The 69,174-nt window shown below is 38.4% G+C and overlaps 9 protein-coding genes across 12 annotated transcripts in view; 5 read left to right on the top strand and 4 right to left on the bottom strand.

Annotated features, from left to right (window-relative positions):
- Positions 1–4,454, bottom strand: part of LOC145496153 (uncharacterized) — a 28,196-nt gene extending 23,742 nt beyond the window's left edge. Inside the window, exon 1 of the mRNA XM_081475798.1 lies at positions 4,245–4,454. Within this exon, the coding sequence (XP_081331924.1) occupies positions 4,245–4,376 (132 nt within the window). The 5' untranslated portion in view covers positions 4,377–4,454. The remainder of the gene's footprint in view (positions 1–4,244) is intronic.
- Positions 4,455–8,601: 4,147 nt separating this feature from the next.
- LOC145485761 (ankyrin repeat domain-containing protein 55-like) lies at positions 8,602–9,320 on the bottom strand. The gene is made up of 2 exons (XM_081464420.1): positions 9,212–9,320; positions 8,602–9,032 (listed from the first exon to the last, which is right to left on the bottom strand). Exons 1-2 carry the CDS (start codon positions 9,318–9,320, stop codon positions 8,602–8,604), a joined length of 540 nt encoding a protein of 179 aa, XP_081320546.1.
- Positions 9,321–11,350: 2,030 nt separating this feature from the next.
- On the top strand, positions 11,351–28,743 carry LOC145496278 (rab-like protein 6). Of its 3 annotated transcripts, none has more exons than XM_081475990.1 (20): positions 11,351–11,612; positions 13,512–13,618; positions 15,288–15,315; positions 16,124–16,171; positions 16,647–16,702; positions 18,715–18,809; positions 19,230–19,293; positions 19,667–19,743; positions 20,161–20,266; positions 20,801–20,848; positions 21,338–21,393; positions 22,209–22,294; positions 22,807–22,908; positions 23,928–24,117; positions 24,499–24,913; positions 25,573–25,616; positions 25,733–25,833; positions 26,430–26,483; positions 26,810–26,847; positions 27,067–28,743. In XM_081475990.1, exons 1-20 carry the CDS (start codon positions 11,486–11,488, stop codon positions 27,310–27,312), a joined length of 2,088 nt encoding a protein of 695 aa, XP_081332116.1. In that variant the 5' UTR covers positions 11,351–11,485; the 3' UTR covers positions 27,313–28,743. The 3 variants fall into 3 exon arrangements, with proteins under 3 accessions (XP_081332116.1, XP_081332109.1, XP_081332101.1); XM_081475983.1 differs by having other exon boundaries at positions 22,209–22,339; XM_081475975.1 differs by having other exon boundaries at positions 22,209–22,342.
- A 507-nt stretch (positions 28,744–29,250) lies between these two features.
- Positions 29,251–33,539, top strand: LOC145496658 (uncharacterized). Its single transcript, XM_081476386.1, has 3 exons — positions 29,251–29,898; positions 31,897–32,280; positions 33,225–33,539. Exons 1-3 carry the CDS (start codon positions 29,823–29,825, stop codon positions 33,530–33,532), a joined length of 768 nt encoding a protein of 255 aa, XP_081332512.1. The 5' UTR covers positions 29,251–29,822; the 3' UTR covers positions 33,533–33,539.
- Positions 33,540–35,068: 1,529 nt separating this feature from the next.
- On the bottom strand, positions 35,069–37,771 carry LOC145496736 (uncharacterized). Of its 2 annotated transcripts, none has more exons than XM_081476481.1 (3): positions 37,662–37,771; positions 36,117–36,288; positions 35,069–35,374 (listed from the first exon to the last, which is right to left on the bottom strand). In XM_081476481.1, exons 2-3 carry the CDS (start codon positions 36,172–36,174, stop codon positions 35,085–35,087), a joined length of 348 nt encoding a protein of 115 aa, XP_081332607.1. In that variant the 5' UTR covers positions 36,175–36,288; positions 37,662–37,771; the 3' UTR covers positions 35,069–35,084. The 2 variants fall into 2 exon arrangements, with proteins under 2 accessions (XP_081332607.1, XP_081332600.1); XM_081476474.1 differs by having other exon boundaries at positions 36,117–36,175.
- A 4,218-nt stretch (positions 37,772–41,989) lies between these two features.
- On the top strand, positions 41,990–46,549 carry LOC145496523 (von Willebrand factor D and EGF domain-containing protein-like). The gene is made up of 4 exons (XM_081476220.1): positions 41,990–42,083; positions 43,376–43,783; positions 44,265–44,393; positions 45,334–46,549. Exons 1-4 carry the CDS (start codon positions 41,993–41,995, stop codon positions 45,603–45,605), a joined length of 900 nt encoding a protein of 299 aa, XP_081332346.1. The 5' UTR covers positions 41,990–41,992; the 3' UTR covers positions 45,606–46,549.
- A 120-nt stretch (positions 46,550–46,669) lies between these two features.
- On the bottom strand, positions 46,670–52,514 carry LOC145496574 (glutamate--cysteine ligase regulatory subunit-like). Its single transcript, XM_081476281.1, has 10 exons — positions 52,281–52,514; positions 51,139–51,213; positions 50,416–50,494; positions 50,092–50,148; positions 49,674–49,777; positions 49,324–49,419; positions 48,907–48,960; positions 48,545–48,605; positions 47,438–47,573; positions 46,670–47,341 (listed from the first exon to the last, which is right to left on the bottom strand). Exons 1-10 carry the CDS (start codon positions 52,446–52,448, stop codon positions 47,314–47,316), a joined length of 858 nt encoding a protein of 285 aa, XP_081332407.1. The 5' UTR covers positions 52,449–52,514; the 3' UTR covers positions 46,670–47,313.
- Positions 52,515–52,537: 23 nt separating this feature from the next.
- Positions 52,538–67,301, top strand: LOC145496396 (uncharacterized). The gene is made up of 19 exons (XM_081476033.1): positions 52,538–52,789; positions 56,549–56,608; positions 57,184–57,254; positions 58,409–58,538; positions 58,694–58,762; positions 59,019–59,128; positions 59,592–59,676; positions 59,911–59,982; positions 60,477–60,572; positions 62,010–62,096; positions 62,660–62,754; positions 63,245–63,364; positions 63,799–63,859; positions 64,067–64,177; positions 64,649–64,713; positions 65,108–65,179; positions 65,448–65,550; positions 65,868–65,934; positions 66,016–67,301. Exons 1-19 carry the CDS (start codon positions 52,646–52,648, stop codon positions 66,129–66,131), a joined length of 1,734 nt encoding a protein of 577 aa, XP_081332159.1. The 5' UTR covers positions 52,538–52,645; the 3' UTR covers positions 66,132–67,301.
- A 119-nt stretch (positions 67,302–67,420) lies between these two features.
- The window catches only part of LOC145496404 (uncharacterized), a 16,942-nt gene continuing 15,188 nt past the window's right edge, over positions 67,421–69,174 (top strand). The window contains exon 1 of the mRNA XM_081476045.1: positions 67,421–68,180. Within this exon, the coding sequence (XP_081332171.1) occupies positions 68,037–68,180 (144 nt within the window). The 5' untranslated portion in view covers positions 67,421–68,036. The remainder of the gene's footprint in view (positions 68,181–69,174) is intronic.

The raw sequence follows: 69,174 nt of genomic DNA, 5'->3' as shown, positions 1-69,174 counted from the left end.
ATTAAGACTGAAAATAAATAAAGTTGTCATTCATTATATTCATTCATTCATTCATTCATTCATTCATTCATTCATTCATTCATTCATTCATTCATAGACAGTTAGATTATGAGCTAGAGATTCTATTTAACAACAGTTTCTGTCGAGGAACTAACGGCTGATATTTGCCCGTTGGAAATTTGATGTTCTCATTAAAACTAGCGTATTTGTTTTAAAAACATCAAATTTCCAAGGAGCAACTATCAGCCGATAGTTCCTCGACAGAAACACTCTATTGCCTGATTGCTCACCACCAAATTTTCTTTCGCGCGCCAGTTCAAAAATCATATTGAATTATTTTCAAAATGTAAAATTCGAAAAAGAAAACAAACAAATACCCACTTAATACAATTTCAGATATTTATTTTTAATAAGCCCGCTGGTTTACAGAAAATTTTTCACGAACGGGCACTATGGGCTGATAGTGTCTCTCCGCCGACAAACACTATCGCGTCACGTGATCACTTTAAACCAATAAGAATCGGAGAAACTTTAGTGATGAACTATCTCGCATGGAAATCGAGAGCGAATAATTTAATTGTTTTAGGATATCTACTTTATCTAAATCCTCTTGACACACTTCGATTTATGGTTCAGTTTTAAAATGTTAAGCCAAGCCATGACTTACTGGAGTACTTGATTGCACGCGTGCAATCCATATATAGTGATTCAATACAGTCAATTACTCGTGTGTTATAAAATAAGTACTCTACAGGGGAGTAAATGGGGGTAGGCAAAACCGCCCATCCGTGCTAGTGTCAAAGCAATCAGTCGATCCGACGCTATTTTTTTTTTTTTTTTTTTTTTTTTTCTACATTTGAATCCACGTTACTTTGTGTTGCAGCGAAATGCCAACGTTTTGGTGTTGATTTTACCATGAATGCTGCAATGCATAAATGGTAAATGTAATTTATAATTTGCTGAATTTTTCGTGAAGAAAAATGATATTTAAACCAATTTTAATAAAAAAGACCGAAAAATAGAGGACACCAACATGTCCGGCGGCTTCGGCTGTGTGATGGATCAGCGCGAACTGGTAGGCAGGGCCAAAATTCGAAACTGATCCGCAAATCCTTTAAATTTATCACAAAATTTTGCAATCCTTTGGCTTTTCAAGGTCAAATCCGTCGGTCCGTGAATCTATTCACTCCCCCACCACTTTCCTTTAGGCTAACTTTAGTGCAAAGCCAGAGTCAAGTATTCAAACGTGATAGGAAACACGTATGTTTCCGCATCGCCCCTAAAGTTGGCTTATTAACTTGCATAAATTATCAGAAGGGCGGACGAACGCGCTCAGTTTCCAAGAAATGGCCACAGTCGGCTGCGTGTGAAGAGGAAAATATTTGAAATAATTGCTATATACAATTGTGCAGTTGCAATGGCACCAAAACTTAAAATTAAGCAGCTGGGCAAAGTAAAAAGAGCTCCTTGTTCAATTCAACCTTGTTTAAATAGCTAAGGCATGAGTTGCAACAGTGCTTGGTAGCGCGTGCAATTCGCGCAATCCTTCAATACAATACTCGTGTCATTTCAGACAACGTAAATTATGCAGTCTACTTTACAGCCAAGTTCACAGTATTGATATTAAACCATGACATGAGGCAAGCAAAAAGGGACTAACTTATGTTAGATTAAGTCGCGTCTACAAATAACTCGTTAATATGGATGATTATCAGGAATGCGAACAATCTTTCCAAGAAATGGACACAGTTGGCTAAGTATAATAACGAAAATATCTGCAATGCTAATAGATAACATTTCGCGGTTGCAAAGGCATTGAAAATGCAAATTAAACGGGTGAGCAAAGCGGCATTTTTCGTTGGAATTTGGTGGCATGCACAGTCTGAAGAAAATATCTAGGGTTCTATCAGTGATCTTATCAGCTGGTATTAATCTTATTCGTAAAAAAAATGACTAACATTAGGTGATATTAGGACTACTATAAAGAAATCGCAAAGATCTTTCCAGAGCGCATCATAAACAAAGTTCTTTCTCCTAATAGCGGGATGCATTTTACTGGCTGATTGCAGTTAATTGAGTGATCTTTAGTGACGTTGATTTATGTATAGCTAAGTGGAATATTTGGAGGCAACACGCCCTTTGCAAAGGCTGGCCGCATAAAGACACTTATCTCTGAAAAGCTTTAAATTGATTTTGTGACAGATATATTTAAAGCATACATGGGAAAAAAGTTCACCTGCGAAAGTAAATCGTAGTTTTTACAAAGTTTCGACTAATTTTTACTCTCGTTAATTGTGCGTTCGGGAAAGACTTGTGGGCGTGTTTATATGCTAAGTGTCGAGAATTGGTATCGTACAAACTTCGGAATGATGCTTTGGAAACATTTGCTTCTCACAAAGCGCTAATTTATGGCTATTTCAGGGAAACAATGTATTATCGCAAGCACTGTTAACTTTATTGCCAATTTTTACTCGTGGATCTGTGCGGTCGGGAATCCTTATGCGATATAAGGTGAGATTGCCGTCATCATTTTGTTAGCGAACGGGACTTTGAGCGCGATGCCCAACGAGTTTGCCAAGCAGAAAGGTCTCTGATGAGTCCCTTGGCCGGGACGAAACGAGCTGCGTAAGACTAGCCACGAACAATATATTATCACTAAATTTTTCAAGATGAAAATAGTAAAGCACTCGTTCAATTACAATCGCTACCAAAATCTCTCCTGGCAATTAAAAGTACAGCAGTTCCATAAGTTCAAGACCTTCGAACTAGTATCGCGAATGTTGAAATTCCACTGTCACGAGTAGTGAGTACCCTGCAGCCGCGACGGCCATCTCACGAAACTCGGGTCTTATGCATGTAGATACGGCCTTCCGCTTTCTTTCATTTAAAACTGAAAAAATGGTCAAAGCAATGAAGGATGTGACTCTACGTCGGCGACGATTATACTTGAGAAGAGGAAAACGAGCTTATCTTCAGAAAATGCGTTGCTAGGATGCTTCGGGAGCGCCATGGGCAGAGGGAAAAAAATCTTAGACTCAAAAAAATACCAGTCCAGCGACAGAGTAAGAACAAACCAGAAAAAATGTATAACGTAGGTGAGCAACTTTTAACATACTGAACACATTGAAAAGGGGTTAGCCTGTACTGGTACGTAAGGAAATATGAAACAATGAATGTACTTGTCTTTAAGAGGCGAGCAGAGAAAGGCGCAATAGCGTACGAGACTTAGCGGCTGCTTAATATAGGTAGTGAGATTTTGTTTTGAGTGGCCTCCAGCCACTCTGTTGAACCTACACCCTGGCTAAGGGAGTAGTCTGAAAAATACCCTGCCACATGTACTGAGGACGGCTACAGACGCCAGTAAAAAAGGATGCGAGAGAGCTTATTAAAAAAGGCATGCTAAACCTTGAATTAGATCAGACTCCATGATGGAAAATTAAATATGTCAGCTATTGAAGAAACTCATAAGCATTCGGGATCAAAGGAAGCCTCAGCAGTTTAAATCAAAGAGAACTCTGTCGATCACAGTTCAAGACTTGTTTCCGGCAAAGTAACACTGATTTTTGGCGCATACAAACTTCACATTTTGTTGAAAGAAAGATGTGTGGCACAAAGCAGACATCGATCACAAAATTCTCTCAAATTAGCGCAGCAAAAATCATGATTCAGCCCATCGTAGTTTCACCTGCCTAGTTATCGGCCCAAAACTTGCTAAAAGCTCATACTTTATATCAATGCCTCTGCCAAAAGGATTTGCACAGGCAGCTTCTAAAGTGTTTTTGAAACAAACTGCGTCCGACCAATAATCAATTTAATATAACAGTATTCCGCCGTACATGTGAATCGCTCATTAAACAAGCCGCAAACTGCTGAAAATAGTCAGCTTCAAACTTCCACACCCATCTGCTATCGCAGTATTTAGGTAGTTTAACAAGGAAGCGACTATAAAGAGTAATTCATTGCGAGTACAAAAAGACGCGCAGTTACAGTGATTATAAAAGTACCTCGAGTGACATTTGCACAAGGGTCGTAGAAAATGCTTATTTGCTTCTCTAGTATCCAAGAGCATTCACGAGTAGCGAACTAGTAAGTTGCTGCTAGAAACGTTTCGACAAATGAGCAGCAATCGTTCAAAGTATCTCCATGAAGTGATCCCATTATAACTATATTCTAAATGATCATTACGGGCTTTGCCCATCTACTTATAATTAGTGGCTGGTGTAAAGTTGGGTATAGTACTCTACCGTGTTGCTGCTGGAGCCCGGAGTCGGAGCCCATGCTATATTGGCAAAACGAAAATGCGATGCTTCCGCCGACGACAGCCATAGCAGGAGAGTCAGGAGAGAAAGGAAGCTCGCTGACTTGTAGCGCGTCATCTTGTTATCGAAGAACCTGCTTCGCGTTCGTTTTGCCTGACTTCGAATTCTTAGTGAATAAAAATCAAGGTCACTGTAACAAGCACGGCAAGCTAACTGTGAAGCTGCCAATCAAAATCAATGAGACGTATACCCCGTCTGCTAACAAATTATTCACAGCCTGAAGGTGTTTTTGAAAACCGCATTTTTTGAAGTTCATTTCTGTTTAAAGTAACCATGAATTGAGATATACGGATCGATTCAACACTATACTGATATGCCAGATATATGGCAGACTACTTTTGATAAGTAATTATATTCAACTGAAAGTCTCCAGGCCGGCGTCCAGAAAGAACGTGGTTTTGAACAACTTAAGCTGTAAAGTTAGCTCTTCTACCTTCTCTCCCACTCCTTTATTATTACACGCGGCTTTTGGCTAAACGAAGGTTTACTCAATTTTCCGACAACATGACATCCGCTAGCAGGACTCGAATAAGAATCTGCTGTGTAAACAAGACGCTATTGTCGCCCAGAAAAGAAACTCATACACACTAACTCATTGTAATTAACAGACAGTTCTCTCACTGATTAGTTTTGTTTTTGTCAGGGTTGGTTTAAGGGATGAACCCCCGCTGGCGGAGAGGTAAAAATAAGTTCAGTATTCAGTTAATCTATGCTGTGCCAGCGTTTTAACTGAAGCAGCAGTGATAAGAATTAAAAGTGTTCTCTTTCATCACGAATTTGAGTTACCGCAAAATATTTCAATAGTAGAATTGATGCGATTCTTGTGTTAAGAAAGTATTGAGAAATTATTGAGAAATCAGCTGTGGTAATTTCGTTAACCGGAAGTGTTGACGTCACGCTGATTGAATGTAGGGCAGTAAGGGCGCTGGGCAGCTGTTCATAGAAAGGTGGCTATGGAGAAATAAACTACGTCTTGTTTACAAATTTGATCTTTGGGTTTCAGTTTTTTTGAATTCTTGTTTTAATTTACGACCCATACGCAGGGATAGGTGTGTAGCTCGAACTAATTTTCAAAATTGTCTGTGGTTAGCTACCGTCGCACCTTTGAGAAAGCGGCTTTTATAGAATACCGAGTCCTCGGTCAATTCAAATCAATCATTATTGTGAAGCTACTTTAACGCAGCCACTAAAAGCCATTCAAGAATTATCGCGGGCTGTATAAGAGTGCGTGTGTGCACATACTAATTGGATGTAACATGTACTACTAACGGCCTTGATTCAATTGAAGACTTTTATCTTAAGATTGCTTTGTGAATGTAATGTGTGGAGCTATAAAGCTGACTGGCAGACAAAGAAGCATCGTCATTGTCATGAATAAAAATTTTTGTACCTGTTGTTAAGAGCGTGTCCGTGTTAGAACCGACCACTCACATTTTCGTGGAAAATGGATTGCCTTCATTTTCTCTACACAAGTCAAGCGACATATGCAATGAACGAGAATGACCTTTATTTTGACAGATTCGCTTTTTACCTCATGGTATGACATAAGTCATGCTATGAGGTTTAGGGTTTGGGGGTGAAATTCAATTAAAAATCACTCACTCGCTTTGTTAGACAATTAATTTATGCATTTAACCTGGATTAAACACGTTCGCCCGTATCTCCCCCTCCCCTTCCCCGACAAGTTTGTTACGTTGTTCAAAGTCACGCCATTGTCTCAGTGTACGTATTTTTTTTTGGGGGGGGGGGGGAGGGGGGTAGTACAAAGGCGAGAATATGTCCAACTATTTGGACAGATTCAAAATGGCGTCCTGTCCCTTTGAAGCGTAATGGGTTTTTAATTCCAAACCTGATCGGAACATACCTTTGTGGAGCCAAAAATGGAAATGAAATATGCTACAGAATACTCGACTGCAGAGAAATGGGCCTCAAAGTCCTAAAAGGAACGATAACATGAACGATTCGTGCGTGAAGACCAACCCGTTAAGACCGTGAACATGAAGTACTGCAAATTGTTGACTTTTTCTAAGAATAAGCATTTCAGTTATTGGCACTTTTACATATCGTGTTTTTTAGTCAAGTTGTTGTTTTTTTTTACAATAAAAGTACTCTTTAGAAAGGAATTTATGTGTCCGTTGTCGTAAAGTGGTCAAAGCCATCGATGTTATGGTGAATAAAATACCCCCGGGGGTGGGGTTTTCCCTATAATGGTCTACACAGGGAAGGGTACCGAAAGGGGTACCTTTTTCAGGCTTCAGGTATGTAAACGGGTAGGGATTTCATAAGTTGAGGTATATGAAAGGGTAGGGGAATCTGTCATTAGAGTCCAACGTAAATATGAACTAAATATAAATTACTTGTTAGTGCAGATAGAGTGCACTATCGGGATGGTTTTAGGGTCAGCCTGCCGTTGAGGCAATAAAGCTATATTGCCGTAAGCGCTAAGCTGTAAACTTTAATGTTTGTTTAATTAACGGTGGGATAGATTGCTGGCAGTCTGTTTTCCTCTCTAAATTCAGCAGGGGTTATGAGGAATGACGCTTTAGCGTAAAGGGGAATGGGACGAGACATGGGCGCGGCACGCCTTCTTCCCCACTCGGCCACCGCCATACTGCCCTTTTGCGTTCGCGATGACTAACTGAACACTATCTAAGTGACCCTAAGAGAAAAAACCGGCTTCCAGTAGACTAATGGTGGGGGTGAGGTGGGAAAGGTACACGTGTACCCTGCGTAAAAGATGTTACATCTACGTCGGTTGGGAGTAAACATCGCAAAGCTATATATTTGTTTCAAGTAACCTCGTGCTCTCCTTGTGGTACTATTCTCTTTAGAACAAACCCAATTTGCTCTAAACGCAGGCGCAGATTAGTTAGCGTTCGTGTCTTCTATATATTAGGCGGAGGATACATTACATACGGGATAACACACAAATGTTGAGTGGTTTTCCTCATGGTAGAACCCAACATGTAAGGGGCATGCGTTCTAGCATCGTAAGTGTTATATTCTATGCTTCCACGCGGTTTTTCTATATGTCATGGAATGTCAGGTAGTGCCACTTGTCCCTCTGTAGCGCAAAAGTGAAACGTATCTTTTAGAATTACCCACAGTTCGGTTCAACAAATATCATCTGCTTTTTTCAGTATGTTTGTCAGGGTTTAAATAAAGAAGGGAAATGTGTAGCCTCTCATTAACGGCTTATTTATTTCTAGCCTTAATTGCGTCTGTAAGAGAGACCAAAACGTTTCCGAGTTAGTGGCTTTAATATTCTGCAAATTGTTAATTTGTGACAAAAGAAACCAGGAAAGTGCTCAAATATTGCTGCAGACTCCGTGGCACTTCCTGAGTGCCACAGGTTTTTCTTGCGTGGTTTCCGGTGCCGGTCATGTCTCTCGATATCAGTTTCGCTTTTCAACATTTGTGTGTGTCAGACGAGAAGCTAGGTACATTACGTCGAAAAGACAAGTAAATCCAGGCGAGAGCGCCTTTAAGACAAAATCAAATCTAAACCGTACCTTCTGTGATCAATCAAATGCGACGCCGCTGCTTTGCTCCGCTGAACAGCAAGCTACATGTAAAGGAGCACTTCCTTTGTAATCTGTAGCGTTCGGATCACTGCTACGCTTCAAAAGAACCTTTACCACCCGCCAAGCTCTCTTCCGCAAACTGGCAAGATGAAGTGGAGTACTACCCAGTTCATCAACAGCATTAACTTCTCCCCCATGCAAAATGACTTTTTGCAACATTTCTTCAGATCCCAAATAGCTCGCCATGTGCAGGCACGTTCTTCCTTTTATATCAGTAGTGTCGACATCGCTTCCGTTCTCGATTAGTTGTAACTTGGCAGTGTCATAGCTGCCACGTGCGCGTGTAATGCTACTGAAGGGGTGTATTCCCCAGCTGATCTTTGCAATGAACACTGGCCCCTGCTCTTAAAAGAATGCTTGCTTCTTTGGTATAGCGTACAGGTAGTTAAGCTTGTGTAAGCAGCCCGAAGTGGTGTACAACCGTGCCCATCAACTGCATTGACATTTCCACCATTTTCAATAATTAGTTGAGGAAGGCTGCGACCTTGTGAAATGGCCAAATGCAAGGCTGTGTTATCTTCTTTATCTGAAAGTCGCATTTCGCTTTCACACCTTAATAGCACTTTAATCGCTCTTCTTACGTCAGTGATATTGTGCATGCCATAACAGTCAGTTAAGATGACAAGCAGTGGTGTCTGACCTCTGTTGTTAACAGCAGATACTTCCGCCCCTCTTGCTATTAGCTGTTCGATCATCCCCTAATTTGCCTTTGCTGCTGCACTGTGCAGAGGTATTTCTCCATTCTTGTCTCCTGCCTCGATCTCTAATCCTTGTTTTAAGCGATAGCCCAGCAGTGCTGGATCACATCCATTTGCTGCAGCAAAATGAAGGACGGTGCTACCATGTACATCGACAGCGTGCTTGTCACCTCCATTATCAAGATAAAACTGAAGAATGTTCCCAGAAGCACAGCCACGCGCTCTGCGCAATTCTCCAATCATTGTTTCTCCGTCAGGATCTCTTCCGTTAACGTTGCACCCTCGATGAATCAGAGATTCACCCAACTGTATCCTTCTGTTTTTCAATACCAGATGAAGGACACTTCTTCCATCGTTGTCAGGTGCCGTAATATCACTCCCATTTTCAATCAAAATCTCGGCAGCACGGACGTCGAATAGTGGTGGTATTGCTGCTAAGTGCAAAGGTAACCAGCCCCTGCTGTCAACTAAATGGACGTCAGCGCCATTTTGTATCAACAATTGAGCGTTGCTGCTGTGCGCTCCCTAGGCAGCTACGAGGAGTGACGTGCGATCATTCGCGTCTAGGGCTTCCATCAGTCTGCATCATGCTGAAGGAGCCACACTGTACCGATAATGGTATAAAACGATGCCGCAAAATGCAGTGGCATCTCTCCGTTTTGGTCCTGAAGAGTAACAAATGCTCCAAACTCAAAAAGGACGTCACAGAGTTCCCTCATGCCATGAGGTGGAATTTGGAATTTGTTTTACATTAATTGTTCAGCTCTTGCAGCGTCAATCAAGGCTGTTTCGCCATCTTCATTTATTACATCCACAGGTATACCTCTGTCGAGGAGAAATTGTAGTATATCTGTAAAGCCATGTTCGGAAGCTAAACTCATTTAATGGTCATCGAGAGACTAGGAAACATTTTCCCCCGGGGTGTACTGAAAATTGGTTCCTCTTTCGATCAATAGCTTGACAGCAGCAGCCCAGTAACCTTGATTGTAATCGGAATAGGCACCTGCGTTTGCGCTAGCATCCTGGTCTAATAAATAATTGATCGTCGAGTCAGTCTGACCATTCTTAGCGGCAGAATGTAACGGTGTCTGATTCCAATAGTCTCTTGCGTGGATGCCAGCACCATGCTCAATAAGAAAACTGACCAAATCCAGGCTAGAAGCCAAATGGAGAACTGTTTGATCCTCGTAATTAGATGTTCTCCGAAATAGATTGCTACCTTTTTCAAGAAGAAATTTCACTGCATTTGTGTGGTTTCCTTAGGCAGCATAATGTAGAGGCGACAATAACAATTGAATCAAATTTTTATTGTCATTCTTATTTGTAAACTTATTTAAATATCAATAAAATACAAAAAAAAAAAAAAAAAAAAAAAAAATGTAGAGGCGACCCAATTGCAGCCACTTTCTTTACATCAGGACTGAGCTCTAGTGGAAGGCTGATGACATCTACGTGACCATTTTCTGCAGCCATATGTATAGCTGATACTTCGTTGTAACTGATGTTCAGTACATTAGCTTCAAGCTCTATATTATACTAAGCGAAGTACATTTCTTACCTTTCCAGCCCTTACAGCAAGGTGAAATGGAGTGAAACCGTTCTCATCTCGACTCTCAGGAGATGCACCACTTTCAACTAGAAATTCTACTACACTATTCTTCATTAAACCTCGTCGCCAACATCAGCGGAGTTTCTACTATCTTCTGAGTCTGGTGACGCAGAATTAGCGCACTCACCAGTGGTAGATCCAGACCTTGAGCTAAGGGAGGTGGGGGTTGGTCTGCCGGCTTTTCTTCCTTCTGCTATTTTTTTAACCCAAAATAAAGGGGGGGACGGCCCCCCCCCCGAGCCCCTTCTCTAGATCCGCCACTGCTCACCACAATCAAGTAACCTGTGAAGATGCTCTAGGGGGTCCTTTTTTCGCGGCTAGGTGCAGAAGAGACTGAGACTTAGAATAGCTCAGAATAGTCTCAACTATTCCTCGTATCTGACCACACTTTGCAGAATCTTGCTGCCTCAAGGCAGTCAAAATAGATTTGTTTCCGAAATGAGATGCTTTGGGAGCAATCTTCACACTCAAAGCTATAGCACTGTCAAGTCTGTCCGGGCTGCAGTTGACTTGACCGTCTTGATGTCTCCTTTAATGCAGGCTCATTGTAGACAACTCAGACCGTTTGTTTTGTCAGGTGTGGTCAATGCAGTAAAGGCCAAACCGGCTTCATGGACAACTAATAGACAGTAAACATAAGATTTCACGTTTCACAACACACGAATTTTACGATAACTGCAGAAATTCTCGCGCGCTCATTGGCTAATTTTCGTTGTCAATATGCGGACAGACACATGAATTTTTAATTTATGCGATGCGTCAACGAGTGAGGGCAGACAATTTGACAATTTGTTATCGTAAAAAAACAAATTGACGTCACTTTTCCATGCGTCCGTCCTGTTATTCGTCATAACATTGTCAAAGTGGTCTGCGGATTTTCTCTAAAAAGCCACGAACAAAATTTGACACAATTTGCGACTCGCATCATATCACAACAAAACGTAACAGCAATGAATCATTGACGTCTTCGGAGATGCAAAGCACTTTAAATAGTGTTCGAAGTATCAGGATCTATCAGGGCAGTCCATTTGTTATCATGCCACTGAAGTGTTGTGTGACAGCAATGTCCCATGATCCTCAGTAAACGTTCATTGATGTTTTGGCTGGGTAACCGAGCCTCCCGCCATCTTTACCACGAAATTGACGGCGATGCCATTTTTGAGCATCTTCTAGGTTCTCTTCTAGAAATGTTTTACCTTCATCACAAAGCGTGGATTGCTGTTTTTAGTGGATTCTAATTTGTATAACAAGCTTTTCCTAGCGCACTGGTTGGAAATGTTGTCCGCGATTAAAAAGTGGGCTAAGGGAGGAAATGAAGATTCGAAGCTCAGTACTCCCATGGGAGTACGGGCGATGGGCCAGGCGTTACAAAGAAAGTTTGCTCGAGGCATTCAGTATAATAGTAAGTTATTTTTAATTTATAGTAATTGGAATACCCCATGATGTGTATGTTGTTAGTTAATTAGATCAAATCGTACAGTGAGCTTCAAGTATAAAAGTTTCTGCTGACTTTTATAGAAGTTGATCTCTCGGGCACGCGCAAGTTACAAGTGATTGAAATTTTAATTGAGCTCAATCCTTGGCCAAGACAGCCACATATAACAGATTCAACTTGTGCTTGTTCAAGAAGATTTTAAATTCATCATATTTTTCTGGCATCTTTATTAATTTACTATTGCTAAATATGCCTCCCATACAAAATGGTTAATATTATAAACAACTTTCTCTTTATGTTTAAATATAAGTTTATAGATATGTTTTCACTCTTGGTGCTACATAAAGCTTTTTTGCTGGGTTGATCACCTAGATGTCATCTCTAAAATCATCATAAATCTGGATAGTGCTTGTGGGACAGTCCAACCCTTACACCCTTCATTGTACATCTCAAAACCGGGTGAAGTTCATTGACATGCTTGCTTTTGCCTAGCAATACATGCATCTTGATGATCACACTTTTGAAGCCCATCTGGTACAACTTCAACAAAATGTACCTTGGACACTCCTTGGGGAAGGGTATAAGCTAGTTTACAGGTGTGATTTGTTGGCATGAGTAGGTGTCATTTTCCAGCAAACCAATTTACAGGCTGCAATATGTCAATTTTGAGTAATGTGCATGCAGTGCAACATTTTTTTAAAGAATCTGCTGGCCCAATTGTTCCAATTCTTTTGTGTGGGTTATTTGAAACATGTGCATAAAAATCAGTCTGATTTGTCAAGTTTGTCGGAATGCAATAGCGTTTTCAAGAGTCATGGTTGATTTTTTTCTGCCCAAACATCTTAGCAAATGTGAGTCAAATCAGGCTGATACACCATGTAGCATGTACTGCAGATTAACCTGGACGTAGAATACACATGTGCATCTCTACCTGTATATTTCATGTCACGGGAATGACTAAGGGACTGGTTCACAGCCATAACATATTATGACATGTAAAGTCCAACCAGGGCTTGGGGGGGGAAAAAACCTTGAATTCCAGCTTGCTCTTCAGACAAGCAGCTCTCAACTTTTACTTGCCCCATGCAACTCTGTAGTTTACTTTTTTTTATTTAGCTGGTAGATAACTTGCTTGGGTCTGCACTCATCAGGCAAGTGACAATGAAAGTTACCTACCTGGCAGGAAAATCTGCTTGTCCTAGATGACAAAACCTTTCTTTTCTTTATTTTAAACTTGTGTTCCTAAATTTACATTGTAAATGTTCTGAACTCATCTTGCACATACAATTACAAGGGTGGCATCATGTGACAGGCAGATTTGGCAGGACTTCTCCAATATTGTTATACAGCTGTAGTTAATGGTTGTGAATATGAAGAACCACTTGCATGTATAGCGTGCTCTTCATATTTTTATGCTCTTAAATTTCTCAATCCCCTCATATTTAGAGGCCAGGCAGTTCGGAGGGTGTTAACAAAGCTTGTTGTGAGGGAAAATGTTGTGTTGTTGATGGTCATTAACTGATACCTTTGTATGCAAATTCATAGGCAAGCCTTTCATGTTGTCACTTGCCTGATGAGACAAACAGGGCATCGCTAATTCAAATAAAAAAATTATTAGTGCTGGATTAGATCTTTTCATATTTTGATAAGGGAGGAAGTTTAAAATAATTTATAAACGAAATCAGTTTCCATAAATTGGTGAATTCATTAAAGACTGAATCAAGTGAAACAACAAAATATATTTTGGCTCAATTTGCATTTGCTTAATAAATGGCAGAACTTACAACTGCGATGGTCACATCTTCATTTTGCGTCTAAGTATTTGACTGTAATAATGAAGACTTCTGTTTTTATTTTATTTTTTAGTGAAAATAGTGATCAAAGGAGATAGAAATACTGGAAAAACCTGCCTGTTTCAAAGATTGCAAGGAAAATCATTCAATGAACAATATATTCCAACAAATGAAATTCAGGTATTATGTGTTGAATTAATTTCTGTCAGTATACTCACAAGAGGAAACTAATTATTATTAGTATAAATCTACTAGCATTCTATCACGAATGGTGTTCTCTGATTGGCTACACTGCTCACTATCTATTCTGTTGTAGATAGTGAGTACAGTTCTGTAGCATAGCAGTGAGCGCTAGTCAACAAACTGGTGGCTGCTTCTTTGCATTTTCGAAGTGTCTGTGTAGAGGATTTAGATAAAGTTTTAAATGACTAGTAGATTTATACTAAAGCAATTAGATTAATTGCTCTCGATTTCTATGCGTGATAGTTGACTCAGGCTGCGTCCTCGTTGACCAACTATCATGCGATAGAAATCTTGGCTTATAATCTAATTGTTTCTATTTTTTGGTGCTTTTTTGCTACTACATGTACATCTACAGTATACCCACAATAGAGTGACTTATGAATTCTATTACAACCACTCCTATTGTACAAGTCATGTACTAGTAAGTGCAGTAGTGACAGAGAACAATTTACATGTACATGAACAGGGTTCATACTCTTTTGAGCTTTCAAATTTCCATGTCTTTCCAAGACCTTTCTGAGTTTTCCATGACCAAAGTTAAGTAGCTATTCTCACAGTAGTATCAAAACAATCATTTATGTAACATATTTTCCAGCATTATAATGGATAAAATGTGTCCTTGTGACTATTTGTACTGAAATTAAAGCCTGTTTCAGACTCATCTGTTGATTTTTTCAATCTTCTGTCTTTTTGCCTTTTTATTTTCAGAAAGCATATTGCTTTTCCATGTCTTTCCATGACGTACACTTAAATTCTAAGACTTTCCTGGCCTGGAAATTTATAGTAAATTCTATGAATTTCCAGGTTTTCTGTGACCCATATGAACCCTGATGTAGTTTCTACCTGAGTTTGAAATATTTTCATAATTTTTGAGTGATATGTGAGAGTGAGACCTCTTTTTTATTTTACAAAATGTTTCTAACTAAGAGGGTGAAGGAGATAAATGGGTTTATGAAGGGTACATAATTATACATGTACATGTATGTAGTGTGGGAAACCAGGCAGAAAGTGGATCAAAATATGAGATGTTGATTGCTAACAGGAAATGAAGAGTTTTGGAAAAGCATGTTAGCTTAGAGTTTACAAGTGTAATTTTTACATTTATTGTGTTAAATATACACTGTACATGTGCACTGAACTTTTCAGGTGTATGCACTGTGCATCAACACACAGCAAACAAGTCAGTATTTGAGACAAGGGCCTATCATGCCTGTACCTGAGCGGTACTGTAGTTGTGGTCTCCTTTTAAAGAATGAAACAACCAGACATATTTGTACTCTCCCTTGGATGGGATACTAGTCCATAGCAGGGTTATCCTCAGTATTTGATTTGCCAGGACCCATTTGCCAGGACCCATTTACAGTTGTGTACATTTACACTGTGAGAGTATAACGTCTTACCCAGTCATGGCTCAATCTCAGACCAGTCAATCAGTAGACTGTAGTCCAGCACGCTTAGCTGCACAATGGTGCCTCCACCACATTACCGATTGAAAACCTTCTTGAATCAAGTAGAATTTAAGCCACATGCACAGTCATGCGTCTCTAGTGATGCAATTTACAATGTAATTCTTTAGTGAAAGAACTGCCTGTTTTCCGTTCCCTAGGTTGCAAGTATACACTGGAATTATAGAAGTGAGTAACTGACAGTGCTTTGTATAATTTTGTAAGTACATGTAGCTATTAAGTTGTATTTGAACATTTGAGCTGGATTTTATAATTTTGATAAAATAAAATTTAAACCTTCATTAGTGCTCAAACCTGTGGTCATCAGCTGAGAGGTTCTCTGTTTATTAGATCCATATCTAATGCCAAACATTACTTGCTTTGTTTTGAGTTTTGTTAGTTGCTTTGTGCATTTGTTTAGTTGCGTAGCTGCTAGTTATAATGTATACACCTATGTACTAAATTTCAACACAGCTATAATTATTAACTACAGGACAGTTAGAAATAGATGTTACAGTACATAGGGACATGGTTATCTATCTGATAACATGTTTTGTGCATATATGTACACTACAGAAAGTACAGTGCATATGAAGCCTTTTGCAACTAAGCTATTGGGCCAGTACATGTAGCATCAGACAACCTCACACTCTGCCTCGGCCTTACCTTGTGAAACAACAAAAATACCCGACTTTCTGCAGCAAGTTGTAGCAAGTCCAAAGGCTCTCAGTCTATACATGCACTAGGAGATAGTTTGCCTTTAATTAACCCAAAGGTTTTGTACAAAACTGATCAACCTTGTGATCAATTCATACAACTTTTCCTCTTCTACCATGGCCATCAAATTATCCAGGGTCGTAATTTATTGATCTTTCTCACTGTCCGTGTTTGTAGTAGATATATGTAACTAGTGCTAATAATTGATTGATTGATCTTGATCAATCAATTACTGGCAAGATGTGTATTTTGGTATTTTCTCTAATGAATTTTTTACTAGCCACTGATGATGTTGTGAAAGTAGAAGTCTGGGATGTGGTAGACAAGGGTAAGAGCATACTGTATAGTTACATGTAGTATACCGGTAGTCAGTACCACAGACTGTTTTATAAATTAATCTTAAGCAAAATACTGACTTTTATGTCAGGTAAAATTTGGAACTCTGACTGGTACATGTACCTGCATGTAAATATATCACTGGTTCAACAAGCTGTTGCAAAGCTTTATGAAAAAGATGATTTTTAATGACCCAGAAGTAATTACTGAATTGGCCTAGCCACACATACATAGCTTACATGTATAATTAAAAAGATGTAATTGACAAACGAGGTGGCATCATGACTTTCTGGATGTCTCCTGAACTTGTTTAAATCGATGATACTTTCCAATAATTTAATAATACTTTTGTCAGGTAAATAAACAATCTATGATGATTATGGTGATGATGATGATGATGACGGTGATGATAATGTCTAATTTTACATGTAATACTGCCTTTTTAACCTCTGACTTTTTCTATACAGGGAGGAGTAAAAAGTCCCAGAATAGTCTCAAATTAGAGAATGATACTAAAGCTGAGGTACAGTAAATACTCGCACATGGTTCAGTTGATTGTTTTGAAAATCCTCCCAGTAACAGGCTACAGCTGTAATTTTTGCTTTTTCATTCTTGTAGACCATTGATGTTTGAAGAGTCACTTATGATTAGTGTGTTTAAGGGTATTAAGTAGGAAACAATATTGCAAATTATGACTGTACGTACATGTACAGTTTGTACATCTTGTTACATTTACCACGTGATATACAGAATAATCTTGAAACTTCTCAGTAAATGTTATCAAACACAGTCTTAAGCTATTAATGAGAGAAGTTTGAGCTCTCATTCATGTATGAATAATAATTATTGTATGTTGGATGTTATCACGAGGTCTCGTCTTGTCCAAGTGTCTTGTTGCTTGATACTAGAATCATGTTTCTTGATAATTTAGAATATTATTGTTTTGTGAGATATGGCTCTTGTCTTGCAAGGTGGTAACTTTTATTTTAACGCAGTTCTGTACTTTAATACTAGTAAAATTGTAAATGGCTTGCATTTAGTGTCCCTCACCCTTGATTGTTCTGGACTGATAAAAAAAAAAGTGTGCATTGTGCTAAATGGTACATGTACATACAGCAGAAGCTTTTTTCCAGACCTACATGTACATGTATGAGTCCTGATAGGTTTGTGTGAAGATTTGCTCTCTTTCTTTTGCACGAGAGTACATGTACCACTCAAAAGTGCATGTAAGCTACCACCTCTCATCTCATTTGTTGCAAGACATCATTGCCTCGGCTCTCTTGATATGCATCTTGTTAGCATGGTACTGTACACTGAATGGTTAAGCATACAGCCCTTTAACGGCTCAAGATGACTCGCATTCTTTCTAACTCTCTGACTTTCATCTTCTTTTACTCTCTTGCTTTTAGCACTCCATTGATGGTGGTTTTCTATTGACAATTGATGATGAATTCTTAGAGGTCTAACTTTGAATGTGACTTAACCATTAATCAATTGTCTGCCATTCTATAACTTTTGTACTACATTGTTGTTGTATTTTAGCCTGTGATTCTTATTAATTTTTAATATCAATGTTGTTTAAACAAACTGAGTCAAACAAACATGAATCAATCAATCAATCTTGAAATCAATCAATCGATGAATCATTTAGTATGCAAACAGGCTTTTCGCATTGAATCACTACCTAAATTAACCAATCAGTCAATAAATCAATAACTATCATATTAATAAATTTCTGGATGCATCTAGCTAGCCATAAGAAGCCATCTAATTGAAGATGCTTAATTATATTGATTGGTTCATACAATTTAAAAACTCTTCAATGTACACCACATAATTATTAAAACTTTCTTTATGATTAAAGTATACTAGCCTGGTATCTTGGCAGGACATTTACTGGGGGTCGGAAACCTCTGTCTTAAGTGGCATTGAAAAGATGATTTTTAGCATGATGTGTTTGATGTGTTTTCTTTTTCTTTTTCTTCTTTTTTTTGTGTGTGTATCCCTTTTTAATGTAAAATTGTAAAACTAGCATTATAATATCTCTTTGCTTGTCCATTGCACAACTTACAAATAAAAACAATAAAATACAAAAAAAAATGACGTGTTTAACATTATTTTTACAATGTAAAGTGAGTTGACTTGCAATGTCTCTGAACTATGTTTTTGTTTACAGAGTTACTGCATGCTACACTGTTTTTTAACAATGACAGGCCTTTTTGCTGGGTGAACATCTTTTTCAGCTCATCCTTTTACTTGTACATGTACCTGCGACTGTGTCATATTTTCTTTTCTTTATCATTATTTGTGCCCTAACTTTCTGTGAGCTGGGCTCACTCACTGTAGTAGAAGATAGGATTTCAGCTGCAAGTGTGTGGCAGTGAGCACTGATGTTGACATTGCATTTATGTACATGTACAGAATGTATACACTATGAATTTCAATGATATGTAATATCTGTACCATATGTCTGCGAGTCCAAACAAATTTAGCAGTACCTTACACTTCAGTAACAAGCCATGTTTAACATTTCAGGGTGAAAAAGCTGCTACAGTTTTAGATGCAGAGTTTGTAGATGTGTATAAAGGAGCTCATGGTGTGTTGATGACTATGGATATCACGAAACCATGGTTAGTGATGTTGGAATAAAAATTATCAAACAATAGCTAAAATCCAAGTCTTAAAGAACCACCGAGGACTCAGAGCTAGTTCCATGCTTGTACACTGTCATTATTCAGGACCTTGTTTTAAAATCAGGATTAAAATTTAAGCTAAACCCATTTTAGATCAAGATACTGTACATGTACAAATGTATGCAATTGTTTAGTACAATAGTTGTGATAGGTGGTAACTTTAAGATTATACATATCTATAGATTAGAAGCAAAGAGCAAAACAATGACAAATTTTAAAATGTAATATCTTATGTTGATAATTGAGTGATTATTTTGTCAATAACTGCAAAGTGATAGCCTTTAATAAGGCTACCAAATTTGAATTTAATATCCCAGGCCATGGTTAAGCAAATAAAGTTTTTGAATTTGTTGGTAGGACATTTAAATACATTGAAAGAGAGTTGCCAAAAGTACCACCTCATATACCTGTCCTCGTCCTGGTAAGTGTATGGAAATTTTAAAAATTGAATTTTTTTAAAAACACTTTTTCAGCTGGAAAAAGTGTCAAAGATTTTTGCTTCATTGTCTATATAGATGTTGTAGTTTAAAATGAATTTCCGGTCAAAATGACTTTAAACTAGTAAATGATTTGTATGTTCCTTTGTTCCAGATTTAATACAAATCAAACTAGTTTGACATCATTTTGACCTGAGATCCAGTTTAATCTACAACATAGGCACGTACTGTTATTATCAGAAAAAATACCTTTCTTGGTACGAAAATTTAATAAATAGTGATTCAGTGCTTATTATTGTGTCAATGTAGTGTACATGACATTGATTATATGTTATATTCATCCCTTGTTTCTCTCAGGCAAACCATCGTGACATGGGAGAACATCGGTTAGTCCCAAAAGATGAAGTTGTTGCATTCATTCAACATCTGGAGAGGCAAGTCAGTCTTACACACTCTATCATACAGAGATTAATGACGTTACTTGTGCACTTATGTACTGCTTGAAGAAAAATGCTGAACTAGATACCTTTAAAGAAGATTAATTCAAATTTTGGTTTATATCAGCTTGATTGAACTTGATGTATGAAATAAGTTGCCCGTAAATATATTCAACATAGCTTCTACAATGCCATGTTACTCCCCACCTTTGTGTTCGTAAAATGTAATAATCAGACATACAGCTGTAGACATTTTGGTCACATTGTGTGATATTGTACTTTGTTGTTCTTGTGATGTACATGTAAGTTGGCTTTTACATCAGACCTACAGGCATACAGCTGTAGACATTTTGGCCAGATTGTTCGATATTATACTGTTGTTCTTCTTGTGATGTAAGTTGGCTTTTGTATCAGACCTGATAGATCTCCACCTGTACACTATGCTGAGACATCCATGAAAAATGGCTTTGGACTCAAGTACATTCACAAGTTTCTTAATTTGCCCTTTTTATTATTACAGGTTAGTTTCTAGCACATGCAGTAATTTTAGAAAGTAGCTCACTATCTATCACAGAATAGATAGTGAGTAGTGAGTAGCGGCGGATTTATACTAAAACTCGGTAGAAACACAGTACTAGTACAAGCTCTTGATGAAATGATGGCGTGAGCAAAGAGTATTTAGTACATTATGATTTCAAATTAAACAGTTAAGGTTTTTTTTTTCTTTTTTTTTTCCATTGCAGTATTTTCCAAAAGAAATTTAAAACATGTTCTCTGTGTTTGTGTCGATAGAAACACGGTACATGTTTTCTACATTAATTAGAAACACGGTACATGTTTTCTACATGTATTTCTTAAATACAATGCATGTATAAAAGTAACCTTATATTATTGCTTGATAACTTTACACTTTTTAATGGATAGTCAGTTATATGTAGGAGCAAGCACAAACAAACGTGTGCAGAAGTTTGTAATAAGATACCAAAGCTGTTTTCCAGTTTTCTTTGTCAATGCCACCTTGTTTAATGCTTTGATGATTTCTTCGCCTGAACAGAGAGAAACTCTTCTAAAGCAGTTGCAAGTCAATGCAGAAGACATGGAGGTACAATTTATATGTGAATTAGTTTATTTTTTCTTTATTAAAATCAGCTACGGTGTTATCCAGCTACATGAAAAAAGTATTTTAAGTTGTAAATTTACATGACACACTAATCTATAGTACATGTAATAGATAATTTTCCTACAGGACCCTAATCAGCCTCAGCCATTTTCGGTGCCATCGAAATTATTGATAGTATGCGGTTCAGAAGCGAAATCTTATCGCTTTACTCTAAGTTGCGTTCCTGAGAGTATGTTTAAATTATCATGAGTAGTTTCACAATGATATGCTTCGTTTCGACATGCTCCGAATAAAATACTATCGCCAAAATTCTACCTAAAATTTCCAGCTGTTCACTGTACTCCGCCGTGGTACAAAAGACCTTAGCAAATTCAAGGCTAGTTAAAAGCACACATTTATCTAACATGATAATCAATCATTTACCTCTACTTGGTAACCAGTGTGACGTCAACCGTGTTACTGTTGTTGTAGTCAACCCTTGAAGAGCTTCAGATTCACAAGGAAACAGAAGAACAAGACTATGAGAAGTGAGTTGTGTCACTGATTGATTTAAAAGCCTTCCAAGGACTTGGTTAGGTTTTGAACGAAAATGCCTAGTTAAGACTAGCGTAAGTTCTTATATCCCAAAAAGGTTTCTCTCTTTGAGCCACATAATGTAGAGTTTACTAGGGATCAGTGATTATGCACCTTTTTGTTATTGTAAAAGCACAAACTTACAGTTGTACCTACTTTTTAAGAGCTTTAAAATCAGTCCTTGTTTTGTCACTAACGGCATTTAAACTTGTAATTACAAATAATGACGAAGGCGGCTGCCACGTTGTTTTCCCGCCAAAATGGCACCGGCTGTCCGACTCACTAGCGTGCACCCGTGGACTACCGGGAAACCTGAAAGGTCTCCCCTCTACTGTCCATCTACAGACTTGGAGGTTTTCACCTTCCCCTAGCCTGCGAACGCAGACGTATTTCCGGCTGTCGCTTGTCTCCGCCGAAAATAACGTCTGCAAACCCGAGCAAGGAAACGATTTCTGTGACGTAGGAATTTTAAGCCAATCACAGTTTAGCTCAAGTAACCCCAGAACTACTGCGCGAGGTATTCGCTGCGAGGAGCACTCGAGTTTCATTCTATCATAGAATCTGATTGGCCAAGGAGAAACAGAAGTCATTACGTCACAGAGATCGTTTCCTGGCTCGGGTTCGCAGACGCTATTTTCGGCGGAGACAAGCGACAACCGGAAATACGTCTGCGTTCGCAGGCTAACCTTCCCCCTCCTCCGGGCCCAAAACTTGAAATTTCTCTTTGCCGTCCCTGCCTGGTTTGTAAGGTTAGTGTTTTCACCCATAGATTTGTAAATTTGCTGGACAAAAGGAGAAGGGATCACGAAGCCAAGAAAGCTGCTGCTTCCGCGGCCACCGTCGCAGAAGGGGAAGGTCAGCAAAATACTTCATCTACCACCCCCTCAGATGTTGACACAGAAGGTGCATACGTTAAAACATTATCATACAGCTGTAATGTTATGGGTGATGGCCTTTCTATAAATACACGAAGCCGGTAGAAATTTAAGAAGTGGCCCCTTTATATTTACGGTAAAGAGCGTCTAAGATAAGATGGGAAGACAACAGTGTACATAAATGGGCTTTTGTCGGGCTGAGCTTAGAGTAGTACTAGCAACTTATAGAGGTCAAAATGCTGGGTGATTACAGTAACCGCATCACTAAAATTTCCCCTGATTTTACAAACTTCTCAGCAAGTGAAACGGCCAATGTGTACCATTACTTTCCAATACATCTGAAAAAATGTTCGCAATTATGATCGAGTTTTGAGGTTATCCCGCAGAGCCGAAACTCGGGGGGAACTGAAATTTCCAAAATGCGTTTGTCAGAGTATTTGATACTACTCTTCTCACCATTCATCGCTTCTTTTTGTCTTTTGATTTTGGTAGCTAAATCTCGTAATGGCAGTTCCGCGAACGATGGAAGATCACGTAAAGAGAGACCATTACGGAGAACGCCCTCAGCAACAGGCCAAGACGCCAATCAAGAAGGTACAGTTTTACGAACATACATATCACTCTCCCATGTCTTTCTTGTTTTGTTTTGTTTTGTTTTTTTAATTGATTTCTTCTTTGATGGAGACAGTGGTAATGCTTAGCATGCGTTCGTCACTGGAGATGTGGCTTTTCGGTCTAACGAACATTGTCCTAGACTACCAAACGGTTTACGTACTGTAGATACTCATCTACGATAGAATTAACACCAGACGTCCATTTGATCGTTTTATCGTTTAGCAGGTCATATTTCCTTCACTGTCTGCACTCTTCCACTCCCCCCCACCCCCACCCCCACCAGCTGAGATTCTGATAATTATGTTGTAACCAAGTTTTCATATTATAGGAGAATCTTTGTTTACAATATTTGCCTCATTACCATAAGCGATACAGTTTCTGATGGAGCTACAAAGAGATTAATACTGAATATTGAAAGAGCACAGCACGATTAACTTTCCCAAGGAATTTGAGCGCGGTGTATTGAATACTTTTTGTGCGACGAGGGTTTGAAGGCTCAAAATGTTACAAAGAATGTATGAGCTCATTAGCTTTTGCTACACAGAAATTTTGATGTTTTTGAAAGCCAATTTCTCCTCGAATATTACACCCAAAGAGCCAAACATTTCACCACTTACTAATTTTCACAAGCTCTGTAAGTTTTTCTAGTAAAATCGTGTCTAGCTTGATGCCTTCTATGCGCAAAGTCGTATGTTAATATGGAAAAATGTAAACAATGACGTCAGCAAAGTTTCGCCTATAGAGCGGTTTTTAATTGAGTGTCGAAAGTGATCAGGCAATTACTTTGGTTTCGATTTTGGTTTTACTACGGTTTGAGATTGGCTGAGTAGTCTGACGTAATTGGTAAGTTATTGGTTTGGTTTTGGTTTTACGACACTCAATTGAAAGCCACTCTATTTTACTGTGTCCGCTCACTTAGCGCATGTATTCCTTATTTAAACAAACAAACAAACAAACAATCAGACATTAACTTTATTTATTTTTGATAATTTATACAGTTCTACCTCAAAATGGTTTGTCGCATTCTACCACTAACATTGACGAGTTTGTGCCAGAGGACGAACTGGACGCGGGGTTTTTAGACGAGGAAGCAAGCTCACGCGGCAAAAAACGAGCGAATAAACCTGCAGATAAGAAGCAAACAGCTCCAGTTGAAGTGGAACTAAGCGTCAGCGAAGATAGTGATAGGTAAGGCAGGATGACATTTCCAAAATCTGGATTTCTAGAAAAATTAAGACATAAAGATGGAATTCAATGCATGATGTACAGTTACTTCCTTTGTTTTTGCTCGTAACGGTTTCTGTCAGTAGTCAAAAATACTCGAGTAGCTTGTCGTAACCAATCAGATTGAACACATCGTTGTTTTCGGTCAGTCAGATCTTTACCCAAGACGGCAAGTGATTTTTCTCGCGCTTCTCATCGTTTACAAGTTTGCGCTTTGCATTTTAACCGTGGGATTGGCATGATGAAGAAAAGCGCATGACTGACACTAGTAGCACCAAATTTGGTACATGTAATCACGATAGCGCGGGCTCACTTTTTCAAACATTTCTTTGTGTGTTGCTGTAGTGACAGTGATGGAAGAAACCCAATGGTGGCAGGATTCGCCGAGGATATAGACTCCGAGGACGAACCCACTACTCCTGTAATCGCAAACCACGTAAATGAAGAATCAAACAGCAAAGAACAGTTAAGAACACCAAAGAAACCATCTGCAGCTCTGAATGTTGAGTTAACTTCAAGTGAAGAAGAGGAGGACGAGGAATACAAACGGAACCAAGAGGAAGAGAGAAAAGAAAGAGAGAAGAGAAGAAAGGAGGAAGACAGAGGTAAAGAAAAACATAACGAGGGAAGTGAAACTGTGGAATTGAAACTTGAAATGCCAGTGAAGTCGTTAATGACGGAAGAACCAGCTGTTGATGGTCTTGGTCTCGGAACTGAAGATGTGGATGATTGGTTAAACTCGCCTGATTCAGATCCTAAGGTACGGTTTAGTGTGATTTGGTTTAAATTTCTGTAGTCAATTGTAACCCGATACTTCTTTATAGTAACAAAAGAATGTTATTCATATAATTATGCGTTTTGGTATTCGTTCGCGGTCTATTAGTTCCATTGCCTGAATCAGGTTGGCTTCTTTCTGCGTGAACGTTAGTTTTATTGAAAAGTACGCAAAATCAGGATGTACATTACATATAACAGTAAAAATAATGTTCGTCCGAGAAGTTCACTAGCGTATAAGCCTTATGTGGTATAAGCATAAGCACCATATGCAGACCCATTAGAGTGCTGCCAAGTAGCGCCTTTTGTTAAGAAATGTTCCTGACAAAAGGCGCTAATTATCAACGTTCTACTTGCGTCTGCGCATGTCGGCGCACGTGACGTCGACAGTGAGTCCGTTCAACATTAATACATTGTCAAGCAAACTTGTGATGAGAGTAGAGTACGTCATCAACTAAGGGATGTTGTGTTATGTGCGGCTCAACTTGAATAATAATCGTAGCCGTAAGCAGAATGCATAAGAGGACTTAATATTCCAATCTTTGATTTCCATGTAAGTAACCCGTTCCTTTTAAGTTAACAACTGAGCTGCAGTGTTGTGTGCGACATCATCTAACACAACTGTGTTTGTTATTCACTCTACAGATTCCATTTCGCACATCAGCCGCTCATAAAGAACATAAGGCAAGGTCGGTAAACCAAGTAGGACGTTCATCATTTAATACTCCCTCAGCAATCTAATGACTTTGTAATTTTGTTTATCTGGGTTTGACCTGCATTTTTTTTGCGTCTATTTCTTCAACAGGAAAAGTGACACTCAATCATCTGCACCTGCTATCCCTGTAGATGAGTGGGAAAAGTTCATGGCTTCGCAAATGCAACCGCAAAGAAAAGGAACCCAAACTTGTAAGTCTTCTGGTCTCCCTAGGAATTGATGATCTGCTATTCATTCCGTCGTACTTTCTAAATCCCTCGGTTATTTTCCTCCTTATCAACCTTTAAAGGGAACCCCAACTTGTAAGTCTTCTGTTCCCTAGCCTAAATCTTCATCGCTTGCGACTCCCTTTCACGCTCACTTCTTCCATTTTGAAGGCCGCGTCTTTGGATTTTATTTTTCCTCCCTCACCCAACTCCCCATTTTTTTTTTTTTTTACTCAAATTTACGCCTCTTTGAAGGCAGTCGCCATTTTTCTCCAAATGTTATACGAGCCTGAAAGGGACGGCTTTGAATAGTTAACTATGTATAGTTTTTCTTAGATCTTTTTCAAGATCTTGAAAAGTGTTCCTAGATACCTAAAGCAAAATCTAGTAATTGTGGTTTGAATTTTTTGGAACTCCGCGTAAACTAGGGCGCGGATGATGAAAATCGGACGAAAAGTCGGTCAAACGACTATAATCAACCAATCAGCGAGTTCGTTAATGATCTTAATTTGCTATCGCATTAGTACCTGCGTAGAATCATCTCTCCCAAATAACATTGCTCTGAATCTGTTCTTTTTCAGCGTCTAGTTCTTTAATAGACATGAGTTTGGATGGAGACGACAAAGGTGATACAAGTAAGTGAAAAGAAATACTAATGGTGTAACCGTTACAACGATCACTGTTGATTTTCTCATCAAATATTTTGTGTGGCGTTAGACCATGGTAACAACGAGGCTGACAGCCAAAGGAGTTTGTGTTTTCTCAATAAGTGCTTAATTATATAAGAAATGTGTGGAAAACTTAAATGTTGACGGACTCGGAAATACCTTAGAATTAGTGTGTTCTCCAGTTTCTTGGGATCTTCTGGAGAGACTGAATTGTCTTTGGAAAAATAAGGTATTTAGGTTTTATCTGATATTTAAATTTTAAGAGATTTAATGGTCTCTCCATTTTTGTGCAGATGAAGAAAGCAAAAGCCGTAAGAAGAAAGAGCACAAGGTATAAATTTACGTTTTGATATATTAAGCCACTTCAGTTATGCCTCTCCACATAAGGTTTTGAGGCAATGTTCTTACAGTCTTTGTTTCTTAACCTCCCTTTTCCTGTATTGAGCGTCTCGTGAGAAGCGAATAGGGAACGCTTGTAGTTTTAAATTTTCACCAAAATTTCCACCATGTTGGAAAGTCTCTCTAAATAGGGTTTTTGCTGTGTTTACAGAGTGGCGAGAAATCAAAAAGTAAACAAAAGCAACAAAAGCACAGGGATAAAGGTGAAAAAGGGGAAGATAGCGAAAGAAAGGACAAAGAGAGGCGAAAATCACGACATAGAGAAGGCGAGGAAGGAAAGGACGGGAGAAGAAGTCGGGACGAAGAAGGCGAAAAAAAAAAGAAGCACCGTAGCAAACACAGTAGAGCGAAAAGCGAAGAGGGTGTCCAAGATGGCGTGACATATGAAAAGCTTTGACAGAAGGCCTTGCGTGACATCTAAATTTCATAATTCTCACGTGACAGCCGTCCTGTCAGTGTTTCTAAGGATGTGAAAGTTTCTACAAGCCAAGGTAGAACGTTTTGGACATGGGCAGAGAAAGGCGTCCGGGTTTTTGTTGTGCACGTCAGTTGGAAGGAGGGTCTTTATCAAGCGGATGATAAAACTTCATTGACAGACTGAATCTTAATCAATATGCTTAAATATGCGATGGAAATCATGGGATTCTATTATTGGTACTATTATAAATTGGGAAAACAAGATTACTTCCGGCGGAAGTCATATAAAGACTGCAAGCGTCTGAAGCTTTCGAAATATTACTAGAGTGTAGTATCCGTTTACATTTTTTGATGCAAGTGACATTTTATAAGTTTGTCGTCCAAACAGTTATTTTAGGTTTTCTGTATCTAACTCCCCAGTTTTCATAAGCTATTTGTTTCTCTCCTCGATTTAGTTTTGGGCCCAAGCTATCCGTCTTTGTTTTGGTGAGCCTTTCATATGTAGTATCTTAAATGAATCTGTTGCGTTAACAATTCATTTACACTCGTCTGATGCTCTTCCTCGTAGCTACATGTAACTGGTATCCAAATCGCCTCACAACGCCTCTCCTTACCGAAGTTTAAATGTAGTCGTGTTTACAAGCTATTAAGTGATGCGTAGTTGAAAACACTTTCCTATTGAACTGTTGGTTAGTAGAAGCTAACTGCAGAAAATACGTTTAACCCTTCTACAGCGGCCATTCTAAAGACAGATTAAAGGAGCTACGTCACGATTTGTGCCTCTCAGTTGAAAAGAAATAATTTAAGTTGGTCATTTGTAATCCCCGTTAATCTTCTCCGTCTTTAACCATCCTTGGAGTTTAATGGTTTATTATTATCTCTTTGGTGCTTTTCTATCTTAGTAAACTATTATTTTAGGTTTCCCTTCAATTTAAAGGTAATTTTGTACGTGGCCAACACAGCTAAAAATATCGCAACTGAGCTCCGTTGAATATAAATGGCTGCTTTAAGGTTTTGAGAAAAGAAAGTGTGTAAATTGGTAGACGGTTGGGACGAAAAACCCCTGGCCTGTTGTAGAGAGGTACCATTAAAGGAAGGTGGAGGTTCAACTGTTAACAAATGTTTCATGTAACTCATGGAAGAGATGGAGATGAGAAATTCTCATGGTCAGGTTGCCTGAATTCTGGTGATATTTTGAGGGGAAATTTAATGCTGATCATGCAAGGCTGAAGGGGTTGTGGGTTGGCAGATTCTGAATAGCTTTCATTGTTCGACAAGTTTCTGCCAGATGTATATCAGTGCCAACTGGCAGTGAGAGTAATGTCAGACTGATCAGAAGTTGTACAAACAAATAATTTTCTGCAAATAAAACAGACAATTACATTTCCGTTAACCTCTAAACAGACTCTTCTATGTTTATTTGTTTGTTCTCGTCAGCAGGGTGCCATATTATTAACCTGAATCAGAAACTTATGGTGAGTAAGGTTCGCAAATTGATTGGAGAGTGGCGTATATGAACTAGTATATGATGGTGTATATGAACTAGCCTGTTCATAGACCCTCTTTTTTATCTTGAGTTCGTCGAAATCGTAAGCTTAGCGAAATGTCAACCCTGCGCGTGGGATTACAGGCACGCTCGAAGAAAAATAAGTCGTAGCAAAAAAATAAACTGCTGTGGACAGACCATATATGACCTGAAGGTAAGTGGCGCAAAGAGAACTGAATAAAGAGAAGTGGAATAAAATTGGGAAAGAATTACAATATACGCCAGTGCAGTGACTTGATTTGTCCTATCCAAAAACGAAAGTCGTCCTGAATCCACCTTAATCGGCACTTCACTGGCAATTTAAACAGGGACGGATCTAGCCGGGGTGCAGCCCTTGCGCAACTCCCCCCACCCCCCCCCCCCCCCCCGAGATGAAGTCTTCTTCGTATTCGCTTTCAGAAGTTGTTTACCTCACCAGTCAGTTACGCCATTTCTTCAGTGGTGCACTCCCTCCTAAGAAAAATCCTGGATTCGCCCCTGATAAATCAGTTGATCCCATGAAGACGGCTGTAAACAAACACTGGAATAAAAAAAGTAACGAATCAAGAAAAACGCAAACACTAGAACAAGGCATCAGAGACAGGTTCAAGTAGTTCAGTGCGTTTGCTTTTCTCAGGGTATCAGGGCTGGTAGGTCTGTGGTTGGAAAGATGACGTCATCGAATCTTTGCCCGTGCCAGTTTCCTCACGATTGCAATGAGAGAGCGGCCACAAAGCTTTCACCAAAAAATTTTTCTTTCAAGGCCTGGGAAAATTATTGTTAGCGAAGCACTATTGTGTGAATTCTTCCGCCAAATGCCTGACTCTGCAACAGAAGTAGCGTAAAGTTCCTTTGTTTCGGGCACATTTTCATGTTATGGTAAAATTGTGCAAAATCAGTTTGCAGATCCGATCGCAATATCATTTTATTCGTACGTGCGTGGTTCTACAGTGATTCCACTCGACATGGAAGTGGATGTAAGGTTACTCGTTTTAACAATTCTTTCTGCGTCGATAAAAGCACAAGACGACGGAGCCAAAGGTAGGAAAGTTTTGCTGCACGTTTCTTTGGACTAGATCGTGTGTTTTCCGATGTTTTAAGAGCGTTTCAGCAAATTAATCTGAGACAGAGCGAGCAAGCTAGTTGAATATGCATATGTTCCAGTAATATTACTTGGCTAGCTCTCACTTTCACGTGCAATATTTATGTTAACGAAGCGTTAATTAAGGTCCATGAAAGAGCCCTGCAGTCATGGTTGCAAGGCGTGTATCTGTGCTGTGATCCGTTTCTCTGAGGTGTAAGCTCCTGTAGATGTACACGAGACTGATTCTTCAAATCAAAATTACAATGTATTATCCCAGTCGTTGTTTTATGGCTTTAATGTAGAGGTATTTATTTTCATTATTTTTATTTTAACTCGTTATAAAAGCGCTCATAATGTCTGAATCTGACACTTCAATTATTTTCCGACTGGTATATGATGATTATTCAGTGTCATTTAATGGGTTTGTTATACCTCCCAACTAAAATACGTTTTCTGATTGGAGGAGAATGTTTTGGATGTCATCGATCAAAACTCACTAGCTCTCAACATGTCCCAAGGGCAGAGAAAAGACTCCCTAACACACTATGCAAACAGCAACAGGAATTTTCAACTTGCATATGACGTGATCAGGTCATGTACCTTGAAACTGTGTCAGATTTGTGTGCCTGCTGGTGTCAAGTGAATAAGTTTTTCAGTTTGTGCTACATGTATTTTAGTTGGGAGGTCTAATATAATGCAAAGTGACTGACACCAAAGGAAACAGTGAGTTTTGTTTTCCCTCGACAGTCAATGCTCTTTCTGGCTTCGCCTTGAGGTGTTTCCCTTGGGGCCAGTCATATTAAGTGCTTTTTTCCACCTTTGAAATCTAAGAGTTTATTTGACCATATACTAAATGTAACTGGTGAGTCAACTGTGATATTATTGTGATTTCTATCAATCCAAAATGTTCCCAGATGTGTTTACGTTTGCCGAGTGAACAAGAAGCTTATGGAAGCTTGAACCAGGCACTTATAGTTCTGCATTTTTGCTCACAGAAGTAAATAACTCCCTGCTTTTCTTTTAAAAGGTTGCATGATACCCAAAAGTACCATTCATGACATAATGCAGGCAACTCTTTATCAATTTCAGGTCAATCCCCAGTATCTTATTTTATATATCTTAATAATTTTATTTATTACTTTTTAATTCTTAGTCAGCAGGACCCTGTTGATAACAGGACTTTGTACTGAAGGGTTATCCTGGATAAATATTTGATTATTATTATTATTATTATTATTATTATTATATTATTATTATATTATTATTATTACTATTTTTATTATTATTATATTATCAGACTACAGTAGATTTCCTTGTTGAAATGAATAAAGTATTCAGCAAAATGTGAATTTTCAGGCAACAGAATATGGCAACCTTTTCTCAAGTTGAGAAGTGATTGTTGGTCAATATGTTGCAAAGCAAAGCGCACCTGGAGAATAAAAAGGCCTGAAATACAAAAAACATTAAAGGATTAAAGAAAAGACATACACTGTATAAGTATACATGTATTTGATATCTGCTTTCATAGTTTTTTCCCATCTTCTTCATTGTCAATGTTGTGTCGCACAAAAAAATACCAAAAGGCAAGGAGCTGATGTTCTTGAGTTATTACTAGTTCCCAGCGTACTCACTACTTGAGCAACTTGAACAAATGTATAAGTTATTGACTCATGCTCAGGGCTTCATGAAAATACAAATTAATTGCAAGACTCACACTGAGAAAATTTACTTTTAGTGTAAATGCATAGTGATGGTCCTATTTATATAATTCAGGTGCATACTAATTTACTAATATATGAAATGCAATAGGTGAAAATCCAGTAGCAGCAGACACATTTTGACTCCCAATAGAAGTTATCCAAGGGATGATTTTAACTACTGTGAAGAAGAATCACTGAAATTATGTTTCCTTTTTAGCCATTCACCAACATGAGCTTTATTCTCTCTCATTGCAGTTGATTTGACAGACCAGCTTGGAATCCACTGCCTAACATGCCTAAGGAACGTTTCATCAGCTGCATGCAGACTGTTAGACAATGGAACGATATCTTGCGTCAAGTGCAAAGAGAACTTAAGAGACAACTTGCTATGTAGTAACTGTGCAGCAGGCTTTGATAATAATGAAACTACTCTTCAAGGATCTTGTAATGCCTGCATGTGTAATATTGGTTCTAGCCAGCTTAAAGATCCTTGTGATAAAGGGAATCATAAGTGCTTTATCTGTCGATATAATGGTACAAGTTTGGACTGCAAGGGATGTTCAGGCAATGATCGTCATGTAAATTCCTTTATTAAGAATTGTGTCATGGAGAAGGACAAAGTGGAAGCAAAAAAGTCTGGTAGGTTTTCATATGTTTATGCACAATTCTGTAAATATTTCTGCATATAAGGGTGTCACAAATGGCATTAACATGTGGTTCCTGGGAATTTTTATGCCCAACCCAGGAAAGGTTACTGTGGATCTATACTTTCCAAGATGGAGAAGGGTTTCTAAAGCCAATCTAAACTGGACTGAACTTCAGGCTAAACTGGAATTTCCAGAGGTGTGGGGTTTGGGTGACAGTGGGAAGGGGGAGGATTCAAACCACAGCCATGCAGGGAGGGGTGTGGACATTTCATGGAACAACACAAGTATGGCTTTATGAGTGTAATGAATGAATGACATCATGATGATGTTATTGAGGACATGCTGATGTAGCTGAAGGTCATGTGATCTGTTGTATGTCAAATACAACATATTGACTGTTTTATCACTTTTCCAAACTCGGAGGAGAGAGTTGAAAAAGCAACTCACAGCTTCAGAATATTTTTTATGGACTTCAAGGTGTTTGAAAATGTGGTGAAACACACTCTCAAGTGTTTCATACATGTATGTCTTCTCAATTGAAACTAAAGGTGGAGAGAAAATGAAAAATGAAATTGTAAAAGTATCATGCTTTGTAAGATCAGATATCCAAATCCCATCACAGATATGTTTTCCTTTCTTTAAACTGGATAAATTTTTCATGAGTTTGAGAATTATATGTTACATTCATTTCTATGAAATTCTTTTTTGTTACCTAAATTGTCATTGGTTTTAAAAGGTATCATCATGAATGAATCATTCACTTGGGTCATTCTTGTACACAGTATTTTTGGTTGCATGAAATAATAAACACTTCTGGTACATGTGCAATTTATTGTATACATGTGCAGAAGTTGGTTACTGTTAATTTTTTTCAAATAATTCTTGTACAATGTACATGTATTTTAACTCCTGTTACCACACTGTACTTTGCTTCAGGGTTTTCAACAAAGGAGAAAATCATAGTCGCTGTTTGTACCACATTTGGAGTTGGCTGCCTTGCTACCACTGCATTTCTGATCTATCGCCATTTCAAAAGCAGACAGTTTAGTGTTAAAAAGCCTTTCTGGACAGTAGAACTCACAAATCGCAACTATGATGACCTGGACTTCTCACTCCTGGATCCCATAACTGACATTCCATTTGTTTATCGCACAGACATTGGTGAGTTTGACAATGATGCGCTGCTTGGTACAGAGAAACCACACTTGACCATGGAGGTGGATGGAGTGGATGTTGTTTCTTAACGAGGAGATCTTAGTAGTTTACTTATACAGTAACTGTTCTAAATACATATGACTTGTGTAGTTAGCTTTCTTGTTACTGTAGTTGTACTCTATTACTCTTGTAACTGAAAGCTGTCATACATGTACATGTATGTACTGTGTAGTTTACGTAAGGGGTAAATGCATTATGTTTTAACCAAAGTGATATATTCAGTGGTACATGTATGTATATTTACTACAAATGTCATGTGACTGAAAGGGGAGAAGGGTGGAAAGTAGTGTTTACTTTTAGGTAGTGTACACATTCATTTTCATCGCCAAACCTCAAAACATTACAAGTATTTACAAATGAAATGAAACAATAACAACACTGATAAAGTACTTCATCACTGATGTCATAATAAACATGTTTTTGCTCATTCTACACATGGCAATTTGAACTGTGAGAGGCTGGGACAGAATACATGTAATGCTGTTTAATATCTGAAGTTACACAAAACTTTTTTCAGTGAAAGATCATTTGTAACAATTAAGAACAACTACATGACTAAATTTTATCAACAGATTTCTAACTGGTTGTAGTCTATGCTTGCAAGCTAATTATGAAACGAAATTTGCAATTGGAACTCCTGTTACAATACCGGCATGCAGGATTTCTGCAAGGGAAGTTGAAATTCAAAAAGGAGTTTCTTGATTTAAATTTTGTTGTACAGGAAATAATTACTTGTGAGATAATACTACTAATTCTTCCTATTTAGGTTGCAGGTTGGTTAAGCTGATTGTACATGTATATTTTATTTTTAATTGGTCATGTTATTTCTCACACTTGAAATATTTATTTTTAGCGGTAATATTTTTATTTTAATTAAGAACTAAGGGTTCCGAAAAAAGAAGACTTAGATCACATCGTGAAATTCAAGCTGTATGTTAAACGCTTTTTGGTTAAAAGTGTAGAGAACGGGACAATAAGTGCTTTCTTCACCAACACCTATGCTTTTTTTCAGTCACGTTTTCGGTTGATATTTAAAACAGCTACTGGACATGTCGTTCAGCTGTCGGTAGCAGTAGTAGTTCCTTTATTTATAAGCTGTTAACAGTCAGCATAAGTTAAAACTAGTCCCATTAAAAGTGATTAAAACGGTTTAACATTGAAATGTCTCCTTTGTTGGCTCCATTTATAGTGCAGTACGTGATCACGGGAACAATAACAGCGTTTGGGAATCTTCGTTGAAACCATCGTAAAGTGTCGGAGTTTTAGTATCCAATGAACCACTGAACAACTCAAGAGCGCTCGGAATATTGTCGTAGTGCGATCAGTTGCTTAGCAACCAGATATTGCAACATGAAATAAGCTGGTGACTGAGAGGTGGGAATAGTGTGGAACAAGAGAAGGTGGAAGGGGTGGAGTACGTGTCTTGGATAAAGCAGTCATACTTCTTCATTTTCTTCGCGTGATTACAGATGGATATTTATCTCAAAATCAAAATCACGGTTCCAGGAAACAAAGGGGAAACTTACCCACCGGAGAGTAATTTTCACTGATCCATATTTTATTAGCTCCGTCTTTCTATTACTAATAACACAAATCTCCTTGGCAGCATTCCAGGTCACATTTCACATCTTTAATGCCCATCTGCCCAAAACCACTGCTGTTTTTGCACCGACGCACGGCGTCGGGTGTGCATTTATCAGATGTTGCGCAAGTCTTCACGAACGTTGTTGTGTTAAAGAAGCCCATGTCGACATGCACCATTTGACGGAGGCAGTGCGTATCCTCGGGCTCACAGGTTAAAGGATCTTGTGACTTTGCACAGTCCTCCCACGACGAATAGCTGAGGCACACATGGCAGCGAAGAGACAAGACTGCAAACAAGCGAAACTGAGTTTTAAAGAAGGAGAATCAACCTGGCGTTTAAACTTATTGTGATCAGATAAAGGCCAAAGAAAGCTTGTCTTACTTCAGGATAAATGTGTCCAAGCCCCGACCCACCCTCTTATCAAAGCTTCAAGCTCGTGCCATTTAATATTTTCTACCAGCATATGTTAGCGCTCTGATGAAACTAGAACAGGAAAATTATCGACTTGGGGTCTTTGACTCCAGTGGTGGATATCAACGTTTCAAAACTTGAGTGAAAAGAAGTGTATGACAATCCGAAAAGAGAATTTCCATCATATTGATGTACGTATGACCTTTGAAGGGGCTCTAAGTCTACTACTTTAATACATTGCTAGAATACAACGGATCCTTGGTGCAAAGACTGCAGCTGAGACTGTACACTAATCTTCAAGTTGCTAAACTTTAAGCATTCCTCCTTGCAACTAGATTTATGGACGTGTCTGACGGGACTCGAGCGAGCGTAAGTAGTCGTCCATATCGAAAGGTGGGCGAGCCGAAGATCTCATTTTTTGTGTGACATAATATCTCTTAGCTTGTATGGGATGAGACAATGCTGCGAAAGCATTTTACTGCATGGCTACACTCCATAATTGTTACATTTGCCTGCGTAAGTTTTCAGACAAACACTCGAGTAAGTATCATTTAGTTAATGTACTTTTTTTCAATAGGCCCCAATATCCTCTCCTTTACATTATCACAGCAGCTCACCTGGATCGAACATGTAAGGCGAAATCATGACCGCCAGGAGCACAACGGAGCACCTCATTCTGAATTTAAAAACGAATTATAAGAAATCACGAAAAACGTTTGGAAGCCCACCTTACTTTCGTCCCAATCCGGGCATTTATTTCTGTCCCGTAAAAGTATGCTCAGGAAATTTCTGAAAATGAAACTTAATTAACCCGACCACTCTTTGGAATCCCAAGCTTTAGGGCCTGTTTCAGTTGGAGGTGGGGCATCCCGGGTAGGTCCGCAGGTCCATATAATCTCTCATCTTGTATTGATCACTTTCACTTGATAGGTGGCGTAATCCACCCAGGCGGGTTGCCAGGTCTGGCGGATAGCGTAGCCCTCTCAACGGTTGTCATATTTTACCATGTAAACGTTTCAAGGTAGGATAACCCGCCTAGCCGGAGTGGTGTTCATGTTATATCTAAAAGTTCACCAAATTCTAAACCACAACTGTATATATATCTGCCCGCGACTACAAACCCGGCAAGCAAGTTTTTGCCGACTTCTTCTGCCCTGCCAAGAATTGAGAGTGAAAGTGACGCTTCAAGCCCGTGTAAACACCACCACTTCGACTACTTTGCCGTCGATAGCACAAGGCTAGAGAAAGGTCCCCGTTCTCTACGAGAACGAAAACCAGGTAGCAGCCGCCAAGAATTGCAAGAGGTTTCTAAAGAACAAGGAATGGACAGTCGATCAAGTAAATCGTTGCAGCAGAAGCAGCTAGTGGAATTAAAAAGGCTAACAGAGCAACACGTTGTTCAACCGCCATTTTGTCTTTCTACGAAGTTAACCTCAAGAACGTTCACCCTGTAATGGCGGGGTTGGTAGTATTGCTTATAAACGCGGGCTATTTTCCTACGACCGTAGGCGGGTTGCCTCACTTAGCAAGCAAGCCCGTAAATTTATTCTGTTTACAAGACCACTTCAAAACCCGACAATTGACTAAGGCAAACAGAAATTAAATGCATACATTGTATTCGGAGGCAGTGAAATGTTTCTGTTGTGTTGCCCATACTGCAGTCAGGATCTGGTCGATGGGTGACAAAATTACTTCACTTCACAAGATTTAAAACGGATCAGTACTATAGTCAGTTTAAATCTTAACGTTACAATCTAAATTATCGTATACATTTGCCACCTCGGGCGCTCAAAATGAATTATTTCGTGGCAAATAAAGCCAATGCTGTCTCCTCGACGCAAAAGTCGTTAAACGGGACAATCTGTCTTTGTGTGAACAATAAAATGGTACAACAAATTTTTAAGGTGGCGAATAGCAGCTCTTTTAATTTTCAAACTGGCAACAATCAAGGTTGGACTGATCATCAACGTGAATGACCTATCATGTGACGCCAAACCTTCCTATCGACCTTAAAACTAAATTGCAGTAAGCATTCCCCGGAGAATGAAGAATCCCAAGTATTTCCACTTTAAAAGGCAAAACGTGTTTAAAATGGGGTAGGTACAAATTGCAGTACTATCTAAAACTACCCTGCTTAGTTCATGCCGTACAGCTTGACATACCTGTTTGGTAAGGCAGAAAAAGCAAACCTCTCCAGAAGAGTTGAAAATAGAATTGACGTTTTACTAATTCGATTCCCCAATTATTTACAATCGTTCAATAAAACACTCGCCAGGGCGTAACAAATTCTGTCGCAAACATTTCGTTGCCATGAAAACGGCTTTGTGAGAAGGGAACGGTCAAGGGTGGAGGGAGCGAGAAAAATGATTTAAAATAGATGCAGAATGTTTATTTTCACTGCTCACTCCTCTCCACTGTTCTCTGAAAAGGAGTATTTGTTCTTGTTCGTACTATACGGAGAATATGAGAGTTCGGAGATAATTTATCGTTTTCAGTCGGGTCCTATAAAATCCAGTTCTGGCCATCTCTAGCTCTGTCACGCAACGCTACGCCCTCAGCTCTCCCCCCTAAAGCGTAGCGTTGGGTACAGACGTAGAGGGCCAGAACTAGACTTGGTCGGGTCCCGTTGAGTACGTGTCTTATGTGGTTTTATTTGGCAGTCCGGGCCCAGTTGAATTGTTCAAAGGGTGGATAACGCTATCCACCGTATAAATCACTATGGCGTACTTTTTCTTTTGCCAACAATTTTCCGCTGGATAGCGATTTATCCTTTCGAACAACCCGGGCCTGCATGCACTTTGAAAACCATACTTAAGCTTACGTAAAACAAGACAAAGACACTACAGGGAGTGAAAGCCTTGGAGCCTGGCATCCCACCAGAGGTAAAAGAAGGTTAAGCAGTAACCTCGTTCCCAGGGCTTTCCCCCTAAAAATTGGGAGCCCTGGGAACAAGGTTAGTTCAGCAGGTGTATGGGAGAGACGAGGAGCAGCCTATAGACTATATACTTAACTTCGACTTTTCACTGGTCTCTCAAATTGAAATTTCTTTACAGATTGTCATACAGTTCAGTCATTTGATACTCCGAGGACTGATTTCACTCATGAAGTGAAACACACTGGACACATATTAGTACTATAGCAAGAGATAGAGGGTCAAGGCAAGTACCTTGATCTTTTCTTGTGCTATAGTGAATGTAGCTGCGTTTCGGGGTTTTATTATGCTTCTATTTGATTCTAAATTCGTTGTTATTAGCAACTAAAGTGAATACCTCGGTAAATAGGCGACAACGGGTTATATAACTGGACAGAAGCGTTGGCAGGCCTCCACACACTCGGTGAGGGCATGCGTCATACAATCAGGGAAGCATTTTTCTTCACAGCTCAAGCTATTTTCTTCTGCGTCTTTTTGTTGTGAAGGATCTAAGAAATGCCGGACAAAACCAGGATTAGCAATGGACACTGCTTAAAGCTTAAGAAAGCCCTTGTTGGAAAGACTTACATGCAAAAAACTTGTCTTGCTTTACAGTTTGCCAGCAGCATCGTTTAATTATTTTTTCGAAAGATCATTCGCTTTGAACTGAGGTAGGGTGACTCTGGAAGGCGAGCCAATGGTTTTCTTTTTTGACCTAGATAGTTTGGATCAGTCTGTTTAACTTGCCTGCCATGGACGAGTCGTAGGTCAAACTAGTTTATTAGCCCGAGATTGACGTTCCTTTGAATTGAACGTGCTCGAAATTGAAAGCAACAGAAGAAAACCAATTGAAAAAGATATTAATTTTTTTAAGCTAATAAAAAGCTGTGAAAAACTATGTACGTTCAACGTTTTTGAACATTGAGATCATCATAACTTTTATGATCTCAAGATCGAAAACCTCAATGCATATAGTTTAAACGGCTTTAACTTGAATGTTTTTTAGATATTATTTACTCGGCGAAATGTTCAAGTTGAAAAACTGAAGAGGTTTTTGAGGAAAACAAAAACAAAAAAAGGTGTTATGACGTCATCTCTGCGTCTTTCCTTCAATAGATCATAAGTAAAAACCAATCAAAATGCGAGAATTATATTTGACTTATTATATATCGTCCTTTGAAAACCGAGGCCTAATGTATAGACCTGCCGACTCACAGTCCATCCAGCTGTGATTAGATTAAATCGTTTGATATTCAGAAACTTCGTACGATTAACATTGTTTTCATCATGATAACTGAGTTATTGCGAGCTCTGAGCTAAGTCAGTATTGAGTCACTTAGATGCACCAACATGGACAACAATTATAATTTGGAAGACCTTAATTTTAATGAATCGACATGCACCACAAGTCATCAACAATAACGAAATGTGACTGAAACTAAGCCAGCCATCTGCTGATACTACTCAGTTCTAATATAAACCTGTAAGAGTGATAAAAATTTGCGACACTCTTCGTTTTCATACTTCACTCTCTAGACATTTAAGGAAAAAAAAAAAAAACGCTTACCGTTTTCTTGATTCTCTCTTTATTTACCGGCCGGGAGAAGCCATCATCCAATGGATAGCTTAATATGTTTTGTGAATCGTTACCTGGACATCCTTTACCCTCATCGCTCGTCAAATAGGTAAAACAAACCCAGGTATTTCTTCACCCTCAATTTATATGCCAAAACATTCCCATGAACAAAACAGTTTCTGTTTCTTGAGAGGACTTAAATGGCTGGCTTCGTTAAATTAAAAGGCACTAGTAAGGGATGGTTAATGAGGTTCGTACGTTACCTTCATAAGATTTCAACCAAGTGCTTTGAAGATATGAGCAAACTATCAGAGACACGAGTAATAGCTTGAGAGCGTTATTTGCCATGTTCTAAGATAAACTAATCCTTCTGAAAGATAACCAATATTCTGTCATTTGTCTTGCTATTGTGAACAGAATCAATACAAATGTATTTGCAAGTGTTATGTGTAGGTAGGTAGCAGATTCCAGTTAGATACACGTTTGTTGCCTAGGATACCACAACAGGAGACTGAACTGACAAATATTTAGTTATAGTTTTCCTAGTCCATATTTGTACTTACCGTTGTTAAATGTTACTCCTGTATACCAACGATATATTTCAATTAATTTTTTTTTATGCTCTCTATATCCTTAACCTCCCTTTTTGACCTTTTTCTTTCTTTGTATTTCTTTTTCCTTTCACTGTCGCTGAAAGTACAAGTAACAAAATACTACTTTATAATATTTATTCAACTGCAGATCTGCACTACTCTTCTAACTCTGAACTAACTTTGAAAAAGAAACAGAATGTTCAAAACAGGTCAACAAGGTTTCCAAGACGTTCGGTTTGCAATGCGTCTCTAGGGTTTCAAACAGAAGTCTAAAGGAAAACAGTTACTTAAGTTCAGTTATGTATACGTATTTCCGTTCTTTTTTTTTTTTTAATTGAATGCGTTCTGTCATCCATCAGACTGAAGCAAGAGTCGGTCGCTGAGGAAACTAGCTAAGACTTAAGAAAAAACGACTCCTCAGTTTTCCTGGTAACGACATCGATTGAAACCTTGAACTTCATTGGTTCACGGAAGCTGAGAGCGTTTGAACTGTTACATCCTGGAGCACTGCAGGCCATTTAGAAAAGTTCAAAGTTTTAATTGCGGACTTTTTTTAATGGAAGACTTCAACATAGTTGGGAGCATTTCCTTGCTGTTCTTTATGAGTTATTTGGTGCTGTGCCAAGGTACGTGAGTCACACAAACACGATGAAGCCGTGTTGTTTATCCATGTGACACGGATCATTATTCCGCTTACAAAAGGAACTTCACTGATTGCTGTATTACATATGGTAGCTGAAAATCACTTTCTAAGTCATTTTACGTGCTATTTTTTTAACGTCTTACAAGCAAAATTAAGCAAAACAACGTCTGAATGGGGTGTGAGAGAATCTACTACCCTTATACTTTTTTGCATATGGTTTTCTAAGTATTCTGTGAGGCTAATAATATATATGCATATTAATTATATACTGACATGAAAACATAAAATACTAATAGTCAGATTGTCTGGTGTCTGGCGATATACACATCGCATTTTGATTTTATTCTTCGTACATAGTCTAAACACTTCAATGTAGAAGTCTGTTGTCTGATTGCAAATGGACAAAGGACGCAAAAAGGAATACATTACAGGAGAGAACAATAGTTTTGCCTAAAAATACTTTGGCGCCAAAACATCAGTTTATATTCAGGATGTTTCACGCCTTAAGTTCGCAAGATATTTAGGAAAAAAAGAAGATAGAAAGTAGGGCATTATCAGTGTTTTATCTGAAGTATACGACACTCAACTTGTCCAACAAAGTAACTAAACATCGTCAAAAACCAATGTTATAATATGCACGGTCGAGTTCACCCTTAATTTCTCGCGCGTTTGTTTGACTACAATTTGCAATGCAGTTTTTTAACGAATGTTTGATCAAGTGTAACGATTTTCCTATAAACGTATATACAGAATAGTGATAGAGGTTGTTTATGTTTGAAACTATGAAGCGTTCCGTTTTACATGTCGCTGGATTCTTAGCACGTCTGCAAAGTACCTTGCTTTGTGTTCTGTATGTGGCAGGTAATTTGTTACTGAAATTCATATTTCTCTAGTCTGTTATATTTTCTTAAGAACATAATACTTATCAATGACGTGTTGATCGTACTAGTAAGCCTACAAAGCTAAGGAAGCGCTAAAGCATTCTCTGTATAAAGCTAAGCTTCTTCTTTGTCTCTCGACTCAAAAGCGTCACATGGATTTCTGTCAAGTTTGTGCAGGTCGAGTCGACTTCAGCAGTAAAATTCTTGTCGAATATTCTGCGAGAACTTGGTAACGGATGTATTCTTTACAAGGCGGGAAATGAAGCCATCTATCTAGCACATAAATGCAGGCGTCGATTCAAAGTGCATAGAAAATTTAAACTATAGAAAGAGTGTAGAGTATAATACTTGCAGAGAGGGCTGAGGATAAAAGTAACTTTAATCAACCGACTTAATTCTTGACGAATATCTTGCGCCATCTAGGTAACGGTCTTGTCTTGAGAGTCTTTACGAGGCGGGACATGTAATTAATGCGTCCGTAAAGCACATAACTGCAGGCGTGGGTCGATCAGTTTAAAGTTGATAAACAAAATAGAAACCACAGAAAGAATGTCGAGCAACGTACTGCTCGCAGACAGGGCTGAGCTGAAATCAGTCCAACACATTTTCAGGGGGAAAGCCATTTTTCTAATGTGAGTGTCCTACTGTGTTTACTGGAATATCAAGTGGAAATGGCTATGATCAGTTTCATTTCTAAAAAGTAGACATAATAATTCTTTTGTTCTCAGTAATTTATGACAACACTAACCGCGTGATCGTAATCAATCACCCGTATCATTTGTCCTTATCATTTTTCTTACTATGCAGTAAATAACACAAGAATATGGTTAACTAAAAATAAGTGAACACTTATGATTGTCTCAATGCCACCGAATGGAAGGTGCATCCACTGAAAGCTACATAGTCTAAATGACTGCCATGGGTGTCCAAGCGTATAGGGGTCCGTATAGGTTCAGTCCCTGCATATCCCTAGCGCACATTTCACGTTTAGATTTCTTTTAGACTCGATCGATTCTGCAGACTATTTTAGACTAAATTCGTCATGCGTAAATTTCCACTGCTTAATTATTCTGGTAACATTTCGCTTTTTTACGCACAAGTCTAGTAATTTCAGAATTTTGTTTTGCAAGTGCTATAGTGAAGTACACGAACGGACACTCAGTCACCACCAGAAGATACGATTCAAACTTAGCATCCTTTTTCCGGCTTTTTTTTTTTTTCTTGTTCCTTGTGTTAATTCTGGTTGTCATCCTTAATCTTTCCCCTCTGCAGCTGCTGTCGACGCTGACGAATGCACCCAGTATACTAAATTAACCAGCGAATATCGTAGTATCACCTACTACGACTTTAAAGTCGAGAGATGTGATAACCAGTTACAGCCCGGCTGGTACAGGTTTACGGAGCAGGCTGGACGCATGATGCCCACGAAATGTGTGGCCAAGTTTCACTGCGGGGCCTACGGTCCTGGCTGGCTGGACGGCGACCATCCTTTGCCCCAGGATGGGAGGGTGAGCCGACGAGTGTGCTTTCATCTTGAAGGAGAGTGCTGTAAGGAGTGGATATTTATTAATGTCAGGAATTGCGGTAATTTCATGGTATACCAATTGAAGCCTCCACCCAAGTGTCCGCTGAGGTATTGCGGGGACGCCGTCAAAGAAACTAGCTCCAGTATTGTGGAAGGTAAGTGCTAGCAGCTACTGGAGTGATCACTGATTATGACTTTTCCACTGGCTCACTGGCTGTCTGACTGACTACCTGACTGACTGAATCTCTGACTGACATAGTAACTGACTGATTTCAATATGCTTATTCACTTACTTACTGGCTTACCGAAAAACAGATTTGGCGACCACATGACTGACGGGATGGTCGACTTAGTGGGTGACTGCCTGACTGACACACTAACTGACTGAGATGCTAATTCACGTATTCACGGAATTGCAGAATAACTGACCGTCTGACTGACTGACTGAATGGCTGGCTGGCTGACTGACTGACTGACTGACTGACGTGCCAATGACAGTTGCCCACTTAATAGGGCTGACTAGCTGCCGGATCACTGACTGACTGACTGACACAAAACGTTTTGGCTGATTGAGAGAGGACAGACAAACAGACGGGCTGACTGGCTCCTAATACGTTTATCATCTTGAATATGCAGCTCCCCACGAGTGCAAGAATCACGGCGTGCTAGACGCTATGAACAGAGCAGAGGGATTTTATGACCCTTTTCTATCACTGACTGACATTGGACTTACTCCTGGATGGTACAGGTTTAAAGATGAAGCGGGTAAGTAACTAGCCTTGTTATACCCCCCCCCCCCCCCGCATATCCCCAGAATAAGCCTCCTTAGATGTCATTAAAGTCTTCTAGTGGTACGCTCCTTCATAACCCATGGGCCTCTGTTTAGATTTGGCTCTAAAATATGCCCCCCCCCCCCTCCCCCGCTTTGAAGAGTTTGGCTCTATTTACAATTGCAGTATGTTCAAAAACTGTTTTCGTGTTCCAATGAGAACTAAAAAAGAACTTGCTTTGTGTTTCGCGTCGCTTAATTACTTAAGCCTCTTTTCTTACAATATAATGTTCTACAACAATAAAATTTGCAGCATTTGTCGACAATCCGCTCATTATGCTGCTTCCATTCCCGAAGGGGGCGGGGGCGGGGGGTTACTCCCAGATATAAGCTATATGGGTATGTGTTGCTGTGAAGGGTATTGTTTTCAGGAGGTTTAGTCTGGGATAGGGTATAGAAATCTGGCAATTTTGATCTAGAATGGGGTATCATTTAACGGAGAAGTGGCCAGTGTATAAACATTTAATCTAGACCAGGAGCTAGCTAGCTTTATCCTGGGTTCTTTGATAGAAATTAAACTCGGAGGTGACTTTCCGTTCCCGCCGGGAGCCTGTTCGCAGGCTGTTCCCGCCCCGATCACTTTGCTCTCCGAATTCTTCTGTTTCGCGCTCGCCGGAATTTTTTTCCGTCCTCGCCGGGAACCTGTTCGCAGGCTAGTTGGGCTATGATAGTGATAAAGTTTCTGTATTCAAAATAGACAGTCGGGGATAGAGTAGGGGTTAGTAAGTGCCTAGTCTAGAATAGGGTTGCAAAATCAAGCTGATCATGGTCTAGTATAGGTAAGGATTTCAGTGGCCCAGAGGCACACCCCCACCCAAAGATATACCGAGTACCTCCCCCGGACTTCCATTCTTATGACCTTTCTTGTCTCGATAGGACTTGAGATGGCGGATAAATGCGTCAAGTTGTATCACTGTGGCACCCACGCAACTGGCTGGCTGAAAGACGGTCATCCTGCTCATTCCGACGGCGCAGTGCTCAGAGAAGTCTGTTTTCACTGGCTCGGTAATTGCTGTTACTTCAAACAACAAATTTTGGTCCGTCGGTGTAAAAATTTCTACGTCTATGAATTCCCTGGAACCGGGAAAAGCTTCCTGCGATACTGCGGCAATGGTACTGCTGTTCATAATCACTGGAAGAAACAATGACCCTCTTGCAATCGCTTCGCTACAATATAAAATTAAACGACGAAAATTTTGTTTTTAGCAATTAAGAGGGTCGTAAATTAAAACATAGCCTGCGTGACAGGTATAGGCAGGAATGGCAGAAAAAAATGGAGTCATCGAATAATGATTATAAGGGATCTGGGGCGGAGAACAGGCAGCAGCCAACAAATAATTCTCTTTTCTCGCCACGACGGTAAACGAAAACTGTTATTAGCTTCGAGGTAATGATGTATCTTGCTGCGCAAATAATGTCCGTATATAATGCTGTTAAAGTGATATCCCATTTTCAGACATGACAAAAAATCCATTAGAAAGTACGTTTTGCTTGTTGGTTATGTAAGCCGGATATACTGCTGGATACTATACAAATATTGGAAAAAATGAGTGAAAAATCCTTAATAATATGTTAATACAGTAATATAGCATGTGCTTAAGTAGAAATAAAAGGTTTGTGTTTATGCTATGATGAAATATCGATCACATAAGATCATTATAATGCCCTTAACCTGTTTTAGAGATCCTCAAGAGATCCTCAGATTGTAGCGGAAACGGGTGCAAGGTATGAAGGAGGAAGAAACAAATGCTTGTGACATCGCCAATTTCGTCAACCTCCAACCGCCTTGTTTGCGAGAGGCAATTTACAGCTTAAATTGCCAACAAAAGGTTTGCTCACTGCATCTTGATATACTCATGGACACCATCATGGACTCGCGTACATGTAGTATGAAAAGCCTTTTATTTTGTTTTAAAGTGGAAAACGTACGTAAAATCAGACGACTTCACTCGTTTCCAGGAACGATTCCATGTGTGAGCAAACTGTTGAAGAAAACTGGGCAAACCAGTAACACGAAAAAAACTGACAAATAAATCAACAAATACGCACAAAAGTTAACAGTTTGTTTAAAGCTGAATATTTATCTCCCGTGTTTTCATGCGTGCTGTATAAAAGTCTTTAAGAAAGTAGTGATGTAAGGTTGAGATAGTAAAACATTTACAGAGATAAACAATGCACTATTTAAAGTTCTTACCATTATCCATTACACCTCTTACCTACAGTTTTTATTTTCCCCATAAATAAACCAACAAATTGTATCAAAATAACAATTATGTCTCGATATAGCGTCACACGTTCTGTACAGCACCAAAACGAAAATACAAATAATCTACAAAGTCAAATTTACATCACCTTCGGTTTGGTTAGTTCACTGCGTTGCTATTTATGTGTAAGTAATTAAAGACTGTTGAGTTGTTCTATTGCTAAAAAAAATACCGTTCATCATAGTCTTACCGCTTAGAATACACGAAGCAACAATTATAGTGATAATTTACAACCACCCTATCCAGAGTTTCAGTGATCAATGTTATTCACCAGTTTCGTACATTACCTACCGATCAAGGGTCTTAAATCTTCACACTCGTTATTTTTTTAAGTATTAAACAAGCGCACATTGTAAAAATTTCCTAAGTTACACCTTCCCCTTTACTCATAGTAAATGAAATAACAGTTCTGTGTTGCCCTATATGAATGAAACACAATTATTCGTGGAGTAAATCGTGGAGTGAGTATTACGATTGTGCGACATGTAGTGTTGGAGTCACCATCAAGGCAGTACAATCAGATGACAAAATACAAGTGTCTGTGACTTGGCGTGAGAGTGTATTAAACATGAAGTTATCCAGAAGGGGCCATTTAATCTTGCTCGCAACTGACTATGTACCTGAAGTGGAACAAACGAAATAGGACTGTTAGATAAAGTCAAAAGTATGCCAAAATTGCTAAAAAAAAAAAAAAAAAGCCATTGTTTACAACGTACCCTTTATTTTTGATAACTCCACGGCACTTTACAAGCACGGAATACCTGAGGACCCACACGGGCCTCCAACCTTGGACCGGTACATTTTCACAGCCTTCTGTCAGCACTTCTTGCAGACTCTCTTTGGTCAGGATGTCTGCGGAAAGTTTGTAAAAGAGAATACCACTTGATATCTTTTCGATTTAAAATGAATTTGAAGAAATCTATTTATCTATTTATCAATTCCATTATTGCAACATAGTTTACATTTGGTGTAGATGGCTCGCTGATACCCGGAATTCAGAAAAATTTTAACTAGCAGTCCATGGTTCTCCGTTTTTTGTATTTCTCGTGTTTGTCTGGTTTCCGTAGTTCTTCACTCGGTTCCTGTGGTTTTTGAGGCTATCTTGGTTGTCCAGGCTTGGTTGTCATGATACATGTACTGAGTCACGTCATTGTTCTTCCCAAGGTACTTCACTGGCCCTTGTGGTTTTCTGGTTCCAGTCAAAAGGGCGGATCCAGGATTTTTCTTAGGAGGGGGTGCACCACTAAGGAATGGCGTAACTGACTAGTGAGGTAAACAACTTTTAAAAGCGAATACGAAGAAGGCTCCATCTCAGGGAGCGGTGCGCTCCTCCTGCGCCCTCCCCCTAGATCCGCCCCTGAAACATGGTTTTCATGTTTCTCGTGGTTCCAGTGCTTCTCTTGGTTATCTTGGATGTCATGGCCAGTTCCCTCTTTCTTGTGGTCCATATCGTTCTGTTGGTTCCCTCGTCGTCGTTGTGGTTCTCTTTGCTCTTATTGTCTTGGATTGTCTTGTATTGTCTTCATGTGGTTCTTGCGATTCTCTAGTTCTTAAGGTTGTCAAGGGTCCCGTTGTCGCTGTGGTTCTCCACGTTAGGTTCTGGTTATTTATGTTGGGTAAACGAGAATCACGGCAAACAAACAACCACAACATCTACAAGCAGCACGAGAACTACAAAAACCACTTGTAAGAAACAGAGAACTAAGAGGACTAGAGAGCCACTGACACTCTACTGAGGGGCACGAGACCTTAAGCGTGGTTAATAAAATTTCCACTGTACTTCTAATATTATAGCTTACTTTACTTTTCGTTTATTCACGTACCTTTTGGATCGGCATGTGTCAGCAGTTGAATATCATGTTTCTCACTAAATGCCACAAGCTCCTGCGGAACGCAATATACCAAATAAATAATTTGTAATGTTAGAACTCTCCCGATAATCTAGGTACATCCGTCTGTCACGTTTTCTGATGTAGCCTTAAAATGTTGGCAACCATTGTGATATCTAAAGACGATATATGCCACTGTACTTGATGACTTCCCACCTTTATCTCGTTCACCATACACCTAAAATGCACTTAACAGGTTGTAACTTGCTTTTGAAAAACCTCTTTAATATGCGCATTTAAATGTCGCCTCCCGTTTCTGGTCAACTCTTCTATTAAATTTAACAAGTGTTAGGTACCTTTGGCATGACACAACAAGAAGCAAGATTGACTTGGTTGATCTGAGGCTTCACCTGAAACAAGACACAACATAACATACTTTAAGATGGCCATCGATAACATCAGTTAGTTATAAGTGTTTTTAAGCATTAAATAACGTTATTCCACTTAAATAGGTGCCATGAGTGTTTCATTTACATGCACATGGGCACTGTCACTTTTCATGCTTCTTTCAAAACATGAAGAGAAAACTACAGCAGGAAGATACATTTTTTTGTAATCTTAAAAATTGTAATGCTGACAATGTAAACAGTCAAAAATGAATACAGCACTACAGAGAAAGAGTCATGTATGATGGGCAAGACTACACATGTCACCAATAAAAAAATCTAACTTGTCATTTACAAACATATTGTACATAACTTTGTATTTCTTACCCGTGCCCATTCGTAAAGTTTTTCCAGTATGTTTTTGTCCAAGTCACATACACCCAAACTGTCCACATATCCACTGTCTAGCAAACACTCCATTTCCTAACATAACCAATTGAAAACATTCCCTGGTTAGTTCATTCCAAATATTCTACCCATAACAAATTTCGAATGCACATGCACAGAGCTCTGTACACGTACATATGGATCTTGCAAAATTACTATAAATGATTTTAAGAATGAACACGCCTACATGTATACTTCTTTCCTTGGATGCATTCGTCAATTTTTATTACTGCTGTGGCTACTTATTAACAATAATGTCTGATGTGTATTTCTTGGTTATGAAGACTTACCTCCCAGAAACCTTTCAGCACCTTTAAATTCTCTTCACCTTGTAAATTTTCAGGTAATGCCAAGAACAACGTCTCCACAGATTCCACTCCAAGCTCACACATAGCTTTTGCACCCAAGATAAAATTAATATAAGGTTATTATGGGTGTCAAAGAAGATCAAATGGGCGGAGAGGCACCTGGAAGAGGTACCCAATTGACAACAAAGTCAGTGTGACAGTCAAGTGTCTTGCACAAGAACACAGCACATAACAGTAACCTTTGCTCAAGGCTCCAACTTGAACAGCTCAATCTAGAGTCCAGCTGGCTACCGACAAGGTCACTGTCTGTACCTCCCTCCTAATTTGGGAGTCAAACACTGTACGAGCGAAAAAGAAGACAGTCTAGAGTATTCACCATGGTTATTAAGAGCAGCATTACCTCTAAATAATGCATCTTGGATAATAGCAGGTCTGAGGTCAACTGCAAACACTTTCACTGAAAGGAAAAAAGTAAATAGTAATGCTAACTGTTAAATACAAAAGTCATGTAAATTAACAAATAATAAAAATTATTTTAGAAATTGTACATATATGTACACATTATAACTGTAAATGTATAACTGCAAATGTTTAATCCAGGCAAATATTTCTTTTTGTGACCATATGTGTACATGTGTACATTTAACATTGACAGCTTTATTACTCATATTAATAATTTTACGCCAGGCTCCATTTAAGTGATACAGCTGTTACATGTATTTACCAGAAATCTTAAGATGCTCTCTCTCTCCTCGCTCTATTCTCTCCACAAAATTTTTGTTGACACACCTTATTGCTTTTCTCTGCGAATAGAAAATTAAATTAAATTACATTTAAAGATGTTACCCAGCCTGCAATCAGATGCTTCTCTCTGTTCTTGGAAAAAGAAATACAAGAGGTTCTGCTTGTAGGATGGATATTAACACATAACCATCACATTAGCACTGGACCTGCAGAAAGCTCTCTCGGATAAGTAGATTAGAAATTATTTCAAAATGCAGGGGGGAGGAATTTGTGATAAGAAATACACCAAGCATTCAGATATAGCCAAGAAATCAAAAAATCCGTAATGGGAAGGGATTTTTTTCTAATTTCCCCACCTCAGGAAATTCCAATCCTTTCTGTGAGGAGGAGGGGAAGGGGGAGGGGGGGGGGGGGGGAGTGTGGATATTTTCAGCAACTGCACAATTTTACATTTATTTTGGGAATAGACCAATTTAGTCTTGCCTTACAGTCTTCCCATTTGATTACTCCATGTCACAACCAGAGTAGATCGTGGGAGTATCTTTGCAGAAATCGGTATAATATCAGAAATCTGCAGACAACTTAACTGTAAGGGTTGGCCACAGCATGACATGCTACATGTGTAAGGAGGATGTTTTAATGGCATTGTCAGATTTAATACATTGTATCAACTGACAAGAAATTGTTATCAAACAGAACTCACTGGGCTAAACTCCTGCTCATTGTTGTTTATCGGCAGCAAACCACTACTTAGGGTTGTTCCAATGCTCTCTGAAAGCTAAGAAAAATAGTAGGATCTTAGACCTGGCATTGATCAATTTCCATGTTTTCCCCTCTTTTATTTGCAAAACTTACCATACTAATACAATACTTTCAGTGCAGACTACTTGTCTCACTAACAGTAGTTTTATACTGCACACAACCTACTGTTGTGATTGTTTTTTATTTTTCAGTTGGAAATGTAATCCTAGAATTCCTGTACATTTTGGATATTTAATCTCTTTAGAATCACTTTAAATGTAGTACATTAATGTTCTACTATCTCCAATTTTTAGTCCAAGAACTGGAAATTGAATTATGAATGCTAAACACCATTGACCTTTTTTGGTAAGTTTGCAGATTTAGGAAAAACAGTTACAGTTATTGGATTCCCTAACTTGTTCCTTAATTCCGAGAAATAGCAGTTCACATCACTGCCCTTAAAATTAAGGAAATGTTTACAGACGAGCATGACACTGCAATTATTTTGTTTGAAAGCAAACTATTTTCTAGTTATAATGCCTTTGATCAATGCATTGTCTGCTACCTTAATATTTCAAATACTTTCTCATGATGCAAAGCGAGAATCGAACGAAGAATTCATCGATTGTTTTGAACATGTTACTCTGCAAGAATTTTAGTTAAAACTGTCGAGTCACGATCGGATGTAGGAGGTACCTGTTTTTATCATGACCTCATTCTTCATTTGTACGGCAAAATATCGAACAGTTTCGATAAAAGAATAAATAAATAAATGAATTCCTATCATCTAGAACCTACAAGAATCTCAGTGACTAGTAATAAGAATTTTAACCTGCCTAAATCTTTGGCAGGTTTATTGCAGCCAATCGTACACTGCATTAAGGAATCACGTTTCCCAGTGAAATTGAAAACGCCCAACCAAAAGCAGGAAGCTTTGCAAAGCTTTCATGCGTTTTTCCTTTACGAGGATAATGACAATATTTTTTAATTGTGGTTGCAGTATAAAGGTGAGGCTATTTAATAAGACAACAAACTGGTATCGCTACTGCATTTCTCATAAACCAAAGCACTGCACTATCCAGACTATCGCAAGTTGTCACTAACCTCATCAGCAGAACTCGGGGTTGTTTTTCTTTTGATTCTGTTCCAGTTGGAAATGTTTCCTCCGTGTATGTACAACTTTTTCGCAAATTTAAGAGCTTCTTCTGAGCTGAATTTCGTGGCTAAACCTTCGCTAGTAACGCAGCCATTAGACGCCGGTTCGTTCGCCATTGTTCTAAACGTGCAAATGAATATCGCTGGCTCGTAGAGATACACAATTCCCAGGTAGCTTTGCTGGCTTCGTGTCACGAAACGTGGATTTTCCTTGCCCGTGAGTTACTCGTGTTCTTTAGAGCTATTCTGCCTTTTCTTCGTTAAACTGCACCTCTCTGAGTTTCAGCAGCTCTATATTTGCCGATAATTCAACAATGTCAGCTGAGGTGGAGAATATTTTGAGGTCATTTTGGGAGTGGCGCTTGAAGGAGAGTCCAGAATTCGCGACTCAGATTGGCGTTCACACTTACGACAATAGCTTGGATGATCACAGTTTGGGCGCGTATGCCAAGAGACAGGTAGAGTAATAACTTGCTATAAACATCACATGATACTTTGACTATGGGCGGCCGACTTACCACCAAAAATACAAACAATAGCAGCGGATTGGAAGGGTCCCCATATCTTGTGTACCATGTTTGTACATAGTCGGTACATGTGTAGAGTGTATAGACAATTTCGAAAAGATAGCTAAAATATGTAAAGGACAGTATAAAAATTGTCGTGCATGTGAGTAACACAGGGTAGAAGCGAAACAGAATTTGCACTTAAGCTCTCGTGATTTCCATAAACAAGAAAAAAATTAATTTATAGCTACATGTAAGTAGACACAACTACTGGTGTCCCAGTAGTTTACATTGATGAGAACTTTGTTCATAAACAGAAACTTGAAAGTGAAGAATGATCATCGCAGTAAATTTTCTAATTTAAACAATTGGAAAGAAGAAGCCTGAAAAAAATCTGGGCTTCAATGGGATTCGAACCCTTGACCTCCGCGATACTGGTGCGATGCTCTACCAACTGAGCTATGAAGCCATACATTGGGAGCGAGGTCAATTAATTGAGTTCATATCTTCCCATGAGGAGTGAAATGATGTGAAGAATATATGAAATAATTCATATTTGAACCGTGGTTGTAGATGAAATTGAAGAATGATCATCACAGTAAATTTTCCAATTTAAGCAATTGGAAAGAAGAAGCCTGAAAAAAATCAGGGCTTCAATGGGATTCAAATCCGTGACCTCTGTGATGCCGGTGCAATGTTCTACCAACTGAACCATGAAGCCACACATTGGGAGTGAGGTCAATTAACTGAGTTCATATCTTCCCGTTGAGGACTGAAATGATGTGAAGAATATATGAAATAATTCATATTTGAACTGCAGTGTGGCTTCATAGCTCAGTTGGTAGAGCATCGCACTGGTATCGTGGACGTCACGGGTTTGAATCCCGTTGAAGCCCTGATTTTTTTCAGGCTTCTTCTTTCCAAATGTTTTAATTGGAAAATTTACTGTGATGATCATTCTTCACTTTCATCTACAACCGCAGTTCAAATATGAATTATTTCATATATTCTTCAAAACAGAAACTTGTTAAAAATCCAAACTGGCGGAGGCAGACCAGTTGGCTATACACCGGTACACAGCATACAGGAGTTGAATGTGGGACCACCGCAAACAAATCCTGAGTTAGTGGCAGGGTAGGCTCCTATGCAGACACTTTTTAGACTCGTCACACAATCTTCCTCCCCAAGGAACGTCAGCTGAAACATACAGCACATCCCTATCCCTTTGTTTGTAAAGGTTAGCTGGAGATCATTGTGAAATAAAAAGCCACTCTTAAACTTAACAGGTTCCCAAAGACATGATTGATCATCGCAGTTATATATGCAACTTAAGCAGTTGTGAAATTAAAGCCTGAAAAAAAAAATTCAGGCCAGAGCGGGATTCGAACCCATGACCTTTGCGATACCGGTGCAGTGCTGTACCTACTGAGCTATCAAGCCAACTGGGAGCTGATCGTGTTGTGAGTTCATTATATACCTGTAGATGGTGAAGAATGCAAGTGAATAATTATATGAAAGATCATATATTTGAACTGCGGAGAAAGATATGAAGACACTGGTATCGCAGAGGTCATGGGTTCGAATACCATTGAGGCCTGAATTTTTTTTTTGAGACTTTAATTTCACAACTGCTTGGATTGCTTATATCTTGGATTGCATCTTGTTAGAGAGTGCAAAACTCAACAAACACTCAAACATCTTTTTCACTGCAAAAATATATGCTATAGTTTCTAAGAGGATTTGAAAATGATATTGTCAATGTCTCCCACACTCTTTAAAAGGCCACACTAGTATTGTGCTGTGATTGGGGTACATAAGTAGCCCTGTATTTTGGCAGGCGTTCGTAGCAGGGGGAGGGAGATTGCATGGCCTCTGGATTACAAGTCCAGCACCCTAACTACTAGGGCTAAACCCACTAGAAATTATGTTTTAAACTAGGGAGTGAGAGAACTTTATTGCGTGCTTTTATTACTTCACTAGTATAATCAGTGTGAGAATATTTAAATTTATACTGGGGAGAGGGTCCAAATCTGAAACATGGGCAATGCTAGCTCTTCACTTCAAGATTTAAGATGTTGTATTTTAGACAGGGCAAGGGGGAAGGGTTTACACTGTAAATAGATAGGGAGTGCTTATAGACAGATGAAAAGGGAACACTGGTAGGTTCTAGTTTTTTTCTATTTTTGTTATATTAATCATAAATGTGAAGGCGTGGTGGCCTAATGGATAGTGTGCTGAACTCCAGATCAAGTGTTACGTTGTGTTCTTGGGGAGGGCACTTAACTCTCATAGTACTTCCAACTTCATCTATGTGTAAAAATGGGTACCAGAGAATTAAATGTCAGGGTGTAACCCTACGATAGACTACATGAAGCATCCCACCCAGAAGGGAGTAGAAATACTCCTTACCACTTCATCTACATAAACCATCATCAGATGACCATAAGCTTTGGCTGTACATGTATGGGCCATGACCCTTTTTACCAAAAGTATGATCATTTAATTGTTGCACAGTGTTATTGATTATTGTGTGACAGTATGAGCAGTAATTCCCCCACAACTGCAAATACAATATGTCAATTTGTGCCCAGATTGGTATGATAATAGAGTGGTAACGACAGTCTGAAATTTACTGTATTGGTTGTAAAGGCAAAGTGGGTTGGGGGGGGGGGGGGATTATCAGGGGATGACTGGGGATAGTGTAGGAAAATAGAGCGAGGAAGGATAGAACATCTTAAGATCTCCGGTTAATACATGTAACAGCCATATCACTTGAATTTCTTGCTCCTTGTGAAAAGGGAGGCACTTATAAAAGAGTTGGCCCAATAAAAAATTTGGGGTCAAGTTTCTATTTATCTGTCCTTTTTGGAAAAACAAAAATCTTTATGACTGACTCAGGGATAAATCATTATATGTTTGAGTAAATTAGGATCTCAAATAGTTAGAGTTGTTGTTAATATTTATTGTGGATAACGCAATTTGTTTTAATTGTAAATAATGTAATTTAACAGAGAAGAGTGACCTCATGGATCTGTTTAATAAACCATTATTATTATCATTATCATTATCATTATCATTATCATTATCATTATCATTATCATTATCATTATCATTATCATTGTCATTGTCATTGTCATTATCATTATCATCATTATTATAATTATTATTATTATTTTTATTATTACTTGCAGAGTAGATTTTAAATAGAGTTTTATTTCTTGAGCTTTTGCAACTTAAAATATTTGTCAGAGGGAGATGTGCTGGCGAGCTGTTGGTTAGGGTGTTTGCCCTGGTTGATCCTGAGTGAGGTCATTGCTCTGTGTTTTAGGCCAAGACACGCTATCCTCATAGTCCCTCTTTCCACCCAGGAGTATAAAATGATGCATACCATGGCTAGCAAGTTGAATGCTAGAGATGAAGTGACCTGGGGAGAACAGAGTTGGTTAAACCTACAGAAACTCTAGACTAAGAGTAGTCCCTTGTAGTGTACAGAAACTCTGCCAATAAGGGAAAATTAACTTGACACAGACTTTAAACTCTTTTGAATGAAATTAGTCTCTTGCATTGTGTTAGCATGGTATATAATTTGTAGTCTATGAGATGCACCACTACCCTTCATACCCTGAGGTTCTTTGGTTTGTATAATGGATTAATTGAACCTAACTGAAATTTTAATGAAAAATGCACATCTGCTGTGTTTTGAAATTTCAGGATGATTGCAGAGATTTCATCAAGAAGTTAAAAGCAGTTACCAAATCTGAACTTTCTAAGGTACATGTAGACTATATCCTGTACATCATTAAACTGTTCAGACAAAAAGATTTACGTGTACAAAATCTTACCATATTATTGTGAACAGCATAATTCTATCCACATGTAGGTATTAGTCTAGTTAATTTAAAGCAATTTCTCATGTGACCACTTTCTGCACCTGTATCTCAAGGAAATGTATTAAAATACAGTTAATCATCGATGTTCATTTTTGTTAATCTCTATAGGCGCATTTTAAGCAATAAAATACATTATGTAAAACAATTGAAAATGAATTGTGACACACTGACTGAAAGCAGCTGTGTGTTGGATACTTACAGTAGATTTATTGGAATGGAAATCATATACTTTTGTTATGAACTCAGATATACTTCTAACGTGTCAATGTCAGTTGAATATGGAAGCCATTTTTTTTTAGTTGTTAACAAACAGTATTGTTAGTCTAAGGGGTGGTAGGGGATCAATAAAGGGAGGGGGGTAGGGGAGGATTGATGTGGATGCATGTGTCCAAAGCATTTCTCTGTTTAACCAATGCTTAAAATTTATACTTAAACTGTTTATTTTTTTTTTTTCAGAGTGATGTACTAAATGTTAAACTTCTTCAAAGGGAAATTGAAATGTATTTGGATGGCTCTAAGCATAAAAGGTAGGAAACATTATGCAATATACACTATACAGTCATGTGGCAGAGTGCTATTTAACAATATTCTATGAGCACACATTGGATATGAAATAAAATAGAAGCAAAAATGCCTCCCAAAATTACGAGAACCCCTACCGTATTACAGTATGGTGTAATGACTTAAGTACTAAGATGGCTTAGTTAATGAAAACTCTGGAATTTGCATTATCCAATGATCCAGTTTTAAAAAAAACACAATATAATACTAACAATAAAACAATACCATACCATATGAAGCTGAAACGGAACGAAACAGAACGGAACGAAAGAACGAACGAACGCAACACGACGAATCGCAAACGAAACGCAATGAATCCAATCCGCAACGCAATAATACCTCTAATTTCATGTAATTTCATGTAATTTTACAGTATATATGTTATTTCCAATTAGCTACCAGTTTCCTCCAATAAATTTGGGCGGAGCCCAGTTAGGTAGTTTCATAGTTGACGTTTGCAACACAAACGCAGCGCAGCCCAACGCAATGCAACTCAACGCGTTAACGCAACGCAAAGGCTCCAAAACGCAACGGAACGGAACGTACAAAAAAGCAAACGGAACAGAACAAATGCAAAACAAAGAGAATCCGAAACAAATCCGAAATAAAACGAAGCGGAAGAGAACGGAGCGAAGTAAAGAACGCAACGTTACGCAACCAATACAAAATGAAACGCAGCGAATCCGAAACCAATCTAATTGAAACGCAACGCAATGCAGCCAATCCAAGAATAAACGCAACAAATGAGAAATGAAACGCAGAGAATCCAAAACCAAACGAATCGATTTTTAAAAAGAGAGGCAACGAGTAAGATTTGAAATGCAACGAACGAGAAATGAAATGCAACGAATCCAGAGTTAAACGAATCGAATCGCAGCGCAACGTTACAAACTCAAAATCTAACGCAACGCAACGAACCCAAAACGAAACGCAACCAAACGAACCCAAAACGAAACGAACCCAAAACGGAACGAAACGAAAGAAAACGAAATGCAACCCAACGCAACGCAACGGAGCGAAGATGTATAAAGGAAGATACAGATGTCCCTATAATTTCGTGTAATTTCTTGTAATTTTTCGTTTCATGTAATGTAACAGTATACCTTTCATTTCCAATCAGCTACCTGTTTCCTCTGATAAATTTGGAGGGACCGCAGTTGGAATTTTCGAGGCTGGTTTCATGGATGAAGTTTGAAACCAAAGAAGACTATGAAAAGTATTTTTCAAGACTGGAGGCCTTTCCAACGCAGGTACTCGCACTAGGATATCGATTGTAGTGACATGAAAATTGTGCTTTGATTAAACCTGTGTTTTGATCTGATTTGTACATTAAAGTCTGTGTTTAGCTAAGATATATATTAGGACTCGCACTAATTTTGTGCCTTTATTTATAATTATTTTGCAGGCTTCTGAATTTATTGCTCTGCTGGAAGAAGGAGTAAGAACACACTATGTACCTCCCCATTTAACAGTGGTAAGCTCTTTAGAATCTTATCTTCTGCTGTCAAATTGTGCAAAAAAACAAAAAAAAAAAGGACTCCAGACACTAGTGATAATATTTACTTTTTACTGCATATATACATATTCATATACATGTAATTACATTCAGTTTTAGGTCATTACAGTGTTGAAACACAATTATATCTGCCTTATGCCCAAACCTTGACTTTACTTGATTTGTTTATAGTTACATTTTTGTATTACATGTACATGTATTTTATTTCTTTCAGTCACATGTTCCAGAGCAAATAAAGAAAGTGTTGAATGCAGATATTACAGGTGACAACCATCTTTTCACCCCACTAAAAAGGTTTCCAGAAACATTTTCAGAAGAGGAGAGGTACATTTATCTGTTTTGCTTACATGTACATGTACATGTCTTTTGCATTTTTATGTTTTTATTCGGAATAATCAAATTTGTTTTGTGCATTTATCACCCTGGGAGGAAAGGTTATTTTTACTTAAATTTTAATTAGCACTCAGGACAATTACTAATTTTTGGCAGGTCAAGGAAGGGTGCTTATTAAATTTGCAGATTGGCTACTTTTTTAACCTTGACATCTCTGAACTGCGCAAACTAGTACAAACCAGACACTTGATTTAATCTACTTTTTCAAATCAAGTTGTTCTCAACTGTAAACTAAAAGGTATACTGTTAATTGCATGAAACGAAATATTGCATTGCCTAATAATTTAAATGGATGGCTCTTATAAGTATTGAGTTAGTTTTTGTCATCATGTTTTGTCCCTGGCTCCTCCATTACTCAGGAAAGTCTCACTTTAAAAGATGTCTTTGTTCCTAGGGAATCATTCAAAGAACGTGGTATTAAGCTGATAGAAGAAAAAGTAAAACTAGCATTTAAAAAGATCCACGATTATTACTTTGATGTAAGTAAAGATGATCCAAAGTAGTCTTCGCAAGATGCATGGCTGGCAATCAGTCCATCGTAGTATATTTATATTTAGTTTGAGATAAATGTTATCTTTAAATAATAGAAGCCTTGTATTTTCTATGAATAATTAACACCTGCAGACCTGGTATTAAAGTGAGTCAAGATTCAATAAATTATGGCTTTTGTTCAATCATGTTGTCTTTATAATCAGTGTTTTTATCTTTTGTAGAAGTATCTTCGTCAGACAAGGGATTCCATTTCATGCGCTAATTTCCCAAATGGAACTGAGTTTTATAAGCAGGTGAGAGGAACAAAAGGAGTAGGTTAGCTGGTTGATGGAGAAGTGATCAAGGTAAAAATACGTCAGCTCTTATTGAAAAAAAAACAAAACAAAACAAAACAAAACAAAAACTAAAACAGATGATGCTATTTAAGCATACAACGTCTTGACTGAAAGCCATCACTGAAGGTAATAAAACTTCATAACCGAATTTTGCTTCAAATTAGGATATAGAAACTCGTTGTAAGAAAAAAAAAAGATGCTTCTTATTTGATCCTTTTTTTTTTTACTTAATGCTTTTTCTTGTGCCGTGTCCCCTCCAATAGCTCGCCCTCTTACTCCAGGATATACTTTTTATTTACATGTAAAAAAGTATTATATGTACTTGTATGTGTATACAGCATACGTATGGAAAAATCTCGACCAAGAAAGAACTAATCAGAACGCTCGGATTTACCTCGAAACTACTTGCAATAATTGTAATGATTGTAATTATTCTCTGCTTTCTCACACAGGCTCTAAAGTTTCACATTGCTTGTGACATGACAGCGCAAGAAGTTCATGATCTGGGACAAAATGAAGTCAGGAGAATAAGGTCGAGAATGGATAAGGTAACAAAATAAACCCAGCAAAGCTGAGCCCGTCGACGTTAATAACCGTATTTTTCCTAAAATAAATGTAACACTGTTTTTACCTTGAGAGACAATTAAAAGACGTACTTTGTTGGGGGCTAAAAGGAAAACAGAAATAAAACAACGAAAAGAAATCAATATAGACGGGGACTAGAGGGACAAATTTTTGCTGCAAATCTGTTGCAGTTATGTTGGATAGATGTGCCGAATATCGGCAAAAAATTCGCCAGATTTCGTCGAGAACTTACGTAACTGTCGTTGAGCAATGCTAGAATTCCGAATTCAGTACACCATGGCCAGTAGACAATATTTATTTAAGAGACCTCTTGAGATTCAAGTCAAAAAATTCGCGGCAGAGTTCTGAGAGGTGTTTCTGGCTGTTGTCACTGTGTGAAAAAAATCAAAAGTTCAGCAGTCTCAATATGTGAGTTTCATCTATTACATTTACATTAACGCACATATTTCATGTCTTTAAAAAAAAATACAAAGAATCATCAAAATAAACAAGTCGCAAAGATTACACAACACATATAGATTAAACAACTGAATTATTTCAGTTTACATGGTAGCATAGTTAGTAGAGGGGACTGGTTATGAAAGCCGGTAAACCTCAAAGGGCAAAATAATAGAGCGGTCTCTGATGTTGAACAGGTCCGTCACGTGACTCTGACCGTACACAAGTTCATTCAAGATGGCGGACAGTGGGGACGATCTGTTCTTGTGGGAATAATAATAATAATAATAATAATAATAATAATAATAATTTTATTTTTTATTTTTTTTATTTTAATAATAACAAACTTTATTGAGCACTCTTCCATACAAACTTGAATCTTACATGTATCTGGTAAAAAATTCAGAAATTCTGTTGTCCTTAAGTTTTCGGTAATAATAATTACAAATTACACTCATTCTTTACAACCCTTGTAAATTTGTCTATTATCATTTGTCGAAAAAATTTAAATAAGAATAGTAAAAAATACTCTACACATTTAAATGGCAAAAACTCTACTTTAAAAATAATAATAATAATAATAATAATAATAACAATAATAATAAAGTTTTTTGGGCGCATTTAAAAAACTCAATGCGCTTACATTGCTATAAAAAATAAATTAGTTAAATCCTATAAAATATTTCTAATAACAGTAATAAATAAAATAAATGAAATAATTAATCAGAATACAGTTCCTCATAAAATAAAATAAATCAAAATTAAGATTTCCGAAACAAGAATGTTTTGAGGGCAGATTTAAAAGACGAAAGAGATGTTGTATTTTTAACAGAATCCGGTAGACTGTTCCATAACATAGGTCCTCTACTAACTATGATGGTAGACATTTAAGAAACTTATATTCAAGGCTTCCTCGTAGTAATTCATGTATACGCATTTGTTTCCTGTTAACGTTGTTACAGATTATCAAGGAGGTGGGTTTTGGAGGCAGTTTTAAAGAATTCCTTGAGATGCTTAGAACTGAAAAGCGGTTTTATTATGACACAAAAGTAAGTTTATGTCTTCGTCATCTTAGATTTGCCTGTTAATTTGATTGATTTTTATTTTATTTTTTTGTATTAACGTGTCAATTGCTTGTAGCCTGGGAAAATCGCATACTAATTTGGAGACACAATAAATACCGTAAACTTCTGAAAGTAACGACTCCCGAAAGTAGCGAAACCCCGAAAGTAACGTCAAAAAATTATTGCCGCTAATAAATCCCGAAAGTATAGCGAGCCCTCCTTTTAGACTCGCCTGTTTCCTTGGGGTATGTGGGTGCTTTTATACAGTAGTATGATATTTTAAGCATTTGATTAAGTGGCTTCCCACGTTTGCTCAATTTCACAGTCGCTATAACTTAGCCCTTTTCTGAATCCTGCATGGATGAAACATAACAGCTAATAATTTGTTTGGTAACGTGTGCGTTAGATAATCAGTGGTTTATACCTAGAATGTGACTGGTGAAAAAAAAAAAGTCTTAGAGGGCTATGGTGGACAATGTACCGGTGATTTTCTTTATGGGTTTACAAAATTTGTTGATGAGTTTCGCTTGCTCTGGTTTAATTTACAGGAAGAGCTGCTTAATGGTTATAAAGATTTGTGTCAGAAGATTGTCAAGCCGAAGCTGAAGGATTATTTCAAAGAAATACCCAAGACTCCATTCGAGTAAGTCTTGGACCTTTTTTTGTTAAACACGAGAGCGGGAGTACAGAAGTGGGTTTTCATGGTCTTAGAGAACCCAGACGGAGTCGGAGTCATCACTTATGATCTATTGAAAACAGGATTGTCGAAGTTGCAAACTATATAAATTAATCTTACTGTTCGACTCTGGGTATCGTGATTGGTTGGTTCTTCCACTTCTGGTTTATCCTACGTCACAGACAATCGAGGATTGGTGACACGTCCCGCTGTACCGCAAGCTACTTCTGCTTCCGACTCCGACAATTATTTAGTTTTCAATGGAGCATAAGCGGCGGATTCGTAAGTGGAACCCGTCGAAGAAAATCGAAACATTCTGATTCTTCCGACGGCGATTCCGTCGAGCTTATGATTCGGTTTTTTTTTATTTTCACTCGGTAGTAAGCGTTCTTCTGACCCCGACTACGACTCCGGCACTCGAGAAATCAACGTTGAAACATTTAATTATAATTTGCAGGATTACGGAGACGCCAGCTGATGCAGCCCCAGTGGCTCCAGCAGCTTTTTACATGGGACCATCTGAGGACGGCTCGCGCCCAGGGGTATTTATGGTAAACGCTTACAAACACAATACCAGGTACTACCCATGTATTTAAGGCCTGTATCCACAACGTCAGGATCTATTGCCTTTCCCCTTCTCGCCCTATTACACTCTTTAGTTCTTTCCTTCTTAGTATTTTAATTTGTATGGTTGTATTGCATGCGTGGTGTCGAAAATCCAGACCGTTTATAATAGAGAACTGTTTGATCTCCTGAATGACTTAAAAGGCACAATATGGAAGAATAAGCGTAATTCGCACATGATCAAGTTTATATTTACTTTATTGCAGGTTAATGATTTGTATCGGGGTTTGTGTTTCGATACCATGCATGCAAAATATATCGAGTCCGGTAAATCTCTTTTCCTACCCAATTGTAACCTTCATAACCAGCGGAAACTATGATCTGACTTTGATAATTATACACAGCAAATTCAGGAACTGTTTATTTACACGAGTTTTATTTCTTCAGACCAAAGTACGAGATGGTTTCTCTTGCTCTTCATGAGGCTGAACCAGGTCATCACTTACAGGTAAGTCATAAAACGATTTTTTATGTGCCATAAATTGAAACAAAACGCAACGACTTGATGCGAAACGAAACAAAACGAAACGAAAGTCAACTCAGGTTCATGCGTGGCTATAAGAGTAGCCAGCGTTCGATTGTTGACTAATTAAACAATAAAAACAAGGGAAAACAAAAACAAAAAACAAACAAGGAAATACATACCTTATTTCAGACTGCGTTTGCCATGGAGCAGGAAGAACAGCCTTCTTTCAGGCGGCATGTGGAGGACAGGAGGTACTATGAAGTACCAGCTCGGTTTGCTTTAAACACTGCTTACATGGAGGTATTGTATGTTACCTAAATAAATATAAATAATATAAGAGGAAACAAAAGTGCGATTTCATCAGAAACTAAATGCTTGATCATATACATAAGATAAAGATGCTTATGGATTAGTGAGTCAGTGAGTAGTTTATTTTTTCGACTAAGTCGACCTCCTTTCTTTTAAATTTTCACTCTTAAAGGAGTATTGTCAAGATATTGGTTCAGATACTTACTATGTGATTAAGTAGTGCTGTGCACCTTTAAAGGTGCATTTGAGTGTCTATTAAGGGTGATTGTCAATAGTAATTATGATTTGGATTGTCACTGACAACAGTATTGATATCTTGTGGGGCGTAAACTTACAGTCTTGCGTTGATTTTTAATCTCGCCCTTACTGTATCGAAGGTAACATACTCAATCACTCGATACCCAATAGACGCTCATAACGTTTGTTCAGCATTCAAGTGAAGTCGTGATTGTTGTCTTCTAGGGCTGGGGCCTGTACTGTGAGTATCTTGGCGAGGAGATGGGCTTGTATAAAGATCCCTACGATTTGTAAGTTCATTTTATAGTTCTATGGCTATTCTACAGAACAACTATTAAACCTGTCATTTTCTGGTCTCATTACCATACTATCCTCTTGTAAATAGCTCTGTCAGACATACATTGTCAAGTATGGTCTGTGTGGTCCCTAGTCTCTCTCGAATAGAGTCTATTTTGATGTTGTGGCGCACATTCTTCCCGAAGACTGAGGAGAAAATTGGGATTACTTCGTTATAAAAACTTTTGCACCCTATATTGGTTTCCTTGTATGGATTTGTGATTTTCCATAAACAGTGTTGTACTTCCCGCCCCATAGTGGACGCTCTATTTCTTGCGTGAAAAATAAATGTTATGGTACAGACTTTTTTGAACAATGTAGTTACTTTTATTATTTGCTTTCTTTCAGGTTTGGCCGATTGTCAACTGAAATTCTGAGAGCGTGCAGATTAGTAGTCGATACAGGGATGCATGCTTTCGGGTAAGAAAAAGAGTTACAAACAGTCAGACAGACAGAGAAACAGGCAGACAGACAAACAGGCAGGCACGCATGCAGACAGACAGACCGACAGACAGACAGACAGACAGGCAAGCAAGCAGGCAGGCGGACAGACAGACAGACAGACAGGCAAACAGACAGACAGACAGACACAGGCAGACAGGCAGGCAGACCGACAGACTATTCTGAGTCAATTAACCCTATGGCGGTTTTGCTCTTTTTCTAACATTTGATTTTTATCACGTTTCAGATGGAGTCGACAGCAGGCCGTGGACTTCATGGTAGAAAACACTGCAGTGTCTCTTCACAACGTGAATACGGAAGTTGATCGTTACATTATCTGGCCTGGGCAGGTTGGTATCTGTCTTTCTTTACCTGACTTTGTACAGTTTATGCTTTCAATTTGGAATAGGAGATGTTTTAATAATCCATTTTACTTTGAATGTGGGTTTGGCTGGCAAAAGAAGGTATGCAATTGACTATATGATATTTTATTATTTTAACTTTCTTCCTAACTTATATGTAATGACACGCACTTTCAGTTGCGCAGCAATAAAGAAAGACTCCGCTTGATTTCGGTTTCCTATAATGCGTAATCTCTTAATGTAACAAGTCGTGGGATCTCAGATAATGCTACATTTTTGTGCTTACGTGTATTGCTTTGTTACAGGCCTGTGCTTACAAGGTGGGAGAAATCAAGATAAGGGAACTGAGAAGAAAAGCGGAACAGAAACTGGGTAAACTTTTTATCTAAGAACACTTTTGAAGTACAAGAAGGTCGAGATGACATCATTCATTACGTATTTTTGTTTTTTCAGGGGTTAAATTTGATATTAAAGATTATCACCACGTTTTTCTCTCGGCTGGACCAATGGGCTTGGATACGCTGGAAGAAGCTGTGGACGAGTACATCGACAGCACGCTCGCACAGTAAACACAGGAATTATTGACTCGCAGCAATTGTTGTGCGGTGGATCACTTTAAAGCCTTTGGTTCTGTAACGATCCCTCTGACTATTCATCCTAAATAGGCCCTTTGCACGATCCGGTCACATGGTACAAAGTCACACATGCTGGTGAGCAAGTTGCGCAGTAGGACTTCCAAAACAAAGGCGGGTCCAGGTGGACTTGTACGAATTGCATTGTTTTGCTAAATTTTGAGGCCTTTATAGATGACATCGGTTATCAATTGAAACCCTTTTACCACTGATCCTCCTGGTTATCAGTTAATTGAAACCTCTGTAGAGGTGAAGAATCTAGGAACCAAAATGAAATCTCTAGTCGTAAGATAACATATAATTTAATATAATTTATGACAAAACAGATGAACTAGAAAATGTTTAGAATTGGATTCCACAGCCACATTGTTGAGGCGAAAAATATATTTGGATAGTATTTTTTCGTAGTTCTTTTCAGAGATTTTACCAAATTAAATAATGAACCTCTTTACTGGGTATGGGGCTGGCTTACCCAATCAATGCATCAAAGATACCTAGCAGAGAGAGCAATGCTCAGAGATACGAATTAAAAAAGGCACTTTCTTAAAAGTTACCACATCACCACAGTAGACGTTTTTTAATGGAAAATAAAGAAATTAAATATTTTTGTAAGATATCTGTAGTTATCACTTTCCTGACTTTTACGGAGGTAAATGTTTTTATAACCAGTCAGTGAATTTGTTCACGAACGTTTAGTAACAAGGATTTTTATAAACTTTCGCATCAAGTTTTTTTTTAATTATCCTTTTCAAATAAATCCTCTTACTAATGTGAGAAATATCCGATAAGTACCAGATTAATTAGGGATATAGGTAGATCATAATTTATGTGTATTCAAAATTAAAACTAATTACTGAGGAAACGGATCAAAAATGATTTGTTTTGTTGTTCTTGTGAAAACACCCCATCCTTTGGATATTCTTGTTTTCTTCTTTTTCCTCTTAAATACTGGTTAAACAGGTACAAGCTCTCTATTCAAGCAGGTGAAAATTCTCTGATGGAACTGTGCAAAACTATTGCTTATAAATGTTCAAAATTGCTATGAAATGGTATATTGCAAATTAAAAGGAATATAAACATGATATTTGCAATTAGCAATCGATGGGCTGCCCATGTTAAGTTTCTTTGTAATATTTTACATTGTCATTTTTTCATTTGTTCTTATAGTCAATTAGCATTTTGCGTACACTATATATTCAACTCTGTACTTTGTAATTTAACCTGGAGATGACAGAAGATTCTGTTGAAACATGCTTTTGAAAAACGTAGTGCTGTTTCTCAAAATTTTAACATGTCTGCTACTATCCAGACCATTTGATTATTTCTATTATTTGATAAATCTGACCATTCACGGCCTAAAATTAATGGCGTTCGTGGGTCCTTTTTAGTACCGTAGGAAATTTGGGAAACAACCCTTTTCCCAGTAAACGTTGTAAATAGTAATTTGTCATTATCTTAGGACTGCTTTTCGACCTTGAACAGGATTTTCTCTCAAACGTACGCTTCATGCATTTATTTTAGGAACCGCACATTGTTTAAAGAAACGGGGCATTAAAAGTGACGTTAAAAACAACCCTGCTGGCATGAAAGGTTTCAAAATTTAAACAAAACAGCGGCAAAAATTACGTGCATTACTTTCCGGTAAAACACTGTGTCTATACAATAAACACAATTCCCAGGTAGCTATGCTGGCTTCGTGTCACGAAACGAGGAAAACGCTTCTTTTCTTAATTACTCGTGATTTCCTCGTGTTACTCGTGCTCTTTAGAACTATTCTGCCTTCTCTTCGCAAACTGCACCTCTCTGAGTTTCAGCCGCTCTATATTTACCGATAATTTAACAATGTCAGCTGAGGTGGAGAATATTTTGAAGTCATTTTGGGAGTGGCGACTGAAGGAGAGTCCAGAATTCGCGACTCAAATTGGCGTTCACACTTACGACAAAAGCTTGGATGATCATAGTTTGGACGCGTATGCCAAGAGACAGGTACGGTAATCATTTGCTGTGAATATCACAATAATACTTTGACTGTATGGCGCGGCCGTTACCCCCAACATTAGAGGCGGTTTACAACAAGTGCTGTAGTAATGGTCTAGTTATTTTTATACAGAGTCGATGTAGAGTCTGTGGACAATTTCGAAAAGATAGCTAAAATATGTAAACGACAGCATAAAGGTCGTCGTGCATGTGAGGTCATGTGAGTTACACAGAGAAAAAGTGAAACAGAATTTGCACTTAAACTTACTTGATTTCCATAGACTAGGAAACAAATAGAGTACATACAACTACTGATGTCCCAGTAGTTTTCATTGTAAATAAACAGGAACTTGTTAAAAATCCAAACTGATTGGAGGCAGACCAGTTGGCTATATACTTAGCATGGAGGAGTTGAATTCGGGACGACCGAAAACAAATCCATCTAGTGCCACAACAGGTGGGCTCGTCACACAATCTTCCTCCCCTGCATATATCCCTTTCCCTTTATTTGATAAAGGTCAGCTGGAGATCACATGGCAATAACTGTAGAGCCATAAATAGCGTCGCGCACAAATAATGTCACGAAAATTTAACCCCCGGTGTGACTCGACAAAGAAACCTTTCCGTGCGCTTTTAAACAACCGCGCTCGTCTTAAAGAAGGCGATGTAGCTAAATGACCGGCAGTCGGTCCCGGTTTTCAAATCACTGAATGACCGGCAGTCTGATATTTTTTCTCAAATTTAAGGAATCGAAGGAACACACATCCAATTCAAACTAGGCTATCTTTTGTCGGTTAAGAACTGCCAAGCGATCCTGGGCGGGGAGGGGGGTACATAGTTATGTGTGGCGCCGAAGGTTAGGGTTTTCAGGTGTCAATTTTGGCCAATTTGGTCATAAATAGGGTATGATTTTTGCACTCTAGTCTTGAATTGGGTATGTTGTTTAGAAGGAGCTACTTTTTCAGGTCATAAACAGGGTAGGGAAAATCGCAGATTTTGGTTA

The sequence above is a fragment of the Orbicella franksi genome, chromosome 1, assembly GCF_964199315.1.
Source record: "Orbicella franksi chromosome 1, jaOrbFran1.1, whole genome shotgun sequence".
NCBI classification, from domain to species: domain Eukaryota; kingdom Metazoa; phylum Cnidaria; class Anthozoa; order Scleractinia; family Merulinidae; genus Orbicella; species Orbicella franksi.
Note: the sequence above shows the minus strand (reverse complement) of the source record. Positions and strands in the feature narration are given on the sequence as shown.

What these genes read in the sequence shown, in the direction of transcription:
- LOC145496736 (XM_081476481.1), bottom strand. Translation starts at nt 36,174, where the DNA reads ATGAGGTGCTCCGTTGTGCTCCTGGCGGTCATGATTTCGCCTTACATG. An exon ending in GCCTTACATGTTCGATCCAG is followed by an intron (nt 35,375 to 36,116) that starts GTGAGCTGCTGT and finishes GCTTGTTTGCAG; the next exon opens with TCTTGTCTCTTCGCTGCCAT.
- LOC145496574 (XM_081476281.1), bottom strand. Translation starts at nt 52,448, where the DNA reads ATGGCGAACGAACCGGCGTCTAATGGCTGCGTTACTAGCGAAGGTTTA. An exon ending in ATGAGCAGGAGTTTAGCCCA is followed by an intron (nt 50,495 to 51,138) that starts GTGAGTTCTGTT and finishes TTCTATTCGCAG; the next exon opens with AGAAAAGCAATAAGGTGTGT. An exon ending in CCAAGATGCATTATTTAGAG is followed by an intron (nt 49,778 to 50,091) that starts GTAATGCTGCTC and finishes TGGGTGCAAAAG; the next exon opens with CTATGTGTGAGCTTGGAGTG.
- LOC145485761 (XM_081464420.1), bottom strand. Translation starts at nt 9,320, where the DNA reads ATGAGGGAACTCTGTGACGTCCTTTTTGAGTTTGGAGCATTTGTTACT. An exon ending in ATCGTTTTATACCATTATCG is followed by an intron (nt 9,033 to 9,211) that starts GTACAGTGTGGC and finishes TGCACTTAGCAG; the next exon opens with CAATACCACCACTATTCGAC.
- LOC145496396 (XM_081476033.1), top strand. Translation starts at nt 52,646, where the DNA reads ATGTCAGCTGAGGTGGAGAATATTTTGAGGTCATTTTGGGAGTGGCGC. An exon ending in GCGCGTATGCCAAGAGACAG is followed by an intron (nt 52,790 to 56,548) that starts GTAGAGTAATAA and finishes TTGAAATTTCAG; the next exon opens with GATGATTGCAGAGATTTCAT. An exon ending in TATAAAGATCCCTACGATTT is followed by an intron (nt 64,714 to 65,107) that starts GTAAGTTCATTT and finishes GCTTTCTTTCAG; the next exon opens with GTTTGGCCGATTGTCAACTG.
- LOC145496523 (XM_081476220.1), top strand. Translation starts at nt 41,993, where the DNA reads ATGTTTGAAACTATGAAGCGTTCCGTTTTACATGTCGCTGGATTCTTA. An exon ending in TTGTGTTCTGTATGTGGCAG is followed by an intron (nt 42,084 to 43,375) that starts GTAATTTGTTAC and finishes TCCCCTCTGCAG; the next exon opens with CTGCTGTCGACGCTGACGAA. An exon ending in TAGCTCCAGTATTGTGGAAG is followed by an intron (nt 43,784 to 44,264) that starts GTAAGTGCTAGC and finishes TTGAATATGCAG; the next exon opens with CTCCCCACGAGTGCAAGAAT.
- LOC145496278 (XM_081475975.1), top strand. Translation starts at nt 11,486, where the DNA reads ATGTTGTCCGCGATTAAAAAGTGGGCTAAGGGAGGAAATGAAGATTCG. An exon ending in TTCCAACAAATGAAATTCAG is followed by an intron (nt 13,619 to 15,287) that starts GTATTATGTGTT and finishes TCCGTTCCCTAG; the next exon opens with GTTGCAAGTATACACTGGAA. An exon ending in GTCAGCGAAGATAGTGATAG is followed by an intron (nt 24,118 to 24,498) that starts GTAAGGCAGGAT and finishes GTGTTGCTGTAG; the next exon opens with TGACAGTGATGGAAGAAACC.
- LOC145496658 (XM_081476386.1), top strand. Translation starts at nt 29,823, where the DNA reads ATGGAAGTGGATGTAAGGTTACTCGTTTTAACAATTCTTTCTGCGTCG. An exon ending in ACAAGACGACGGAGCCAAAG is followed by an intron (nt 29,899 to 31,896) that starts GTAGGAAAGTTT and finishes CTCTCATTGCAG; the next exon opens with TTGATTTGACAGACCAGCTT. An exon ending in AGTGGAAGCAAAAAAGTCTG is followed by an intron (nt 32,281 to 33,224) that starts GTAGGTTTTCAT and finishes ACTTTGCTTCAG; the next exon opens with GGTTTTCAACAAAGGAGAAA.